General features: G+C 48.3%; 1 protein-coding gene and 2 pseudogenes across 2 annotated transcripts; all 3 read left to right on the top strand.

Annotated features, from left to right (window-relative positions):
* The first annotated feature begins 12,003 nt into the window (after positions 1-12,003).
* LOC101545704 (aldo-keto reductase family 1 member C15-like) lies at positions 12,004-22,623 on the top strand. Of its 2 annotated transcripts, XM_055139400.1 has the most exons (9): positions 12,004-12,125; positions 13,694-13,861; positions 14,256-14,372; positions 15,206-15,283; positions 15,977-16,099; positions 19,006-19,115; positions 19,931-20,096; positions 21,685-21,767; positions 22,541-22,623. In XM_055139400.1, the coding sequence occupies exons 1-9, from the start codon at positions 12,039-12,041 to the stop codon at positions 22,581-22,583; spliced, it is 975 nt and encodes a 324-aa protein (XP_054995375.1). In that variant the 5' UTR covers positions 12,004-12,038; the 3' UTR covers positions 22,584-22,623. The 2 variants fall into 2 exon arrangements, with proteins under 2 accessions (XP_054995375.1, XP_054995376.1); XM_055139401.1 differs by lacking the exon at positions 15,206-15,283.
* Positions 22,624-32,496: 9,873 nt separating this feature from the next.
* On the top strand, positions 32,497-37,621 carry LOC129405012 (aldo-keto reductase family 1 member C15-like; annotated as a pseudogene).
* A 6,090-nt stretch (positions 37,622-43,711) lies between these two features.
* LOC101545442 (aldo-keto reductase family 1 member C15-like) lies at positions 43,712-54,643 on the top strand (annotated as a pseudogene).
* The last annotated feature ends 16,526 nt before the right edge of the window (positions 54,644-71,169 follow it).

Genomic DNA, 71,169 nt, shown 5'->3' with positions numbered 1-71,169 from the left:
CTAAACCAGTTGGCATTCCCACCAGCAGTGAAGGAAAGTCCCTTTCTCCCCACAACCACGCCAACACCGGTTGCTTTTGTTTTTTTGGGTGTGGGCCAGTCTCTGTGGTGTGAGATGATATCTCATTGTTGTTTTGATATGTATCTCCCCGATGATTAGTGATGTAGAGCATTTTCTCATTCCTCTAAGCCATTCGGATTTCTTCTTGGGGAAAGTTTCTGTTCATTTGATCACCCCATTTTTTATTGGGTTGGCAGTTTTTTTCTTGTGGAGTTCAACCAGTGCTTTGTATATCCTTAATATCAACCCCTTATCTGATGGGATCGGGTAAATATCCTTTACCATTCTGTAGATGTCTTTGTACTTTGGTCACTGTTTCTTTTTAGGTGCAGAAGCTTCTTAGTTTAAGATAGTCCTATTTGTTTATCTCTGTTTTCACTTGCTTGGCCAGTGGCGTGTCATCTTCAAAGGTACCATTGGCTTCAATGTTGCGGAGGGTTTTGCCGACCTTGTCATCAGTGTACCTTAGGGATTCTGGTCTGATGTTGAGGTCTTTAATCCATTTTGAACTGACTTTTGTGCATGATGTCAGGTTGAGGTCTAGGCCCATTCTTTTGCGTGTGGTTGTCCAGTTATGCCAGCACCATTTGTTAAAGAGGCTTTCCTTGCTCCATTTCACATTTCTTGCTTCCTTATCAAAGATTAGATGTTCATATAATTGGAGTGGTGTGTCAGAATATTCAACCCTGTTCCATTGGTCTGCAGCTCTGCCTTTGTTCCAGTACCATGCTGTTTTAAATACTACCGCTTTGTAGTAGAGTTTGAAGTTGGGGAGGTTGATTCCTCCCATTTCCTTTTTCCAAAGAATTTGCATGTAAGTGGATCAACATGGAAAGTATCATGTTGAGTGAAATGAGTCAGCAAGAAACAGACAGACATAGAAAGATTCCACTCATATGTGGATTATAAAGTAGCAGAATGGGACACTAACACCCAAGAGTAGTAGAGATAAGAACCAGGAGGTCTGCCCCACAGCTTGGAAACTGGCCTCACATGCTGGGGGAAAAGGCAGCAGAGACAGAGAAGGGAACCCCTAGTAGAGAATGTTGGGAGGATCCACTAGGGTTGAAAGCTGCGTACCAAAAGTAGACTATAGATCGAACATAATGGCCACTCTATACCTCTGTTGCAAACTACAACATCCAACAGGAAAGAGAAGAAAAGAGAATGCCCAGGCGCAGAGGCAGGATGGGGTGGTGGGAGTTGGGATGGGGGTGGTGGAAGGGATACTGGGATCATTGGTGGAGGAGAATGGACACTGGTGGAGGGATGTAAACTAAATACAAACATGAAAGTTCGTAAGTTTGTAACTGTACCCCATGGTGATTCACTAATACAAATTGAAAAAAAAAAAAAAAGGATTTACCTCTTGTCAACATATATGCCCCCATGAGGGGGCAGCAAAGTTGTTTTAATTAAATATCAGGAGATCTTTGACAACAGCACACAGTGTATTGGCAGGCTCGGGCATTGGACAAATAAACCGAATGGACAGACGTCAATAAAGAAAAAAGAGCTCTAAATAAGGAATTGTAAGAACTGGGATTAATAGACATGCACAGGACTGATTATTCCTCCCCTCCCCAAGACTGATTCCATATTATTTTCCAGCACACATGGAGTATTCTCTAGGAGACACCATATACTCAGGAACAGCTTGAATGTCCATTAAATCATAAAAACAGAAATCATATCAAGTATGTTTTCAGATCACAGTGTCAGGCAGGTAGAGGTTATCTTTTAAAAAAATTGATGGAAACCATCAATTCTGGGAAACCAAATGTCATTCTTAAGTAAACATCAGGTTCAGCAAGAAATCTAAAAAGATACATTTATTTCTCAGAATAAATTAGAACGCAGACACATATTTTAAGAACCTATGGGACACAGAAAAAGCAGTGATAAGGGGGAAATTCATACCAGTATGGGCTTACATAAAGAAATGAGAACGAGCTCAAATAAATTACCTAATCTCTCAACTTGCAAAACTAAAGAAAGATCAACAAGAACCACAAAATATGTAGAAGGAAGGAAATCATAAAATAGCACAGAAAACAATGACATAGAAATAAAGAAAACAAAACAGAAGGTCAAAGAAACTAAGCACATTTGAAGAATAAACACCTTTGGCAAACTCTTAGCTAGATTCTTGAAGAAAAAAAATAAATAAATCAGGTCATGGACAAAATAACAACAGATACTGCACACATGAAAAGGTAAAAGTTCATTATAAACAAGTCTTTCATGTAGTTTCATAATTTTTCTGTTGGGGGGGCACACCTGCTCACTCCCAGCAGGGTTTGGGGGCCATCATGATCTTGCACCATGCAGCTGAGGATGTGTAAAGTGAGCACCTGTTGTCCTCAGCTCGATTATCTCGGAGTAAGGAGTGAGTCCCCGAGAGCTGACATCTGTTCATGACTGAATCAGGGGAAGGAGAAAACCTGAATCGGGTCTGGATGGGCTACTATTAGCAGAGTCATGGGACACTATCTTACACCATGTTTTTTAAGTTAAATCAAAGCTGCTGACTAACACAGAAAGTTAGCTGTTAGTGAAATTCTTTCACAATATTTTTTAACAGAAGACTTTATTTTCCAATAATCTAATGAGGACAGAAAACACACGAAGTTATTTTGAAAACACACAGTTTTTCTAGGTAGATTACCAAATGATAAAAATATTTCAGAGTCAGATAGGAATCCTAGAAGATTCTATTTACAATTTCTAAGAGAATTGATGTTTTTGGCCTATGAAATGCAATGAAGATTTAGCTTTATATAAATACAGTATTGATATTAAAATGCCTACAAAGATTTTATTAAATCTCACTCAGCTTGAGATATAATATTTCTATCTCAAGTTTCATTTACAAAATTCTTTTAAAACTTCTTTGTTTCATTTAGATTTTCTCTTATATTTTCCCCCCATGATTGATAACCAGTTTTTTTATAGAGACTCTTTCCCTCAGCAAATCCATCTCTATACCTCACATCTTCTCTTACAGAAGGCTAATCTCCTCATCTTGCATAGGAGTATGGTTCTAGTCTGTCCCGTCCCGATGGACCAAGTTATTCCAGGGTCTGAAGAGGCGCTACCTGAAATAGCAAGGGCGAGAAAGAAGAGGGAGACCAAGAAAGGAACTGTTGTCAAGGTCTCGTTTATTGAAGGCAGAAGCACAAAATATATAGGCTGTAGGGCAGGCCGGAACAGTGGTCCGGAGGGGGTCACGAGGGGTATTTGCATAAGGGGACATGACGGGCCGGAGCATGATTTGTCTGTGCTTTTTTGTCCTCAGCACAGGATGTCTGTCTCTGTAACAGTTCAGCTATTATCTTGTGACACATATATTTTCATAATATCCTGGTGGTTAATCTTTGTTTAGGGAACGGCCAAGTTCTCTTTTCCAAGGTTTCGGCCCCCAACATCTCCCCCTGTGTTTTTATATATGAAAAATTGAGGGCTACTGAGAGCCGCATGGGTTGGTGAGGCGCCGTGTCTTAGGCTATGTAACGTGCCTCCAGACCCAAGGGGGCAAGGGCTCTGTCTTAGGCTATGTGAGGGGATTCTTACTCTTGCCATCACTGTGCTTCCATATGTGGCGCTTGGTTACTTTCCTGCCAGCCGCCCCCTAGGTGAAGCTAAGGGGAGGTTGCACAGAGTAAGCGCTTACTGAGAATGTGATGGGGACCCAAGAGGTAAGGCCTCACACTACTCCCATCATGGAGACCTCTTGCTGCTCCAACTCAGGTCTGGTGTTACACAATATCCCGTCATAGGCTAACCTCACAGCTGACCCAGAGTGGGAGAGGGGATGTCAGGGTGCCGTGTTCCTGGGAAATGAGCCCAGAGTCTATGGTACCAAGGGGACCTTAATCTCTCAGCTAATGGGGAGAAGTTGAGCCGGTCGGTCTCTGGGACTTGGTTGGGAACTCCCTCTTCAGGAGGCGGAATTGGTCCAAGGCGATGATAATGAACAGCAACCGTGCTTCTGGTAACCGAGTCAATCTGAGACTTAATAAAAGAGGTTAAGCGAGTAAAGGCCCAGGGGCTGGAGGACAGTAGTAGCAGGAGACCCACGAGAGGTCCCAAAAGGCTGGGCAGTAACGTGGACAGCCAGGGTGAAGTGGAAAACCAATATTGATACCATGACTCCTGTTTTTCTCTAGCCCTTTTCCTTTCTTCCAGGCTCCTTTTGACCTTATTAATGCTATCCTGTACTAGACCTGTTTTGTCTGCATAAAAACAGCATTCCTCTTTAAGGGCTACACAGAGTTTGCCCTCTTTTGTAGCAATAATTAGTCCAGTCCTCTCCTGTTCTGCAACACCACTTCAGACAGGAACTGGGGGATGTCTCGAGATGACTGATGGAGGTTTCGATCCTCTCCAGGTCCTCATCAGTAGCTGTTCGAAGGGATGAGAATCCACTCCACTGAGTTTCGAGCGAATTGATTCCAGTTCCAAACAGCTGCCAGTCCAATTCCAAACAGCATGGCTATGGTTAGAGTGGATATCACCTTCCTCTTTTGAATGGGATGATGGGTTACCTGTGGGGATAGAGTCTCCTTCATAGTATAGGATCCAGGGAAGCACAGTGACCATCACATAAAATTTATATAGTTCCATGTTGAAAACATTGATTTTTCCATGATCTAAGAGCATTGTAACAGGAGTTTGGATACTAGAGCAATTCTGCAGATATATTTAAAGAGTTTTACAACAATATAGATTGATTAGTTTCTTTTCCTCAAAACACAACCTCAAACTTCCTTTACATCCATTACATCCTGTAACTTTTCCATTTCCAAACCAGCTACACTTTGCTTTTCTACTTTTCACTGATGATATCTCCATACATTATCTTTCTGACTTAAGACATACATCTATAGTCATCCCACAAGTTTAAACTCACTGAAATTGATACAACATGATCTCACAAGTTTGGACACAAGTTGACAATCATCTTATTTAACATGGCAAAACTACTCTGCAGTCACAAACATTATATCAGTTCTTATAGATTTTCAAAAAGTTTTAAAGATACTCACAACTAAAGTTCTTACAACATATATTAACCTGGAGACATCTTTAGAATTCTGATTTCTAGGAACACTTTTTAAGGATTAAAACACTCATAGATTACAATGAAACAGTAAGGATTCTATACTAGTGTACAAAATTCTCTGAGGTTCAGGATTAGGTTGGTACCATAAATCCCAGACTAAGTCCTCAGGCCAATTCAGCCTGTGCTTCCCCATGCGGGTTCTGTTTTGCTGAGTCTTCTTCAGATTTTCTTGTGACTTCCAGCTGAGATCTGCTCTGGGCTGAAGTTTGGAGGGTTGGAGTCTCAGGTGGTCTGGAGATTGAGCCAGGAGGATGAATTTTACTCCAGATGAGGCCGTAGCAGGATCCAGAATGTATTAGTAGGTCTGTCATCTGTTAAAATATAAGCAGAGACTTTTCCTCCTACAAGGAGGTTTCCCACCATTTCTTTTTTGTGTGTTCGTCAGATTTTAATGCAAATATAAGGATCAGTTGTGTCCCAAGCCCTTTCTCATATACAAAGTTGCAAGAACCAGATACCTGGAAGAGTTAAGAAACTAAATTAGGAAGTATTATCTGCTGGGCAAAAGTGTGATTAGAATTCACTGTTGAGGTTAGGGAGGGTCTGCATATCCAGTCTGACTGAGGCAGAGCTTGCTGAGCTGGAAATGCTGGGGGGTGGGTGGATCCAGGGAAAATCTTTAAAAACTCCCAAGCTGACATCTGAGATTAACCCCTTATGACCCTAAGCTAAGTAGTTTTAAAAATCTTAGTTACCAGAAGTCTTGGAGATCAAATAAAACACAGGTACAATAAGTTTTTCAACCAATTTTGCAACTCTAGAAAATAATATTTTAAACTGAAGCATTACTCTTTGAACCTGCTTTCATAGATCACAATTATTTCAACTCACAAGATTCTCTAGGTCAAATAATTCTAATCCAGTGCAGATACAAATATATACATTGGTATAATACTAAATTCCTCATTAAAATTGGCTGAGGCTTGTAAGATAAAGCCTTGCACTTTCTGAATTCTTATTTCACTTTTTAGTTTTCTGGTTCTAGTTCTGTAGCTTTTTCTAGATAGTACAGATACTGGAATTCAAAAGAATTTCAACTGTTAATAACTATTAATGTTCTTCCAATAAGAAATTTAGATTAAAACTTTCAATTTTGTTGTAGGCACCACATTCTAATTAGAAATCTTTGTTTAAACCTATCTAATAAGTTCCAAAGATACCTAGATCTTTTAAATTGCTAGGCTTCATATCACTCTGATCTCCTTTGATTTTGTTTGCCCAGGTCTAAGAATTACTGACTTCAAACTAGCTCTAACACTCGAGTGTTCCACAGACAGACAGACAGACAGACAATAAGTTCACTAAAAATTAGTTCACTAAAAACACCACACATACATGTGCACACGTCTGTAGTTGATCTCTCGATCTGACCCTTCAGAAACGGCAGGGAGAAAGCTGACAGACTGAGATAGGAAGGAGCAGTCCCCAGGGCAAAGTTAAGCCCTGTTGGCCGATTGGGAACATTGCTCCCCGTTTCCCTGCCTGATCAGCCAGTCTCCTGCTTATCAAAAATGGGTCAAGAAAGCGCTTTTGTTGATATAAGCCGGCAAAACCTCTTCAAAATTGTTGAAACCTAAGGTGGTCAGATGCTAGCATTTTTCTTTCTTGGTCAAGACTAGTTCTGAGGCGGGGAACTAGTATCTTCTTATCAGATTTGGGGACACAGAAATGAAAACACAGGTCAAAGGGATTCAACCTTCCACCAGTGACTGTCTTCACTGGGAGGCTGTTTCTGCCAACTCGACAGAAATGAGAACACAGAAAGGCAAGGGTCACTGGTAGGCTGTTTCTCTAACTCAACGGAAATGAACAAGAAGGGGCGGGGTGGGGGGACAGGGACACTCATAACAAACCACTCAGATGCATGTCTGGCCGGTGAGGAACTTAGCCATAGTGGATCAGCCTGAGAGGTGACTTGAGGCCAGTGTCTAAACCAGCACCACCCTAGACCATATGTTCCTCGTGGAATCGCAGACAGCCCAATCGGACTCCGTAACCTTAAAGGAATCTTAAGGATGCCAAGTCGTGGAGCCACAGACTCAGTACAAGGACGAGGACGTCCAAGACTGCACAATCACTCATACACACACACACACACACACACACACACACACACACACAAGACAAGGGAATTCAAGCCTTTCCGCCAGTGACCGTCTCGTCCTTATATTAACAAGCATCAATATAACTAAAAAAATTTACCAGATCCTTCTTTTTAACCCGTACTCCTCTTTCCCTGAATGAATTTTTTTTTTTTTTTTGCTTTTTGGGTCACACCTGGCGATGCACAGGGGTTACTCCTGGCTCTGCACTCAGGAATTACCACTGGCCATGCTCAGGGGACCATATGGGATGCTGGGATTTGAACCCGGGTCGGCCGCGTGCAAGGCAAACGCCCTACCCGCTGTGCTATCGCTCCAGCCCCTGAATGAATTTTTGAACTCCTTAATAAAGCTCTGTTCCTTAAATAATGAATGGCCCATGCTGAATGGGACGGCATATGAAAATAGGTATACCTTTTATGTCCCCGCCTCTGAAGATCACTCGGGCAGCACTGATCCTTCGGGGGCCTCCAATCCGTTGCTGGCACCGTCCGGTAGTTGGCCGTGCTTCAGGTCCCTGTTCTGGGCGCCACTTGTCCCGTCCCGCGGGACCAAGTTATTCCAGGGTCTGAAGAGGCGCTACCTGAAATAGCAAGGGCGAGAAAGAAGAGGGAGACCAAGCAAGGAACTGTTGTCAAGGTCTCATTTATTGAAGGCAGAAGCACAAAATATATAGGCTGTAGGGCAGGCCGGAACAGTGGTCCGGAGGGGGTCACGAGGGGTATTTGCATAAGGGGACATGACGGGCCGGAGCATGATTTGTCTGTGCTTTTTTGTCCTCAGCACAGGATGTCTGTCTCTGTAACAGTTCAGCTATTATCTTGTGACACATATATTTTCATAATATCCTGGTGGCTAATCTTTGTTTAGGGAATGGCCAAGTTCTCTTTTCCAAGGTTTCGGCCCCCAACACTAGTCTTATTCTGATTATATGCATTCATTAGAATATCCCCCCATCCCAAAATCTTATTTCTAGTGAAAACTAAGAATTAATCAATCATGGGCCTCAAGTTATGCTATCATTCTAAGGTCTGGTAGACTTAGAAATAAATCTTCAAATTTCTGAAATTATGTCATTGCTTGTCATTCAATATGGCACAAAACATATTCATATATAGCCTTAAGTATCTTTTGTTTTCTATATAATGAGGAGTTAGAAGAAGTTAAATGCATGTTAGGTATGCATAGATAGTTAATGCCTCAACATCAATCTTGTTGGAAAATTAGATAGTTAATGAATTTGACTAACTTGTCCTTGAACTTAACAAAACTTAAATTTTGAAGTCACATGAAATATTTACCTACACATAGCAGAAAGCAAAGTTATGGAAAAAATAATTTGCAAATGTTTATGTCATCTACATCTATTTATTTTCAGGTTCTTAGTGCTTACATTTAGATCGTCCATGAAAGCATCATTAGACATAAGAAAGTGAGCTATCCCAAGCCACTTTTCTTGCTGACCAATCTTTTAAGAGATACCATGAGCTATTTTTTGACTAGTAAGCACAGGTGAAAAATGTAATATGTTTGCTCTGGGCTTAGTGCTTGTAACTCTGAATCAGTCTATTTTAGTAAATTATAAATTTAACAAATAACAAAATTTTATTTTATTAAATTAGTTTGCTTTCCCACGGAAGAGCCTTGCAAGCTACCCATGGCATATTTGATATGCCAAATACAGTAACAATAACATGTCTCATTCCCCTGACCCTGAAAGAGCCTCCAACAGTTGGGAAAGATGAATAAGGAGAAGCTGCTAAAATCTCAGGGCTCGGATGAATGGAAAAGGTTACTGGTGCCTACTCGAGCAAATCGGTGAACAAAGGGATGAGAGTGATACAGTGACACAGTGAAATTAGATTTTACTTACTAGAGATTAATCATTGATCATGATATTTATGCTAAATGGTCAATTAAAATAAACCCTAAATTTAAGACATTTATTTGAGTGAGATTCTGTGCTTTACAACACTATTCGTTTTATACATGCGCAGTTTGACCCCAACTCCATCCCGGAGAGCCATCAGCCTCCCAGCAGGGTCCCCCACAGTCCCTTCCAGCCCCCGGACCCTTCCAGGCCCACCCAAGACTCAGTTCTGTGCGACAAACTCTCCAGTCCTGTTGCTTTTGGCTATTGTTTCACCTTAACTATGTATCCTTGTACCTCCCTGATGAGAGAGATCGTCTGTCCATACCTTTCCTTGTGACTAACTTCCCTTTAGCGTGATACTCTCTAATTCTACCCAGAGAGGTGAATTGTGTGATTTTATTCTTTCTTAGTGTTGCATAGTCTTTTGTTGTATAAATGCACCACCCATTTTTGATCCATTCATCTGTAGTTGGGCCTTTGGATTGTTTCCTTAGCTTGGCTATTGTACTCAGTGCTGCGATGAACACGGGTGTGCATACACCTTTTTGATTCAATTTGCATGATAAAAACTAAAATAAAAAGGAAGAAAATATTTGCACAATATATGTCAGATAAATGATTAATATCCAATGCTTATAAAACACATACAAAACTCAACAATATAAAAATCTAATAACCTTATCCAAAAATGGGGAGAAAAGATAAAGACATTTCACCCAAGAAGACATGAGAATGGCTAGAATGGCTAGTAGGCATATGAAAAAATACTCACCAACACTTATTACTAGGGAAATGCTAGTGTGGAGGGTCCTGGTTTAGGAGGGTCCTGGTGTAGGAGGGTCCCGTATGGAAAGTCCCGGTGTAGGAGGGTCCCGGTGAAGGAGGGTCCCAGTGTAGGAGGGTCCTGGTGTAGGAGGGTCCCGGTGAAGGAGGGTCCCAGTGTAGGAGGGTCCCTTGTGGAGGGTCCCAGTGTAGGAGGGTCCTGGTGCAGGAGGGTCTCAGTGTAAAAGGGTTCTGGTGTAAGAGGGTCCCCTATGTAGGAGTGTCATGGTGTAGGAGGGTTCCAGTGTATGAGAGTCCTGGTGTAGGAGAGTCCCGTGTGTAGGAGGGTCCTGGTGTAGGAGGGTCCCGTGTGGAGCGTCCTGGTGTAAGAGGGTCCTGGTGTAGGAGGATCCCGTGTAGGAAGGTTCTGGTGTAGGAGGGTTTCAGTGTAGGAGGGTCCTGGTGTAGGAGGGTTCCATGTGGAAGGTCTTGGTGTAAGAGGGTCCTGGTGTAGGAGATCCCGTGTAGGAGGGTTCTGGTGTAGGAGGGTCCCTGTAGGAGGGTCCTGGTGTAGAAGAGTCCTGTGTGGAGGGTCCCGGTGTGGGAGGTTCTTGGTGTAGGAGGGTCCCAGTGTAGGATGGTTCTGGTGTAAGAGGGTCCTGTCTGTAGGAGGGTCCTGGTATAGGAGAGACCCGTGTTGAGGGTCCCTGTGTAGGAAGGTCCTGGTGTAGTAGAGTCCCTTATGGAGGGTCCTACAGTGTAGGAGGGTTCTGGTGTAGGAGGGTCCCGTGTGTAGGAGGGTCCCAGTGAAGAGGGCCCTGGTTTAGGAGGGTCCCTTGTGGAGGGTTCTGCTGTAGGAGGGTCCGGGTTTAGGAGGGTCCCTGTGTAGGAGGGTTCTGCTGTAGGAGGGTCTGGGTTTAGGAGGGTCCCAGTGTAGGAGGGTTCTGCTGTAGGAGGGTCCCGTGTGTAGAAGGGTTCTGGTGAAGAAGAGTTCCATGTGTAGGAGGGTCCTTGTGTAGGAGGGTCCCAGTGTAGGATGGTTCTGGTGTTAGAGGATCCCGTCTGTAGGAGGGTCCTGGTGTGGAGGGTCCCTTGTTGAGGGTCCCGGTGTAGGAGGGTCCCGGCGTAAGAGGGTCTCGTGTGTAGGAGGGTCCTAGTGTATGAGGGTCCTGGTGTAGGAGGGTCCCTTGTGGAGGGTCCAGGTGTAGTAGAGTCTTGGTTAAGGAGGCTCCCACTGTAGGAGGGTCCTGGTGTAAGAGGGTGTCATGTGTAAGAGGGCTCTGGTGAAGGAGGGTCCTGTGTGTAGGAGAGTCCTTGTGTAGGAGGGTCCCATGTGGAGGATCCCGGTGTAGGAGGTTCCAGGTGTAGGAGTGTCCTAGTGTAGGATGGTTCTGGTGTAGTAGGGTCCGTGTGTAGGATGGTCCCGGTGTAGCAGGGTCCCTTGTGGAGGAGGATCCTGGTGTAGGAGGGTCCCGTGTGGAGGATGATTCTGGTCTGGGAGGGTCCCATGTGTAGGAGGGTCCTGGTGTAGGAGGGTCCCAGTGTAGGAGGGTCCTGGTGTAGGAGGGTCCCAGTGTAGGAGGGTCCCGTGTAGAGGGTCCCAGTGTGTGAGGGCCCCAGTGTAGGAGGGTCCTATGTGGCGGGTCGTTTGGATTGGACTGATCCCTCTCTGCTGTGGGGGACGTGTGCGGACACTGTGCTGGCTACAGGAGGGGACCCACCTGATCTGCAGAGGCCGTGAGGTGCACCTGGTGGGGGCAGAGCTTGTCCTTGAGGCCAAGAGTACCCAGAGGGTCCCGGGCCCAGTTGCTCCCCACGAGGAGGCGGGAGCACCTAGAAATGCTCATGCAGTTGGCTGCCACCAGGGGCCACACAGGGCCTGGCCCCTTCACAGGGTGTTGGGCCATGGGGGTGAGAGGCCCCTGCAGCTTTCTGTGGACACAGGGGACGCCCAGAAACAGCAGCGCCTGGCCCAGTTTCACTTTGGAATGCTTGGCAGCGTGCCCTGGCCCGCCTATCTGTGCCGAAGTGAAAGAACTCCAAGACGCGCTGTCACAGCACTCCTGGCTCTGGCTGGACCAGTGGAAGGACCCTTCCAACTGCTCTGTGCGTGGAGATGGACCTCAAGGGCAGTTGGAGCGTGAAGCTGAGTGATGGGCACCACATGCCGATGCTGGGCTTTGGCACTTACGCCACTCCGGATGTAAGTATCTGGGGTTAGGTCGGCCCCAGCTCTGAGGTGTGGCGTGCGGCTGGCCGGGGTAGCTCTCTTGCATATGGGGTGCCCTGAGGTGCTGTTGGTGGAAAATGACTCACCAGAGTCACTTCTCAGTTGTGTGGAGACCTGGGTCCCTGTCAATGCATATAACCGACCCGGGGAGAGACCAGGGCATTGGGTCAAGGGATTCTCTTCTGGAATCTTATGTCTTGCCATGACGACACTATTTTGCTCCCTTCACGTGCATGGGCAGCTCTCACCACAGGGATCACACAGCCCGTCTGCAGCTCGGTGCCAAGTCCTTCCTCTAGGGTCACATCTGAGCTTCAGACGGGGCAAAAAGAATCTTGGTGCTGCCTGGCAGCTGCAGTTGGGGTTTGGAAGGAGCTGCAGGAGAGTCCCAGCTGGGAGCTGCTGTCCCCTGAGAGGCTGCACAGGCCCAGGCTGCGCACTCCAAAGGGCACCTTGGAGCTTGGGCACTAGGGGCTAGGCTGGAATTCCCCCTGAGGGCCTTGAACCCCCTCTGGGAGCTCTGGGGGGCCTGGGCAGATCATGTCCCGGAGGCAGAGTCCGGAAACCACTGTGGTCAGCAGCACACCCGCACAGCACCTCCGAGCTGGGGTGTCTGAAAGGAGCTCGGGACTCACGACCTGAGTGTTTTTCCAGGCTTCACCACTCAGGTGCGGTCACACAGTTCAGAGTCCGAATGTCCGTCCCTCACCCTCTATACAGCAGGAATTTTAACCACAGAATTTGCAGGCAAAGTTCACTGGCTGTGCAGGCCCCCGGGAAGGAGCCTGTTGTCGCCCGCTCTGCTTTCTCTGCTGGGGCTGCCTCTGTCTTGAGTGCTGATGGTCCTGCAGGGCTGAGAGGCTGGACCCTGGGCAGGGAAGGTTACCCCTGGGGCCTGGTGCAGACTGTCCTTGGAGTCAGGAATTGAGCTCAGAGGAGGCTTGTGCCTGTGGGAGAGACGACGGTCTCGGTGAAACGTGAGGCTTCTGCTACAGGTCCTGCATAAGCCCAAGGTCTCCAAGTCCTGCACCTCTGTTCTATTCCTCTTCCTCAGGGACCCCGGCACCCAGGGACCGCACAGCCCCTGGTGGGGAAACCAGCGTGTGGGACGGGTCTCCTCAGGGCTGAGGCCGGTCTCACAACAGAAGCGCCTGGTGTTTCCGGGGCAGAAGCAGCGGGACCCCTTGGCTCTCTGGGGTCCAAGCAACCAGGAGGCCGTCACCATCCCTCAGAGGGAATCCGGGGGGCGGCAGCTGCAGTTCTCCTGTGAGAGGGGGGAGTTTGAGGGGACCCCATGGGCCTGTGCTGGTCTTTGAGGAGGTGGAGACTCTGGCTGCCCCTGGCACCAGCTCCCTCCCCGGGCTCAGGGTCACCCCTAATGAGGAGAAGGGGAGTGTGAGGGCAGGGAGGAGGAGCTGCAGAGGCTGGAGGGCCTCAGGGAGGAGATGACATGGGGCCCTCAGGCGTTCCCTGAGAGGAGCTGGGGGAAATGCTCCCTCTGAGCAGGGAGGCCGACTGTCCTCCTCACTTGCTTTTTGAAGGTTCCAAAGAGCAAAGTCTGTGAGGCCACCCAAGTGGCCATTGATGTTGGCTTCCGGCACATCGATGCTGCCTATTTGTATGAAAACGAGGCGGAGGTGGGGGAGGCGATGCGCGCGAAGATGGCTGACGGCACCGTGAGGCGGGAGGACTTGTTCTACACCACCAAGGTACGCGGGCTCAGGTCTGTGGTCACGGCCTTGCTACCCCGGAGGGTGCCCCCATAAGTCTGGGCGAGAGTGTCTGTTTCCTCTTGGGTGGTTGAGGCCTTTGGAGAGGGAAGGACCCGTCTGGGCGCTGCCCCTGATGGTGTCATTGGCGAGGGGCAGGCTCTGAGACGTCCGTCTGTCTGTCCCCATGGACGGAGCCATATTAGGGTCTCACTGGGAGTGCCCCCACTCTGAAAACTCCTGCTTCATGCTCAGGGACCCAGGGGTCCCGCACGGACAGCTTCAGCCCCTTGGTCTCTCAGGCCCCTCTTATTCATGCTTGCAAGGTCTGGGTCGGATCTGTGCCCCAGACGCGTAAAACTAGAAGCTACTGATAGTTCTCTGGACCCTGCAGGTCTGGGCAACCTTCTTTCGACCAGAATTGGTTCGTCAGTGCCTGGACCGATCCCTGAAGAAGCTAAGACTGGACTACGTGGACCTTTGCCTCATTCACATGCCCATCGCCCTGCAGGTAGCCCGCTTCGTGAGGAGACACTTCGCCCTGCTCTGGCGGCACGGGCTGCTGCTGGCGGGGGAGGAGCCTCAGGAGATGATATGGGTGATGGCCACTTCTGCTCCCCTTGAAACACCTTTCTACCTGTAATTTGGTTTGTTTCTCGTGGGCACACCGGTGATGCTCAGGGGTCACTTCTGGCCCTGCACTCAGGAACTACTCCTGGTGGTGCTCAGGGGACTATATGGGATGCCAGGGACTGAACATGGATTAGACGCATGTAAGGCAAATGCCTTCCACCCGTACTATTGCTCCATCCCTAACCTTGATTTCATTCCAGATGCAAGACTCAGAGAATTGAAATCAGGGATCTCTCTCTCTCTCTCTCTCTCTCTCTCTCTCTCTCTCTCTCTCTCTCACACACACACACACACACACACAGACACACACTCATACACTCACACACTGACATACACTGACACACTCAAACACACATACACATCACACACATACACATTCACACACATACACACTCACACACACTCAAACACATACACGCTAACACACACTCACACACATATACACTCACAAACTCACACACTAACACAATACACACTCACACACAAACACGCACACACAAAAACACACACTCACTCAGACACATACACACTCACACACACTCACACAAACACACATACACATTCACACACACTCAAACACACACTCACACATACTTAAATACACACATACTCACTCAAAAACATACACACACTCACACACTCTCTGTACATATTTGAATGGCGAAGGTGCTATGAGTGAGATGTCTCCCTTGTCCTCTCTCTGTCCTGTAGCCAGGGGAGGACCTCCTGCCCCAGGATGCCAGTGGGAAGATGATCCTGGACACTGTGGATCTGTGTCAGACATGGGAGGTGAGTGCAGCCTCACAGCCGAGGGACACCCAAAACCAGAGCAGTCACCAATGGAGTGAGGGTTCAGGGCCCAAGTCCCAGAGCCCAGGGCAGGGGTGTCTCTTCGTGACACAGTGCTGGGGTGACCTCTACAGTTTTATCCTATCCAGATGTTGGGTGCCTCTGTTGGGTCTTTGGCCTCCAGTTTAGTGGGGACTTGTGCCAAACAAGGGGTCAGACGCTCAGGGGGATGGGGGCTTTCACCCAGGGGACCCCAGATTACTGAAGAGGGTCAGGGAATGGAGCCCCAGGAAGGGGGCTGGTTTGGGGTGAATCCTCCCGAGTGCCCGTCTCAAACTTTCTCTGCTCCCGCGGACAGACACGTGCCCCCTGCCAGAGGCCAGTCTCTAGGGCTGATGCTGGTGCCCATTGGTACGTAACCTCCACAGGGCAGGGAGAAGGCCCGAGGGCCAAGGACAGCCTGGCACAGAGGAGCCTGGGCTATGTCCTGGCCCTGTGTGAGCCCAGAGCACCCCTGAGAGCCCTCTAAACCAGGGACAGGCCCCATGCACGGACATGGCTGGGCTGCGGGCAGGGACGCAGTCCCGACGGCAGGGATCCGCCTGTGGAAAGAGGAATCTTGGGGACACAGTCTTGGGGGACCCTGTCATGGGGCACACGTAGACAACAGGGCTTCCTGTGCACCGTCTCCAGGCCCTGGAGAGCTGCAAAGACGCCGGGCTTACCAGGTCCATCGGCGTGTCCAACTTCAACCGCAAACAGCTGGAGATGATCCTCAGCAAGCCGGGGCTCAAGTACAAGCCCGTGTGCAACCAGGTGAGGCGCAGGCGGGCCCCGTGTATCCCTGCCCCTCCCCATCCCCACTATGCCCAGGGGTCTGCCGGGCACTGGCCATTGCCGAGTGCAGAGATGCCCAGGTGGGGAGGGTGGATGGGGACAGAGCCCTCTCCCAGCGGGCATACGGGGCCTGTGATGTGCCCTGGGAGAGGTCTTACCCAGGGCCTGTGTCCGGAGCCCGCTGAGGAGATGGAGGGGGTCTCATTCCCATCTGCGCTCATCGAGCTGGATTTTCAGAGCTCACACGGCCAGGGAGGGGCAGGGCCCAGCCAGAGGTCTGTGAGCTTTTTGCGCCAGGCCCAGAGCCGGGAGCCGGGGGTGTCTGAGAGTCTGACGGGCTGAATGAGCCGAGGGGGTCTGGGTGAGCAGCCGACAGGCTGAGGGGGACAGTCCCCGGGTCAGTACCTGGGGCTCAGCGCAGCCCTGCAGGAGCTGTGACATGGCAGGTGCAGATGAGGGCTGGAACCACCCCCTGCAAGTACCTTCCACACGTGCCAGTTCTGCCCAGGGTCACTCGTAGCCCACACGTGTGGGCAACCCTTAGTAAGTTTGAAAATGATCTAATAGTGCATTCAGAAATGTATACTCGTTCTCTTACTCTGCGTCTAGGGATCTGTTTGTGGAGAATTCCTGGAAAGATCTGGAAAAAAATAGCAAACTATCCTAAGATTTTAATTGGAGCTTTGTAAAGAATCTAAAACCATTAGAACTTCTGTGAGAATGGGAAGGTCCAGCAGTTTCCAGCTGCGTTTCGGAGATCTGTGCTGGGATGTGTCGGGAGGCTGTGGTGGAGAGGCGGGCGCTCCCCTGCACACCCGGAGCCTCCCTGCAGGGCTGGCCAGTCAGGGTGCATCTGCTGTGGGGGTCCGGACAGGCCTGGGAACGGAGGGCCAGCTCCCTCGGGCAGGGGTGAGGCTGCCTGGTGGACACGCTGGCTCCTGTTTGCAGGAGGCTGGCGTTGCTCATGGCGGGACCTTCCAGGGCCTCTAGGAGCTCTGCACAAGGGCCCCCCGGGGTGTCCTGGTCACTCAGCGCTGCTGATGGAGCCCAACTCCTGGGTCAGCACCGCCATCAGCAGCAGCTGGGGCCAGAGGGTCACTGCTCCTGGGGACTGGACAGGGAGCCCGGGGAGGGGAGAGTCACAACACACAGTCGGGCTGGCTAAGCAGACAGCATGTGCCGTGCTGCAAAGACCGTAACCCTTTGTGAAGGAAAATGATGAAACTTTAGCATGGGGCAGTGGAAAAATTACTGTTTTTCTTTTTAAGTCGGATTCTTGTTGCCGTTGTGTTTGTTTTATGGATTTTTTATTTTGTGAGGAAATATAAAGCATGGAGATATTCTTTTTTGTAGATTTTAGGAGAGTTTTGTCTTTGTAATATCTCTGTAAAATGGTTCAATACTCTAACAATGGCCACCTTCCTCGACACATCTTCACATTCATGCAATAATCAGTTTATACCCCAGCCACATTTCCTCTGCCGCATCTGGGAAGCTGGCGGACAGACCCGGCCTCTCCACTGAACATCTAGCAAATGCCACATCTCCCTCTTAAGCCAAGAGATCACCTTTCCTTCTCTCGGTTCCTCTCTAACTTCCTCTACTGCTCTTTCCCACCCCTCCCCCCGTCTACTCCTCTCCAAAAATTTGAAGGAAATGAAGTCCTTTCCCTTAATTTCTCCACACAGATGATTGCACTTACTGGTTTCTGTAGCTGAATTTCTTTTTTTTTTAATTTTTATTTTATCACCATGTGGAAAGTTACAAAGTTCTCAGGTTTATGTCTCAGTTATACAATATTCAAACACCATCCCTTCACCAGTGCCCATATTCCACCACCAAAATCCCCAGTATATCCCCCGCCCCCATCTCCAACTGTATAACTGATGAATTTCACTTCATTTTCTCTTTACCTTGATTACGTTCCATATTTCAACACAAAACTCACTATTGTTGTGGGAGTTTTACCCCCAAACAAGACAGCCCTACTAAGGAAGCATTTGATAATTAGTTTTCCATTAAAAGATGGTATGTTTTCAGGTTTTAGAAAAGGTCGCGCGGCCGTGTTAGTGTCCCAGTCCCGAATCCCGGAGCCGTGTTAGTTGCTGCTCAGTGTCGCCAGGGCTCCATCTGGAGAAGGTGTGGTGGCTGCACCTCCTCTGTCCGGATCCCCGGTGTTGCTGGCCCCGATTCAGGTCTGGAGCATTCTCCGGGCTGCGTTGCTCACCAGAATGCCTGGCTGCTTCTCTCTGTAGCTGAATTTCTGCCTCAGCTCTTGTGTCTCTCCGCTGCTGTCGTTGCTGAGCTGTGACTGGGATCATGTCCCAACTGCAGTTACTGCCCTTCTGAGGAGCCCATTGTTGACCTCTCAGTCAGCGGGGAGCACGGTTCTGTGATGTGAGTCCGTCTCCCGACTCCATTAGCACTGGGTCAGAACCAGCCATGGGTCTCAGCACCCTGGTCTCTCCCAGGAGGAAATGGCATCTAGGGTTCCCACTGGTCTGAGTCTAGTTTTTCCAAACACTAATAGAGAACCAGAAGAAACCAGTTTCCTTGGGCCAGAGAGATAGATAGCACAGTGGGAGGGCTTTGTCCTGCACGTATCTGACTGGGTTTGACCTCCGGAATCCCATAGGACCTCCTGAGCACCGCCAGGATAATTCCTTAGTGCAGAGCCAGGAGTAATCCCTGACTCTATCAATGTGTTGGACCAAAAAGCAAAGCGAAGCAAAGAAAACAAACAGTTCCCTCAGGTCTGATGTCGGCACCCTGGGCCAGCCTGTGAGAGGGTCTCTAGGAAGGACGCGCCCGAACAAGCTCCCCGTCTGCTCCTGACTCGGGAGAGCTTCCTCGGGGGCCTGACGTCTGTGTTCTTGGTCCTGCAGGTGGAGTGTCACCCTTACCTGAACCAGCAGAAGCTGCTGGACTTCTGCAGGGCCAGGGACATCGTCCTCGTGGCCTACAGCGCCCTGGGATCCCAGAGAATCTCACATATGTAATGAGAGAGCCTAAACTTCCTGCTTCAGCAACCCTACTGGCAACCTCTTCTCCCAAATCATGTCTCTCTGCTGCAAGATAGTTCAGACACAGACGTGCCAACATCATAGCTGCAGGCGCCCTGCAGCCTCGCGGGCTGAGATCCTCACTGGCATTTTTCAGAACTGTTCCACCTGTGTGTCTTTCTACTCCAACCCACTCTTAATATTCTCTTCTCACTATTGATGGCGGAAGCGCCAGCAGTGCTGGGAGGTGCATAACATTGGGCTGGGCCCAGGTTCTAAAAATGCCAGGCTCATATGGAACCGCCTCTCACAGCCTACGTGCATTGTAGGTGATGGGTGTCTTTCCCTCAGTCTGACAAACAGGTGGACAGTGGGGGTGAGACAGAACTCCACCTCCCAAAGAGTCTGGTTGTGCTCCCCCCATGCACGGTTCCTGCCCCAGGACACTTTCTCAGCTTTATTTTTTGGTCTGGGCCAGTTCCTGTGCACAGGCTGACAGGGGAGGCAGGCACCGAGGCCCTCTCTGAGCCCTGCTTACTGCTTAGCATGCTATCTCCTCATCTCATCTCCCAACAAGTCACTTTCATTGTTGGGCATCTACCTCTGATTATTTTCCATTTGTCTATTGATGGTGATTTTGGTTGTAATCAGTGTCTTACAATTATGAATGAATCTATGCATACCCTTGATATCAATCCTGAAACAACACCACGATCTATATCCTTTCTTCCAGTTTACAGGCATATGGGTCCTCGGCTGCTGTGATCTACACCCTTCTCACCATCATGCCTGTGTTTCATTTTTCTAGAACTCCAGAAAACAGTCCGTTTCTTTTGGAGGAACCAGTCCTGACGGCCATCGCCAAGAAACACGGCCGCAGCCCGGGGCAGGTGGCCCTGCGATACCAGCTGCAGCGGGGGGTGGTGGTGCTGGCCAAGAGCTTTACGGAGAAGAGGATCAAGGAGAACTTCCAGGTACGGCACGGTGGCCCAGAGTGATGAGGCCCACGAGTCGCCGACTCTCTCACTTGTGAGCAAACACCCACATGTCCTTTTCCTTTTTAGCCCTCCCTGGTGTCCAGGGGGAAGACCACAGGCAGATGACAGGGCACAGGCACCGGCGCCAGTTTTGCTGGCCTCTGGGGAAGCTCAGACACCTCCTGGGTGTGACGTGAGCAGACTTAGCTCTGTGAGCACCAGGCTTGGGGCCCTTCCCTACACAGCCCCTGGGAAACCTTGGTTCCCCTCGTCCCTTCCCTACACCACGACGCTCTGTTTGCACCTGGAGCCATGGGGGTCTGGCTCTGGGGAGGGGACACCCAGCCCCACTGCGGGCCTCAGTGCTGTGCGGCACCCCAGCTTCCCTTCTTGAAATTGAGTTTGCCTGGGGCTCTCCGGCCTGACCTATGCAGTGCCGGCCCTGGGCCGTGGTGCTCACTGTCCCCACACAGACTGGGGTGGGAAGGAGGTTCACAGGGGAGGGGTTCTCCAGAGCCCCTGCTCTCTCCCGGGGCCTCCTACGGACAGTGCTCGCTGTGAACCTGGACACACCTTGAGGAACTGTGTGAGTTCCATATTGATTTTAGATGAGGGCTAAGTATTTCATAATGTGTTTATTTTGGGAGAGGAAGACATTGGAGCAAGTGACTTATAAAGCAAATACTCCTATTCTTGAGCTCTGGACTTATTTTATTTAGTTTTGGGGACATCTGAAGGTCAAGTCTGCCTAGTTGGGACAGTGAGAAAAAAGTGCCATCCTCTGCTCTCATGCAACTCAACCTGCTACCCCAAGCCCACGGCGCCATGGCCTGCCTGCAGCGTGTTAAGGAGACCGCAGAGGGACAGGTCGATGGCAGAGAGAGGACCACTGTGCTCTCCATGAAACTGCCCAATGCATCAATCCCTCTGCTTCCCACTGGGACTCTTACTGCTGCTCTGTCAGCTTCATGGACTCTCCAGTCAGACCGTGGACACCCAATAAAGGCCGCTCTAGGCTGAGGGGGAGAGACTCCATTCACAGGGGCCTTCTCTGTGAGATCTGAGTGACCCCCAGACACACTGGGCTTCTCCTGGTGGAGGGAGGACTCTGTACGCAGAAAGCAGAGCGTGGGGCCCATCCTGGGCAGGTGGGTGGTCATGCCCTTGGTCAGGGAGTCTCTTCCTGAGACCAGTTAACCCTGGAGAGAGCCTGCAGGCAGGTGGGTGCACTCTCTCCCTTGTTTGCTCTAATTCTAGAGCTTATCGACTCACAGGGGTCATGGGGGAGGAAAAGATTCACCAAAGTGTGACTCCAGGAACAGTTTCTTTGTCCATTTGGTCCTGTTTTCCTTCCATTTCAAAACAGAAAGGAAAGGAATGACTTTTTTGAGAAGTCAAACTCAGAGTTATGACGGCCCAGTGATGTGACTTTTATACTTTATTTATTTTTTGTTCAATGGGGATGAAAGAAGATGGGGAGTCTGAGGCAAAGGCATCTCAACCAATGCATCAAAACTGATGACAGGAGCCCTAAATAGATTGCCGATTGGGCATAAGTCCTCACAACATTCTTTTCTTCTTGCAGATATTTGATTTTGAATTATCTCCAGAGGATATGAAAGCCTTAGAGAGCCTTAATAGAAACTTCCGCTATTTCAGCATGAACTTGTAAGTGTGGCATAGGCGATTGCAATGGGGCATCTGTGCATTTTGTGGATAGTAGGGAACAAGCTTCCTGGGGCCGGCCAATGGGCTTGTGTGAGCAGAGATGTGGAACTGAGCTCCTGAACTCTGCAGGCTTGAGGCCCAGCAGGTACTGAGTGGGCAGCACCAGGAACTGGTCCAGGACTGCCGCAAAATGCCTCGTGGCCTCATGTGAAAGCACTATTGTGGCCCGAGCCCCAGATTCAGTGCCCCTGATTCTGTCTCACAGAGGCCACCTCCAGGGCCTGCAGGACAGCTGGGGGACAGGGCAGGGGACTCCCAAAAAGAGAGGTGTGGAAGGAAGCAAAAGTGAGGGCCGTCCACTGAGTGACAGGGAAAGAGCTGTGGAAACAAGTGTGGGGTGTCTCTGGGCCCCCCAAGTCCCTTAGAGCAGCCCGTGGTGGCAGGGCTGGGTGTTCTGGGGGTGGGGAGAGAGTGCAGGATGACTCCATGGGCTCCTCCTCTCCAGGGACCACGTGAACTCTGAGGAGGGACTAGCCTGGGGCCGTGGCCCATCCGGTTCAGACACTGGGGTCCCCGTCGTGCCCATGGTCTTGGCGCCATGTCCCCTGGACTGTGGGACTCAGAGCGAGTGGGGACTTGTCCAGGGCCCTTCCGTGTGTTGGAGAATTTGTCATAGTGTGCAAAGGGGGGTCCTGGCCCAGCCCCTGCCCTCGAGCACCCTGGTCGATGCCTCGAGAAGGTGGGCACCACACTGACCCATCCTCCACCTGCAGTGCGATGGGCCACCCCAACTACCCGTTTGCTGACGAGTACTGAGGCTTCGTGTGCTGCGTGGAGAGAGCTGCGTGCATGGCTGACGGGGCAGCACCTGAGGGCTCAGCTGTCCTCCCCCGTCTGGTCTTTTTCTCCCCGTGGAACAATAAAGACTCAGATTAAGGGGTTTGTGTCATGATTATTCAGCCACAACTTTTCAACATGTAAATGGCTTAGAACTTGGGAATTGGGGGGAAAGTTCCTCGGTCAGAGTTGAGTATGGTTTTGTTGGCTTGTCAGCTATTTCCTGTGTCATTCTGTCCTCATGTGTTTGAAAACATGCAGTAATTTCTTCTCCCTTCTTGACCAACTCCTTCCCCAGTCCCACCATGTTTGCACAACGGACATCATTCCCTTCTGTTGGCAGCTGCCACACTTCCTCTCTGGGGAGGCTCAGCTACACTCTCTCATGGGGCATTTAGTTTGGTTTTGTTTCTTGTCTGCTGTGAAGAAGAGTGCATCAGAATATCAGGCAAATATGTTCCAGAGAACCACATTACTCAGAAAAAATGTTCACTCTCTGGGTCACATTTGTGCCCATTTTTAATTTTTTGGAGAGCTTTTTAAAATGCATGAATTCTAAGCAATTATTTTTTACAATATTGACATCAAACAGTTGCAGTAACATAGATTATATACGCTTCCACATAAGGTAATAATTTCCCAAGATATTCAATATATATTTTAAAATTCAGAATTAAATTTGCTCTAGCAAGACTTGCTCTTATCCATTCCTTGAATTTCTTCTTTTGTTTTGAGTACCACCTGATGATGTTCAGAGGCTGCTCATGGCTTTCTCCTGGTTTGCTGTGGAGTGCTCAGGGGACCCTGTGATGCTGGTGATAAAACCCAGGTCTCCTGCTGCAGGTTGTGTGCCCAGTCTTTTTTTTTATTTTTTTTATTTTTTTATAATTTATTTATTTTTAATTAGAGAATCACCGTGAGGGTACAGTTACAGATTTATACACTTTTGTGCTTATACTTCCCTCATACAAAGTTCAGGAACCCATCCCTTCACCAGTGCCCATTCTCCACCACCCGTAAACCCGGCGTCCCTCCCACCCTCCCCAATCCCATCTCCCCCCCACCCCACCCTGCCACTGTGGCAGGGCATTCCCTTCTGTTCTCTCTCTCTAATTAGCTGTTGTGGTTTGCAATAAAGGTGTTGAGTGGCCGCTGTGCTCAGTCTCTAGCCCTCATTCAGCCTGCAACTCCCTTCCCCCACATGGCCTTCGACTACAATGTAGTTGGTGATCGCTTCTCTGAGTTTGTGTGCCCAGTCTTTGAGCTGGATGCCAGCCTTCACCTACCACTTAATCCTCCGTCCATGCTGTTTTCTCTTTGATGCAGGAAGTCTTCTGTATTGCCTGATTGTTCCATCAAGCAGCCAATAAATCAAGCAAGCCACACACGATTCACCTCTGAGATTGGGGATATAGAATGAGGGTTGGGAGAGCGCTTTATTCCGCTCAACACTGCTAGAGTTCTGACCCCATGGGGAGTCCTGAGCACCACTGGGTGGGGAGTGTCCAGTAGCCCTGGGGTCTCGGCGGGGCCTGAGCTGCAAGAGACGCTCAAGTTCTAGCAGTTGGCTGTCAGGCCCCCTTGGCTGAGAACCATGGGGGTGGGTTCCCAATACCATGTCAGAGCCCAGCTCTGAAGAAAGAACTAAGCTAAACTCAGGGAGCCCTTGGGCTTCAGTCTGATGAGGAAGGCTGTGAAAGCGAAGGCTGGTTAGCTGTTAGCAGCGGGTCAGGGTTCACGGGATCGCTGTTCCGCTCAGACGCGTGTGTCGGCTAATAGTTCCTGACTGTCACCCATGACTACTGACCCGCTGAGTGCGGTTGCAGGCTGCAGACTGAGCACTGCGGGAGGGAGCTTCTCCGTCGTGGTCGGGCACCCTGGTGCCATCCCCAGCAGCCCAGAGGGTCCCCTGAGCCATGCCAGAGGTGATTCCTGAGGGCAGAGCCAGGAGGAATCCCGAGGGCCATCGGGTGTGGCCCCCAGACAAAGGTCATCAGGAGTCAGGCTGGTAAGAGTTGTGGGCCTGGACATTGGGCTCTGAAGGGACATGGGTTTGGAGCTACTTGCTCAGGGCCACCATCCTTCTTGCTCCTCATGCTTTGCCATCAACCCGACAGCAATGAAGCCAACTCTGAATCACAGTTGGTGTTCTCTGTACACAACAGCACGCAACATCGCACTATCTCTGTGGAAATAGCCTGGATGTGGTTTTGTTGTTTTGGTTGTGTGTTTTGGTTTTGTGTGTGTGTGTGTGTTTGGCTTAGTAATGCTGAACCCTCAGAGGGTTTCCAGAGCTGATCCCTGGCTTGTCCTCCAGGGTGGCAATTTACCACAATCAAGCCAATCGGATTGGTACCTTTGACCCCTGTCCAGCAGTCATCAAGAAAAGTGAGACCGACAGACACTGATTTTTCCAGGTTGCTGCTAATCTTGACAGCTGGCCATTTATTTAGCATGACCTCTGCTCCCCAGCCTGGCTCTGGCCCAAGAGGTCTGAGCCATTGTTCATGTTACCAGATGTATTAAAGAAAGCTGCAGATACATTAGCACTTCATAGTATTCAAGAACTAACAAGCAAATAAAGAGCCCAGGCTGGGAGGTTTACTTAGTTTTGGCCACAGGTTATAATCCATCAGTGAGCTTCTTTGATGTTTGTCATTAACGCCATGGTTCACTCCTTTCTATCCCGGCCTGGGTACACTTTTGCAGCCCTGATTGTCTAAGCTAATCGAAATTTATTCCCATAAGAGACTATCCTTACCTTAGACTTATTATCAAGGGGAGGATCTCCCACAGCCAAGGAAGCCAGAGGTCTAGGACAGAATGTAAATTCAAATGTCCCCGATTATCTCAGGGCTGAGTTTCTCCTCAAGTCTGTTTGCAAATGTGCAGTGCAGGACCTTTGCTTTAATTGCCTGGTGCTGCTGTGTGTGTGGAGGGCTGCATGGAAGTTACTCTCTGTCATTGAGATGAGATGGATCCCCTGTTCAGCGCCACACAGCCTGCAGCAGCAGCTTCCTCTCTCCCCCAAGCTCCTGCCCTCAGCAGGGAATGACACTCTCATGCTGGGAGCACTGTTAATGCCTGTGGCTCTACTGGGAGCAAGTCCATGCTACCAATTCTGAGAATCTAGGAGAAATGAAAGAGGTCCTAATAGCATCGCCACCTAGGATAGTATCAGGGAACACGAAACACCGAAGGGTCACAGGTTGACTGGGTCACTGAGATGCATCACCAACTCAGGTGTTTAAGCGAGCCACAGCTGCAGGTGCCAACACTAAAAACGACCTGGTTAAAACAATCCCCTGCTCTTTCTTGTTAACAGAAGTACCCCACTTTCCTATAGCCAGAGAATCGCATGAGGGCTCACAAAAGCACTGGAAGGTATCTTAAAAAGAGAACCATTGGTGTTTCTAGGCAGATTACTACAGGTTAAGTAAGAAAATTTCAGAAGCAGACAATAGTTCAAAAACCTCTTCGAGTATTCGGGACTGGGACACCTCCAAACCGTGGGGGGGCACTGGAATGGGACGGTGTCAGACCAGTTTCCAATTCGCCCCCGCCTCCGGAAGTCACGCCCTCGACCCGCCCTTGGCGCCATCTTGCCACAACCAGCAATGAAGAATTTGGGCCATTCTGGCAGGCACTGCCAGCTGGAGATTGCTCCGGACCCCAGACCGGGCCCACAACACCGGGCTGCCAGACGGAGAAGGTACAGTCAGCACGCCTTCTCCAGATGGAGCCCCGGCGACACTGAGCTTCTACTAACACAGCTCCGGTATGCGGGACTGGGACACCTCCAAACCGCCTTTTGGCCTTTTGGCCGTTTGTATTTATTTTTTGAGGAAACTTCTGTTCATTTTTTCTCCCCATTTTTTGATTGAGTTGGAGGTTTTTTTCTTATACAATTCTACTAGTGTCTTGTATATCCTTGATATTAATCCCTTATCAGATGGGTATTGGGTAAATATTCTTTCCCATTCTGTGGGCTCTTTCTGTATTTTGGTCACTCTTTCTTTTGAAGTGCAGAAGCTTCTTAGTTTGATGTAGTCCTATTTGTTTATGTTTGCTTCCACTTGCATGGTCAGTGCTGTTTAATCCTTAAAGATGCTTTTAGCATTAATATCATGGAGAGTTCTGCCTACATTTTCTTCTATGAACCTTATAGATTCATGTCTGATATTGAGGTCTTTAATCCACTTTGATCTGACTTCTGTGCCTGGCATTAGACAGAGGTCAGAGTTCATTTTTTTTGCAGGTAACTATCCAGTTTTCCCAGCACCACTTGTTGAAGAGGCTTTCCTTGTTCCAGTTTGCATTTCTTGCTCCTTTGTCAAAGATTAAGTGGCCATATATTTGGGGGTCTATGACAGGATATTCAACTCTGTTCCATTGGTCTGCAGGTCTGTTTTTATCCCAATACCATACTGTTTTAATTAATACTGCTTTGTAGTTGAGTTTGAAGTTGGGGAAGGTTATGTCACCCATCTTTTTTTCCCCAAGGATTACTTTAGCTATTTGTGGGGGTTTATTGTTCCATATAAATTTCAGGAGTGTTTTGTCTATATCTTTGAAGAACGTCATGGGTTTCCTGACAGGGACTGCATTAAATTTATATAGTGCTTTGGGAAGTATTGCCATTTTGATAATGTTAATTCTTTCTATCCATGATCAGGGGATGTGTCTCCATTTCCTAGTGTCCTCCTTTATTTCTTGAAGTAGTGTTTTGTAATTTTCCTTGTCTAAGTCCTTCACCTCTTTGGTTAAGCTGATTCTGAGGTACTATTGTGAACGGGATTGTTTTTTTAAATGTCTCTTCCTTCTCTTTCATTATTTGTATATAAGAAAGCCATGAACTTTTGGGTGTTGATTTTGTAGCCTGCCACTTTACTATATCGACTTGTTGTTTCTAGGAGCCTTTCTGTAGAGTCTTTAGGGTTTTCCAAGTATAGTATCATATCGTCTGCAAATAATGATAACTTGACCTCTTCCTTTCCTATCTGTATGTCCTTGATATCTTTTTCTTGTCTAACTCCTATAGCCAGAACTTCCAGTACTATATTGAATAGAAGTGGCAAAAGCGGGCAACCTTGCCTTGTGCCCGATCTTAGAGGGAAGACTTTCAGTTTTTCCCCATTGAGAATGATACTTGCCATGAATTAATAAAAGAATTAAAAAAAATAGTCTGAAACGAAAAAAAAAAAGAGAATGATACTTGCCATGGGATTTTGGTAGATGGCTTTGACTATATTGAGGAAAGTTCCTTCAATGCCCATTCTGCTGAGAGTTTTCATCATAAACGGGTGCTGAATCTTGTCAAATGCTTTCTCTGCATCTATTGATATGATCATATGGTTTTTATTATTTCTTTTGTTGATATGATGAATTATGTTGATTGACTTGCGAATGTTAAACCATCCTTGCATCCCTGGGATGAATCCTACTTGTTCATGGTGTATGATCTTTTTGATGAGTTTTTGGAATCTATTTGCTAATATTTTGTGGAGGATCTTTGTGTCTGTGTTCATCAGTCTGTAATTTTCTTTCTTTGTGGTATCTTTGTCTGCTTTTGGTATCAGGGTGATATTTGCTTCATAGAAACTGTTTGGAAGTGTTTTTGATACTTCAATTTCCTGGAAGAGCTTAAAAAGGATTGGGAGTAAGTCCTCTTTAAAGATTTGAAAGAATTCACTAGTAAATCCATCTGGGCCAGGGCTTTTGTGCTTGGGGAGACTTTTTATTACCGTTTCCATTTCCTTGATGGTGATAGGTCTGTTCAGGTATTCAGGTCTTCTTGGTTTAGTCTTGGAAAGCTATAGGAGTCTAGGAATTTATCCATTTCCTGGAGGTTTTCATGCTTAATGCCATAAAGATTCTCAAAGTAATCTCTGAGGATCCTTTGAATTTCTGTAATTTCTGTTGTGATATCCCCCTTTTTATTTTTAATTTGGTTTATTAGGGTTTTCTCTTTCCCTTTTTTTGTAGTCTTGGTGGAGGTTTATCGATCTTGTTTATTTTCTCAAAGAACCAGCTCTTGGTTTCATTGATCTTTCGGATTGTTTTTTTGGTTTCCATCTCATTAATTTCTGTTCTGAGTTTTATTATTTCCTTCCTCCTGTTCGGATTGGGCTCCTTTTGTTCGTCATTCTCCAAGCTCTTAAGCTGTGAGTTTAGGTTACTCGTTCCTCCTTCCTGAGAAATGCTTGTAGAGATATGAACTTTCCTCTTAGCACAGCTTTTGCTGTGTCCCATAGGTTTTGGTTACTCGTGTCCTTATTGTCGTTCATTTTCAGGAATCTTTTGATTTCCTTTCTAAGCCACTCATTGAGCTATTTAATTTCCAGGTGTTTGATTTCGTTTTCTGTTTGTGTGTGTGATTTATTTCTAATTTCAGCTACTCGTGGTCCGAGAAGATCGTTGATACAATCTCTATCTTCTTCATTTTATGGAGGTATGTTTTGTGGCTCAGGATGTGGTCTATCTTGGAGAATGTTCCATGCACACTTGAGAAGAATGTATATTCAGCTTTTTGAGGATGCAGTGTCCTGTACATATCTACTAAATCCCTTTCTTCCATTTCTTCCCTCAGATGCTGTATGTCCTCGATAAGCTTGAGTCTGGTTGATCTACCAAGAGGTGATAAAGCAGTGTTGACGTCTCCCACTAGTATTGTGTTGCTATCGATGTCTTTCTTCAAGTCTATGAGTATTTGTTTTAAGTACTTTGCTGATCCTTCATTAGGTGCGTATATATTTAGAATGGTTAGTTCTTCCTGTTGTATAGATCCCCTTATCAATAAGAAATGACCTTCACTGTCTCTTGTGACTTTCTTCAGTCTGAAATCAATGTGGTCTGATACTAGGATGGCTACCCCACCTTTTTTATGGGTGTTGGTTGCCTATAGGATTGTTTTCCAGTCTTTGATTTGAGCCTGTGTTTGCTCTGACTGTTGAGATGTGTTTCTTGCAGGCAGCAGAATGTTGGGTTTAATTTTCTAATCCATCCTGCCACTCTGTGTCTTTTAATTGATGCGTTTAACCCATTGACATTCAGAGAGATTATTGTTATGGGGTTTTGTCCCATTTTTCTGCTGAAGTTTGGTGTATTTGAGGGTCCTGTCTTGTCTTACAGCAGCCCATTCAGTTGTTCTTGTAACCATGGTTTTGAGTTATGAAGTTCCTGAGCTGTTGTTTATCTGTGAAACTGCGTGCTGTTCCTTCTGTTATGAATGAGAGTCTAGCCAGGTAAAGTAATTTTGGTGAGGCATTTATTTCATTGAGTTTTTTCATTATATCCCACCACTGTTTTTGGGCCGCGATGGTTTCATCAGACAAGTCAGCTGTGAATCTTAAGGATGCTCCTTTATAGGCAATTTATTTCTTTGATCTTGCTGCTTTCAGGATTTTGTCTTTAACTAAGTTTTTGGTCATTTTGATCAGGATATTTGGGGTATTTTTATTTGTTCTAGCTGGTACCCTTTGGGCCTTCTATATGTGGTCACATGTTTTCTTCAGCTCTGGGAACATTGTAGCAATGATGTCTTTGACAGTTTCTTTTTTTTTAAACATTATTACTTATTTTTATTTATTTATTTTTGGGTCACACCTGGCGATGCTCAGGGGTTACTCCTGGCTTTGCACTCAGGAATTACTCCTGGAAGTGCTTGGGGGACCATATGGGATGCTGGGAATCGAACCCAGGTCGGCCGCGTGCAAGACAAACGCCCTACCCACTGTGCTATCGCTCCAGCCCCTGGCAGTTTCTTCTTTATCAGGGTTTTATTCCTGTCCCTCTGGGACTCCAATCATCATCATCATCATCATCATCATCATCATCATCATCATCATCATCATCCCGTTGATCATCGAATTTCTTGAGTGGTCTCAGTAACGTCTCCATTTGTCCTATCCCTGAGATTTTAGAAGCTTCTCTCTACTCGGCCTTCCCAATGATACCGCATTGGAGGCTCTTTCAGGGTCAGGGGAATGAGACCCAGCTTGTTACTGGCTTTGGCATATTAATACACCATAGGAAGCTTGCGAGGCTCTCCCATGTGGCAGGAAACTCTCAGAAGCTTGCCAGTTTCTCCCAGAGGGAGAAGTAGGTTATAAGATATTTGGGAGCTTGCTTTTAAGTCTCTGGGTGTTGGTTGTGGATGGGATTACACATACCTGGGTTCCTCTGCGGGTATCTTCATGCATGAGGCTTGTCCGAACCTGTGGAGAGGGGCCTTGAGCATGGCCGTGCCTAGGTTCCGGAGGTCTTCGGCCACCGGGAGCTCTGCTCGGGGTGGGGAGGGAAGCTGGAGCCCATCCCAGTGAGTCTCTTGCCCGCACACCTGGCTGTCTTCCCCAGGACTCCAATAATTCTTATATTACTCCTCTTGGCTTCATCACGATCTTCTCTTGCCTTCTGTTCCCGGATTGTCAGTCTCTTTTCCATTTTCTGTTGTTTTCTAGAGAGTCTCTGGACTTCATCTTCGAGCTCACTGTTACTCTGCTGCTGAGGCCATCCAGTGAGCTTTTTAATTCGCCCACCAGGTTTTTAAGGTCTGACATTTCTGCTTGTATTTTCCGCATCTCTACCTTCAAATCTTCTTGTATTTTATTTTATTTTATTTTTTTAAAGAAATATTTTATTGAACCACCGTGAAAACAAGAAAAAAAATACAAAGCTTTCAGGTTTAAGTCACAGTCAAATACTGATTAAACCACTATCCCTTCACCAGTGCACCCGTTCCACCACCAAGAACCCCAATACACCCCCCTCCCACCCCACCCCCCATCTAAGTAGCTGATGATATTCCCATTATTCTCTCTATATATTGAGTACATTTCATATTTCCATACAGAACTCACTATTGTTGATTGGAAATTTTCCCCAACAATCAGGCCTGCTGAATAAGCATCATCTAATAATTTCTCTTCCTTGGTAAAAGTGAAGACTTTGAGCGGCCGCGCGGTTTTGGGTTTCTAATATTTTAGCTCAGTTCACAGTCAAAATGGATGGCTGCAAGAATCTGCTCTGGTGCCAAAATGGGTTAGGAGACCTCAGGATCACAGTCGGTAGGCGGGAGGCTCTGCTTCTCGTGCCGCGGCTCTTGGTTCATCTCTGGGCGGAAGGCGCGCCGGGAACACCTCCCCTCCCAGGATCACCTACAGGCTACGTCACTAAAGAAAGTCCTACCTCCTGGTGGAGGGGTCTTAGAGGGTGGCTCTCACCGCGTGGCTGCTGCCGCTGCCGCCATTTTCGCTCAGAAAAATGGGGTGGAGAGGGAAAAAAATCCCTCCCCGGGCTGCACGAGGTTGTAGTTCAGTTCACAGTCAAAATGCATGGCTGCAAGAATCTGCTCTGGTGCCAAAATGGGTTAGGAGACCTCAGGATCACAGTCGGTAGGCGGGAGGCTCTGCTTCTCGTGCCGCGGCTCTTGGTTCATCTCTGGGCGGAAGGCGTTCTTATATTTTATTGGTATTGCTTTCCATTGTTTCTTTTAGCTCCCTAGAAGTCCTCAGTAGCTCCTTCCTAAATTCCTTATGAGAGAGGTTGTATATACTTCATTGTTGTTGGGGTCGTCTGGGCTAACCTCTTCGACAAGTAAGCTTGGTGGGGATCTGCGTTGCTTTACCAGTGTGACCTATGTGGCTCAGTCTTCACACTCACTGATACTACTCTATTTATGATGCAATATTAATTTAGGTGGGCTTAATGAGATATTAGCTAATGTGTTTCTGTTGGTTAAGCTAATCTGGTAAAAGTTCCAGCTAAGAGGGTAACTTCTGGTTCTTGTGGGATATGAAGGGGAGAGAATAACTCTGGGCAGGAGCCCTGACCCGGTCTGGAACCTGGATAGGGTGGCAGAGAGTGCACGGAACGTTTCAGCTTTGGATGCAGCATGGTGTCCCTCGATTCCTGTCCCCCAAAGACCAAGGATGAAAACTGGCTTTCCTGGGAACTGGGTCAAAACGTGGCTCCGGGCAGGAGACCTGACCTGGGCTGGTACCTGGATAGCGTGGCCCTTACTCGCGTTTTGAAGGTTCCAAAGAGCAAAGCCTGTGGGGCCACCCAAGTGGCCATTGACGTTGGCTTTCAGCACATTGATTCTGCCTACTTATACCAGAACAAGGAGGAAGTGGGAGAGGCGATGTGAGTGAAGATAGCTGATGGCACCGTGAGGCGAGAGGACTTGTTCTACACCACCAAGGTACGCGGGGGCCATTGTCTGAGGGAAGCCTTGCTGCCGACACAACTCGCAGGTGACGAGGTGTGTCCAGATTCCTCCTCCAAGCCCCCCTCCCCACCTTGATGGTCACTGGATTGGGGAACCAGATCCTGAGTGGACTTCCCAGCCATTGTGAGAGGACATGGTTCTACCTTCCCTGACACTGGGGTGACTGGATTTCTGCACACTTTCAGAGCTGCTTTTCTGATAGGCTCTTAGCCCTCTAAACTCTTAGGCGGGGGTCACCAAATGAGGTCCATTGGCCCTTGAGGCTTGGTTGGCCTTGTGGAAGGCCACCTCTCCTCAGTTTTTGAACCCCTAGGCCATTGGTCATTCCCACAGCAACAGGCTCTCTGTGGAGGAGAGAGTCAATGGGGGCGTGAGTTCCTGACATGTGCCCTTTTAATATCTCCAATTCAAGACTAACAATCCATTTCCTACCGAGGAGACCCCTCAGATCCAGTCTCTGTGAGAAGCAAGTTCTGGGGTGAGGCAGCCCCTGGGCTCATATCTGGTTTATTGCTCACGGGTAAGCAACGCCAATATTCAGTGGGGTAAGAATTCAGAAGACAGAGATTCCCAGATTCTAACCCTTTCAAACAGTGTGCATTTAGATATTTTCATTTTAAGTTTTCTTTTTTTCCATACACCTAGATTTGTGCTTCAAGATTTTGGGATTCTGTGGGTTGAACTGCATGCAAATCATAGTCCTTAGGCCTCTTACCCCAGTCCCCAGCTCAGACACTTAACAAGTTTCACTTTGGTCCTCAAATATATATGACTCTAAACTCTATATAATTCATTTGGACCCTGAAGTTTGGGCCGACTTTCCTTCAGCCACATTTGGTCCGCCAGTGCCTGGAAAGGTCCCTGAAGAAACTGGGGCTGGACTACGTGGACCTCTTCATCATTCACATGCCGGTAGCTATGAAGGTAACTGGGCTTTGCTCTTGGAGTGTGGACAGTTTGATCAGCGCTTAGCTGCTTCCACTCGGTGCTTGGGGTTCCTCAGAGAGGGGCTCAGGGAGGCTGAAGTGGCTGCGAGATGGACCTCCATGACCATGGGCACCTTCAACCCACGAGGTTCATTCCAGGTCTGAGGCTGTGCGAATGGAAGTCTGGGGCCACACAATACACACGCACACACACATACACATACATGCATGCGTGCACACCCAATACACCCACATGCGCATACATGCAGACACACACGTACACATATACATACATACACACATGCATACACACGTGCACACACATACACCTGCAATCTTATGTGCACACATACATGCAGGCTCACGCACGCACACATACCACACACATATGCATGTAAACATATGCACATACACACACACACACACACACACACGAAGTCCAGTGGCCCCAGCTGCGAAACTCATGTCCTTGAGAAGCCCCTCTGTTCTCTGGTGTGACCCCTGAGTGCAAAGCCCAGAGGAAACCCTGAGCACAGTTGGAGAGGGTCCAATCCTAAGCTTGAAAAACAACCCCCAAACCAAGACAATCCTGCAGGCCCACAGGGACGCAGATACTTGCACAGACATGGCTGGGGTCTGAGCAGGGACGTGCCCTGATGGCAGGGGCCCGCCTGTGGAAATGGGGCTCCTAGGGACACGATCTCAAGGGGCCCAGTCACGGGGCATGGGCAGATGACAGGGCTTCCCGTGCGCCACCAGAAGGCCCTGGAGAGCTGCAAAGACGCCGGGCTGACCAGGTCCATTGGCGTGTCCAACTTCAACCGCAGACAGTTGGAGATGATCCTCAGCAAGCCGGGGCTCAAGTACAAGCCCATGTGCAACCAGGTGAGGCACGGGTGGGCCCCGTGTGCCCCTGCCCCCTCCCCACCCGTATTGTGCCCCGGGTCTGTCGGGCACTGGCCCCCGCTGAATGCAGAGATGCCTCAGCAAGGAGGGCGGATGGGGGCAGAGCCCTCTCCCGGGTAGGCATGCGGGGGCCTGTGACGTGCCCTGGGAGGACCCATGTAGTTGTTACCCTGGGCCGGCCTGTGAGAGGATCTGTGGGAAGGACGCGCCCGAACAAGCTCCCCGTCTGCTCCTGACTCGGGAGAGCTTCCTCGGGGCCTGAGTCTGTGTCTTGGTCCTGCAGGTGGAGTGTCACCCTTACCTGAACCAGCAGAAGCTGCTGAACTTCTGCAGGGCCAGGGACATCGTCCTCGTGGCCTACAGTGCCCTGGGGTCCGACAGGGACCCAAAGTGGTAATAAGAAGTTCCAAATACACCATCTCAGCATCTCTGTACAATCACATGATCTCTTTGCGTTCCAGTGTTTGGGTTTGGAAGGATTCAGCGTGGGTCTAAGGCTCTCTAGACTGTGACTCCACGTAGCCTCACGGGCTGCCCTGCTCACCACTGCTCCCCTGGCCTTGTTCATCCGAGCGTCCATGAGCTCCACCCACCCCATATTATGTACATTTCTGGTCACTATTGATGTGGGACCCACCAGCAGTGCAGGGAGGCATGTCATGCTGGGCTCGGCCCAGGTCCTAGACAAGCCAGGCTCACGTGGAACCGCCTCTCACAGCCTACGTGCATTTAGAAAGTGAGGTGATGAGTGTGTTTTCCCATGTGCCTCACATGCACTCTGAGTCCCTCAGTCTGACAAACAGGTGGACTGTGGGTCCCAGCCTGCAGTGAGACAGAAACTTCCACCTCCCAAGGAGTCTGGCTGTGCTCCCCCCACGCAGGGCTCCTGCCCCAGGACCCTTGTTAGATTTTATTTTTCGGTCTAGGCGGGTTCCTGTGTGCTGGGCTGACAGGGGAGGCAGGCACCGAGGCCCTCTCTGCTCCCAGCTCCCACACAGCGTGCCATCTCTTCATTTCTTCTCAGCTAGATAGGTTGGCTATGTGAGCACATACTAACAATCAATTTTCAATCGGAGAGTTTATTGTCATGTTGACTCCTACCAGTTCTGTGCAATTACGAATGTTTCTGAGGATCATGCGAATCTTCCCTGGGTCACACCATATTGTCCCCCTCAGCTCTCTGGGGCTCTCCGGAACAGGGCAGCCAGCTGTACCCTCAGGCCTACAGTCTGCACATCCTCATGTTGGGAGGGTTTTGTTTTTGTTTTTTTCTTGTAGGATCAAAGGTGATTGTCCACAGTTATTAGAGGAGCCGGTCCTGACGGCCATTGCCAAGAAACACAGTCGCAGCCCTGCCCAGGTGGCTACCAGCTGCAGCAGGTGTGTGTGTGGGGGGAGTGCTGGCCAAGAGCTTCAGTGAGAAGACGATCAAGGAGAACTTCCAGGTAGGGGCACAGTGGTGAGTGAGTGGGGTCAGGCCCCCTCTCACCTCTGGGTCTGCTCCCACACACTCTTTCCCACTCATGTCCAAGTCCATTCTTGGTGTCCCTGGGCTCCGGGCAGCTGGTCTTGTGGGGAGGCCATGGGGCGCATCCTCTCTGGGCTCATCTCTTGCTGTGCCTCTACCAGCTTCTCCCCTTGATGGAAGCCTGTGGAGGTGACAGGGGTGAGAGGGCCTAGGGGTAGTGAGGGCCTCGGGGGAGCCTTATGCATGCTCTCCACATCCTTTCCAATCTCACGGACACACTGTGAACAGAGTAAGGAGATGACAGAGGACCTAGTGACACAAAGTGTTGAATCTATAGATACATCTACTCAATCCACAGAAACACCTGAAGGCAACTCCAAAATCACTGAGACAGTTTAAAGCTCCATCTTGTCTTCAGTTGAGTTAAGCCTGTTTCTCCAGCCCACATGGTAGCATTTCATGTCTGGAGTGTGTGTGTGTGCGTGTGTGTATATGTGTGCATGTGTGCGTGTGTGTGTGTGTGTGTGTGTGTGTGTGTTTGGCCCACACCCAGACGATGCTCAGGATTTACTCATTACTCTGTGCTGAGATCCCTTCTGGAGGTTCTCGGGGGAACTCATGTGATGCCAGGGATAGGATCCTGTAAGGCGAGTGCCCTGCCCGCTGGTCTATCCCCCTGCACAATGGAAACACAATGGACAGGTCCTTGGCAGAGAGGGCAACTCTCTTTTCCTTCGCGATGCCTAGCAGTGGAGGTCCTGCCCTTCCCACTCTCTGCTGTCCTGCCGTGGAGTCTCCACCCGGACCATGGGTGCAGACTGAGGCAGGCGGCCTTATTCCCAGGCAGGCTCTCTGCTGTGAGACCTGTGAGCCCCTCGGCCACTCTGGGCTTTCTCGAGAGGAGACAAGCAGAGAAGCAGCAGCACCTGGGGGTCGGGACAGCTGAGTGGTCACACCTTCGGGCAGGAAGGAGGTTCCAGGACCTGTGACGCTAGAGAGGCCACCAGGCAGGTGCTCTCTCTCTCTCTCTCTCTCTCTCTCTCTCTCTCTCTCTCTCTCAATCTCTCTTACCTGAGCTGAGGCCCCAGGCTCCCCCAGCTCCACGCATGGCCCAGACAGCGGGTGCTTTGCCTTTGCCAACAGACAGTTGTCTCTTCTGTCCTTCACCTGAGAGAATACAAGGGCCCTTCACTCACATCCACAGAAACTCACTCAGACAGATTCCTGATGGGCGAGTCGTGTCCTGTGTGTGTGTGTTGAATGAGACAACAGAGAGGGCACAGCTGAGTGGAAAACTAAGGCGAGCAAAACTGGAAGCTGAAGACAGAACCCTTCCTAAATGGTTTGGGGGTGTGCAGTAGTTCCTGTTTCAGGGGAGACTTCAGGGCATCCTTTCCTGCAGGTGTTTGACTTTAAATTGACCCCGGAGGACATGAAAGCCATCGATGGCCTCAACAGGAATTTCCGCTATTTCAGAATAGACTTGTGAGTGGGGTGCAAGCTCTCGGTGATGCTGGGGTGCGGACTTGGGCAACAGGTTTCCTGAGTCAGGGAATGGCCGGGTGTGTGGCAGAGACGTGGAACAGAGCTCTGAACTTCAGAACAGGGGACAGAGTGTCATTAGGAGGGGACTGGGTCCAGGAGCTGCTGCAAAATGCCCCGGTCACCTCATGGGAAATCACTGTCTGGCCCCGAGGCCTGGACTTTGTGCACAAGGACCCGCTCTGCTGACTGCTCTACTTTTACACACAAAGCCACGCCTTCAGGGCTGTGGGACAGCTGGGTTCAGGGCAGGTCACCCCCAAAAAGGGACAGGTGGGAAGAGGCAGGGCCAGGGCCAAGCACTGCATGAGGGGCCCGTAGGGGCAGGGCTCGGGTTCTCTGGTGGGGGAGGGTGCAGGGCAGCCCTGTGGGTGCCTCCTGTTCAGGGACTCAGCTTTGGGCCGGGGCCCTTTTGGCTCAGACACTGGGTCTTTGTCATGCCGAAGACTTTGGTGTCATGTCCCCTGCTCTGTGGGACTCAGAGGGGATGGGGGACTTGCCCAGGGCCCCTCTATGTGTTGGGGAGAATTTGTCAGGGTGGTTAAAGGGGATCCTGGCCCAGCTTTCCCCCTCTTGAGCACCCTGGTCAATCCTGCGAGAAGGCGGCCACCACACTTACCCATCCTTGTCCTTGTCCCAATGCAATGGGCCACCCTAACTACCCATTTGCTGAGTACCCGAGTACTGAGGCTTCACGTGCTGGTGTGGAAGGACCCGCTACGGCTGTTGGGGCAGTGCCTGCGGGCCCAGCCCGGCCTCCCCCTTCTTCACTTTTTCTCCCCGTGAATTAATAAAGATTTGAAATAGCTGAGGCAGGGGTTATGTCCTGATTATACAGTCATGGGGTTTTCAACATGCAGATTCCATAGAAATCATCTATTAATTATGAAGATAAAATTTTTGGAATTTTCTGATTAAATCTGTTTCCTCTGAGTTCTTTCCATTCTGATTTGATTCTTTCTACTTATTGTATCAATATTGCCTCAGCTTACAATAGAGTATGTTCTGGGCACATTTTCCACCTGGGTTAAGTTGGCGTCCACTGCGCCGCTGGGGAGAAAAGCCAAAAGGGACAAACATCTTTCTCCACCCCGGGTGGCACTGTGCCATAGTTCAATGCTCAGTCCAGATGCATATCTGCCAAAAACAACAAGATTGGTTTGTGTGCCCTTCGGATCATGGCCATTAAGGAGCCAGGAGCCATTCGTGGGCGGCAACTCAGGGCCGAGTTAGGGGAGGGAAATGGGCTGGTTCCAACCCCCATCCTGAAAGGCCCTGTGTGTCACGTCACTGCAGTCTCATACCTGGCTGTCCAATAGAATCTGAAAAGGTGGCGGCCACAGCTACACTGGGGAGAAAAGGCAGAAGGGACAAACACCTTTCCCTAACAGGGAAGCACGGCACCGTAGTTTAGTGCTCAGTGGCAACTCGGGGCCTCGTTGGGGTGGGGAGAGGGGCCGGTTCCACCCTCCAACCTGTGAGGCCCTGCGTGTCACCATCTCTCTCTCTCCAGTTGGGCAGGGGCAGACGCTAGACCATTTATTTTCCATTGCTCAGGACAACTCCTGGCCTTGCTTGGCCAACTGGGCTGGTGGCACCAGGGACATGCAGGGTCACCCTTGCAGAGTTCAGGGACTGTCACTTCTTCAGAGAAAAGTCTCTGTTTTCCTTCAAAATCAGAGAATCTGATTAGGACATAGGAAGCAAAAAATATTTTTTTAAAAAAACTGAGTGTTTTTACACAAATTCCTGAAAAGATAAATAAAAATGCATCAAAATCAGACAAAACTTAAGGAGAATATTAACCACTTCTAAGAATACTTGTCTTTATATCAGATTAAACATAATTGAACTTCAGCTTTATATAAATATATATTAATATTAAAACATATATTACATTCATAAAATCTGGTCCAGCTTGATTACACATAACATTCCATTCCCAAGATTCCTTTTCCACAATTCCTTGGCAACTTCCTCCCTGCATTGAGACTTTCTTCTGTACCTTTCTTCTTTCCCATTCTGGAATGAGCAGCTTTATGCAGACAGAGACCGTTCCCCTCTCCAGATCCACCTTAGACTCACCCCCATCCTCCTCACGAGGACTCCGCCCTTCTTCCTCTGGTTGGATGATGAGCCTGGTGTTTCTATCACTGGTGTTCCTTAGAATCATACCCCTTATGTCTTTACTTTCTGGGGCACACTAAGTTTTAATCAAGGGCCCTACCTTACACCAACCTTCTATGCACTACAGGTTGAGCAATACATTCTGTAATTTCGTAGTGTTTTATTCCTCACAGTGAGTCCTGCAACACTGCACAAAATGTACTTCCAGGTAGGACCCAGAAATCCTTTGCTTGCTCTGTGAGGAGAAGTCACAAGTAGACAAATGTGTGTTCAGGGACCGAGGAATCAACGTGGATCTTGTTGGGAAGCCAATCTAGATCCTCGGTGAATCTGACCTAGCATTTCAACGAACAACAAGTTGAGGCCTGGAGTCAGAAGAAATACTTAGCATTCGGTAGCAGCAGTTCCTGGAAAGCATGTTGCAATGCTTGTGCCATCGCATAGATTGATTATAGGCCATCAGTCCTGAACGTTGCGATTTCCCTTGAAATGGACATTTGGTAGAAGAACCATTGCCCCAAACCCCTTTTTCTTCCTGACCAATCACTGAACCATTCAAAAGGTGAGTTTTTTAACTAGTTAACTTAATTAGAATGAAAGTGGCATGTTCCTTTTTGAGACAATGCTGGTAACTTTGAAAACAGCCTATTTTATTAAAAAAAATTTTTATTAGTGAATCACCGTGGGGTACAGTTACAAACTTACAAACTTTCGTGTTTGCATTTCAATCATACAATGATAGTTTACCCATCCCGCCACCAGTGCCTTTTCTCCTCCACCAATGTTCCCAGTATCCCTCCCACCATCTCCATCCATCCCCCACCTCCCCAACCCGCTTCTGCAGCAGGGCATTCTCTTTTGCTCTCTCTCCTTTTGGGTGTCGTAGTTTGCAATAGAGGTATTGAGTGGCCAGCGTGTTTGGTCTATAGTAACTTTCGGCACCCATTTGACAACCTGAATGAGACCTCCCAACATCCTGTACTTGGTTTTCCCTTCTCTATCTGATCTGCCTTTTCCCCCAGTATGTGAGGCCAGTTTCCAAGCAGTGGAGCAGACTTCCTGGTCCTTATCTCTAATACTCTTGGGTGTTAGTCTCCCATTTTGTTACTTTATATTCCACAGATGAGTTTGAACTTTCTATGTGTGTCTCTCTCTTTCTGACTCATGGACACTATTCCGTGGGCTCGCTCCAAAATCCAACCAGATAGAAAAGGCTGCTCCTACAGGACCCCGTCAGACGAACTCCCCATGCCCGCTCTCTGCCCTGCTCAGCCCTGCTCTGTGAGCTGCATCTCACGTCCCTACTCTGGTGGGGGACCGGCACCATCTTCCACCTTTTCTTCTTCACTCCCTCCTGGCACGCGCAAATACTTCCAGAGGGACTGTGAGCCCCAGAACTGTATCTCCCACCCTGCCCCCTGGCTCTGCGTTCTTCTCTCCAGCTAAAACAAGTCCCGGGCTCACCCCTCCTCCTGCCGCTCTGCGTACACCTTGCCCGCCTTCTCGCCTCGGCCCATTCCTCACGCTGCGCTCCCCTCCTGGACTCTCCCATCCCGTGCTGGGCACTGAGCTCATTGGAGAGACCCTCGCATGGCGCCGTGGCCTGTGTCTTGCCCGTGGGAGCTGCTGGCTGAGTGCGTGTGGGGTCCTGAGTGTGAGTCACTTGGGAGCCCCCGCAGGTCACTGCAGAAGCGCCTGCCCCACTCAGAGCTGGGTGGGCTGCGTCCACGGTCTGTTCTCCCAGCATCCTGCGTGCGTGTCCCCCGTGGTGCTGGGTCCTACTTCCCATCAACTTCCTGCGTGGGAGGAGATGCGAGTTTGCAGATTTTGTAGCCCTTGACTGCTTAGTAGGCATGACTCAGCTGGATCTCTGTGCGGATTATCAATGGGTGCAGCCAGGATTCTGCTGACACATGTTGAGTCAAGATCACGTGTGTGCTTTACAATTATGTTCATTGTTTAGATTGGTTCAGTAAATCTCATAATCTCATTTCTCACACTACCCTTTTTTAAATTTTACATTGTTAGAATACTCTATTAAAGTGAACTGTGAAGAACTTCACTGGTTTGGTCCACTAATATTTATTGTGCTCAATAAAGAAATACATTTGAATTTATTTCTATCTTGTTCTACTTACTTCTTTTAGTTTATTCCCTTTTATTGCCTTTGGATTGCATTTGTTTTCTTATTCCAATAGTATTTTGCCCAATTACTTTGGAAATTTATTTTAGTGGTTCTCTTAAAAAAATTTATACCCTACTTAAATTAATTTTTTTTCTTTTTGGGTCACACCCAGCGATGCTCAGGGGTTACTCCTGGCTTTGCACTCAGGAATTACTCCTGGCAGTGCTTGGGGGACCATATGGGATGCCGGGGATTGAACCCAGGTCGGCCACGTGCAAGGCAAACACCCTGCCCGCTGTGCTATCGCTCCGGCCCCTTAAATTAATTTCTTAGTTAATTGATAAATTTTTCCATCCCCTTAGAACATTACAAAGAACTTAAAACAGATTCTGTTCAACACTCCCCTACCCCCTGCCATGGCATCCGACTTAAAAACTACTATACATATTATGTTTCTTTTGTTTTATTCATTCTTTTTTACAAATTAGACATTATCATACCATTTAATACAGAAAATTATTTGCCAATTTATTTGATTACTTTTTCCTTTTATATTTAAGAACTTCATCTGAGAAAAAATATTCTTCTTGAAGCACATCTTTCATAAATTTGGAAAGAGAGTTTCCCCTATAGTGTCTAAAAGGAAAATGATGGGGGCAGGGGAGAAAAAAAAGTGTCTGCCTTAAAGGTAGGCTGAGGGGGTGGGGGGAGAGGCGGGCCGGAGGGAAAACAGGGACATTGGTGGCAGGAAATGTGCCCTGGTGAAGGGATGGACATTGGAACACTGTGTGACTGAAAATCAGTCACGAACAACTTTGTAACTGTATACCTCATGGTGATTCAATAAAAAAAATTTATAAAATAAAAGATCACGTGTGTGGATACTGGAATCTGAGTTGGCTTTGGCGGATGCTGTGTTGCTTCAGCCTGTGTGGGGCTGGGACTGCCCTGAGGTGCTGATATGGTCCATGAGTAAACAGATATGCACACTCTGGATTAGCCCTGGTGTATTAGCTATCAGCCTGGAGATTACACAGCATACTGGGACCACCTCAGTGGTCTAGTATGTGTGTGTATGTGTATGTGTGAGTGTGTGAGTGTGAGTCTGTGTGAATGTGTGAGTGTGAGTGTGTTTGTATGTGAATGTGTGTGAGTGTGTGAGTATGTGCGTGAGTATGTGTGTCTGTGTCTGTTCTTACGTGAAAGAGAAAAACCAGTGAAAAAACCAGAGAGAAAGAATCAAAGAAAGATGAAATTAAGAGTAGATGGAGGATGGAAGAGAGAAAGTGAAGGATGTGGAGAGGGGTCCTGCGTTTAGGGTCTAGCATGGAGGCCTCTGGGATTTAGCAGTTTCTTGAACGATGCATTCAACTATGAGGAACTGAATGTTCAAAGGTGCATGGAAGAAAGACAGAAGGGAAGAAAGAGAGGAAAGGAAGGAACAATGGAGAGAGGAAGGGAGGGAGGAGGGAGGAGGGAAGGAGAAGAAACCACTTGTGTATCTCAGCCTGGGCTTTGGGCAGGGCGAGGCCATCCTGAGCATGAGCTCTGTGGGGCTTCTGGAGAAGGGCCCTGCCTGCAGCCCTGGTGCCATCATGGGAGTGACCTGGGAGCATTTGGCGGCTGGACAGGCCAAGAGGCCCTGCCGGCACGGGGAGTGCCCCGAGATGCCGCCCACACACACACTGGAAGGCGCTGGTCAGGCAAGGCCTGGCTCTACCTCCATGGCAAAGTAGCTGGTGGCATGCCCAGGGCCACCTCACTGCCCGGAAGCATAAAAACCCCATGGCCCACCTTTCGCTGGGCTCAGCCAGAAATGGCCGAGACCGGGCAGCAACACTGCGCGAGGTGGACCTAAAGGGCAACCGGAGCGTGAGGCTGAATGACGGGCACCGCAAGCCAGTGCTGCATCTTGGCATTTATGCTCCCGCTAAAGTAGATGGGCCGGGAGGGTGTCTGTGCACAGAGGGGGCTGGGTGGGCTTCCTGGCTCGGGAGTTTCAGGAAAGGATGCCTGGGGCACAGGGTTGATCTGTAGGGACTCCCTGAGGACCACCAGGATGTTGGGCGCTGGGCTGGGTTCCCCCGAGGCCTTGACCCCCCTCCGGGAGCTCTGGGGGGCCTGGGCAGATAGTGCCCCGGAGGCAGAGTCCGGAGGCCACTGTGGTCAGCAGCACACCTGCACAGCATCCCCGGGCTAGGGTGTCTGGAAGGAGCTCGGGACTCACGACCCGCAGTGTCCTTCTTGACTTCACCTCTCAGGTGCAGTCACATAGTCCAGAGTCCGAGTGTCTGTCCCTTCCCGTCTAGACAACAGAAATTTTAGCCCCAATATCTGCAGGCAAAGTGCACTTGGCTTGCTGGGCCCAGGGAAGGAGCCTGTTGGCACCCGCTCTGCTTTCTCTGCAGGGGCTGCCTCTGTCCCGGGTGCTGAGGTGACGCCAGAAGGGGGAGGTGACCCCAGAAGCTCCTGGTGTTTCAGGGGCAGAAGCAGAGGGACCCCTTGGCTGCTCTCTGGGGTCCAAGCAACCAGGAGGCCGTCACCATCCCTCAGAGGGAATCCAGGGGCGGCAGCTGCAGTTCTCCTGTGGGAGGGGGGAGGTTGAGGGGACCCCATGGGCCTGTGCTGGGCTTTGAGGAGGTGGAGACTCTGGCTGCCCCTGGCACCAGCTCCCTCCCCGGGCTCAGGGCCACCCCTAATGAGGAGAAGGGGAGTGTGAGGGCAGGGAGGGGGAGCTGCAGAGGCTGGAGGGCCTCAGGGAGGAGGTGACACGAGACCCTCAAGTGTTCCCTGAGAGGAGCTGGGGAAACGCTCCCCCTGAGGTGGGAGGCCGACTGTCCTCCTCACTCGTGGTTTGAAGGTTCCAAAGAGCAAAGTCCGTGAGGCCACCCAAGTGGCCATTGATGTTGGCTTCCGGCACATTGATGCTGCCTATTTCTTTTTTGTTTGTTTGCTTTTTAATTTTATTTAAATTTATTTATTTTTATTTATTAGTGAGTCACATTGAGGGTACAGTTACAGATTTATACATTTTGGTGCTCATGTTTCCCTCATACAAAGTTCGAGAACCCATCCCTTCACCAGTGCCCATTCTCCACCACAAATAAACCCAGCATCCCTCCCACCCTCCCAATCCCATCTCCCCCCACCCCACCCTGCCACTGTGGCAGGGTATTCCCTTTTGTTCTCTTTCTATAATTAGGTGTTGTGGTTTGCAATAAAGGTGTTGAGCGGCCATTGTGTTCAGTCTCTAGTCTACATCCAGCCCGCATCACCCTTCCCCCGCATGACCTCCGACCACATTTTACTTGGTGTTCCCATCTCTATCTGAGCTGCCCTCTCCCCAGAATGTGACGCCAGCTTCCAAGCCATGGAGTCAACCTCCTGGTACTTATTTCTACTATTCTTGGGTGTTAGTCTCCTACTCTATTATTCTATATTCCACAGATGAGTGCAATCTTTCTATGTCTGTCTGTCTCTTTCTGACTCATTTCACTTAGCATGATACTTTCCATGTTGATCCACTTATATGCAAAGTTCATGACCTCATTTTTTCTAACAGCTCGATGCTGCCTATTTCTATGGAAACGAGGAGGAGGTGGGGAGGCGATGCGCGCGAAGATGGCTGACGGCACCGTGAGGCGGGAGGATTTGTTCTACACCACCAAGGTACTCAGGGGCTGTTGTCTGAGGGAAGCCCTGCTGCCCACGGGAGGTCCCAGGTCCTGAGGTGTGTCCAGATTCCTCCTCTGTCCCCCTTTGATGGTTCTGATGGAGGCACCAGATCCTGAGTGGACTTCCCTGCCATTGTGAGAGGACAAGGCACTCCCTTCCCTGACACTGAGGTGACCAGCATTCTGTGCACTCTCAGAGCTACTTTACTTTTTTTAAAATTTAATTTAAGTTTTTTTTTATTGAATCACAGTGAGATACAGTTATAAAACTTTCGTGTTTGAGTTTCATTCATACAATGATAGAGCACCCATCCACAGCTGAAAAGCACATGTGACCAGATTCAGGAGGCCCAAAGGATACCAACTAGAAGAATCCAATTAAAAATACTCCAAGACAAGGCTGGTCTCTCATTCTGGGTAACTCAGGGAAGGGACCACCAAGTAAAATGTGGTTGGAGGTCATGTGGGGGAAGGGTGATGCGGGCCGAATACAGACTAGAGACTGAACACAATGGCCACTCAACACCTTTATTGCAAACCACAACACCTAATCAGAGAGAGAGAACAAAAGGGAATTCCCTGCCATAGTGGCAGGGTGGGGTGGGGGGAGACGGGACTGGGGAGGGGGGGAGGGATGTTGGGTTTACTGGTGGTGGAGAATGGGCACTGGTGAAGGGATGGGTTATCGAACTTTGTATGGGGGAAACATGAGCACAATGATGTATGGATCTGTAACTGTACCCTCACGATGACTCTCTAATTAAAAATAAACTAATAATACTAAACAAAACAAAACAAAACAAAATACTCCAAGACACATCTTGATCAGAGTGACGAAAACCATAGATAGAGACAAAATTCTGAAAGAAGCAAGATCAAAGAAAGAAATTGTCTGTAAAGGAGCATCCTTAAGATTTACAGCCGAGTCTCGGGCCAGGGCCGATACCGGTGCACGCTCCGCCGAGACTCGACCAGGCGGCCACACTTTGGTGCGGCCACCTTGCTGCTGATTGACCATGATCCGGAGGCCAGCTAGACTACTTTTGGTCCCAGAAACTGCTTGCAGCCATGTCTCTAGACTGTGAACTAAGCCACTGCCCCACGCAGGCCGAGGAGGGGAAATATTCTTCTCTCGGTTTTCTTTCCCTTGTCGGGGAGAAGCAGCGTGGCGTCCTCCATATTAAGAGGACTATAAGCAGGTATGAACTTGGTGGCGTGGAAGGAGAAACAAAAAAAGAGAGAGTTATGTACTTGGAACAGCGGGATGCTTGGGCAGTCTCGGGCTGGGGCCGATACCGGCGTGCACTCCACCGAGACTCGACCTGGGCAGCCACACTTCGGTGCGGCCGCTCTGCTGCTGATTGACCACGACCCGGAGGCCAGCTAGACTACTTTTGGTCCCAGAAACTGCTTGCAGCCATATCTCTAGACTGTGAACTAAGCCATTGCCCCATACTGCCCCAGGAAGGGAAATGATGCAATTTCTAACATAAATCTCCCTGGACTTAATTACTAAAATACTAAAATACAGAAATCCTAAACCGTGCGGCCGCGGTTTGAACTTCATATCTCTTCATTCTCAGCAATAGAAAACTAATTATCAAATGCTTCCTTGTTAGTAGGGTTGTTTTTCTGGTGTGGAAACTCCAACAACAATAGTGAGTTTTGTGTTGAAATATGGAATGTAATCAAGGGAAAGAGAAAATGGGGTGAAGTTTATCAGTTACGCAGGTGGGGGTGGGGGGGGGCGGGGGTGAGAGGTATACTGGGGTTTTTGGTGGTGGAATATGGGCACTGGTTAAGGGATGGTGTTTGAATATTGTATAACTGAGACATAAGCCTGAGAACTTTGCAACTTTCCACATGGTGATTCAATAAAATAAATAATTTTAAAAATAATAAAATTTAAAAAAAAAGATTTACAGCCGACTTATCTGATGAAACCCATAGAGCTGCTTTTCTGACAGGCTCTCAGCTCTCAGGCAGGTGGGCACCAAGTGAGGTCCAGGTGGCCCCCGAGCTTGGTTGACCCCGTGGAAGGCCCCCACCTCCTCTCAGTTTCCTGGACCCCACAGGCCATCGGTCATTCCCACAGCCACAGCTCTGTGTGGAGATGCGGAGGAGAGGGGGGACTTGAAGATTCGATGAAACCTGCTGCTCATTGCCAAGTCCCCCGTTGCTAATGCCCCTCTCTAGTGCCTGGGAGTCTTCACGTGAGGACACCATCCCCTGTCGGCCGTGAGGGCTGAGCAGTCGGGTCCTGTGGCTGCTGGCCATTAGCTCTTCCTCCCCCCTCATCCGAATAGTGCACACACATTCCCACTTTACTTATTCACTAATTTTCCAACATTCCTGATGGTATTTGTGTTGTTACTCTGGGCTTGGTGCTCAGGGGACCCTGTGGTGCTGGAATGGTTTCTGGGGTCCATATAAGGTGTACAATCCAGTCCTTTCATTAATCTCCCAGGTCCCAATTTTTCACACTTTTAACACCTAAGATGAATTTGGTCCCTGAAGAAGTGAGACTCTAACCAACGGGCCATTTCTTTGGTCCCTGCAGCTTGGGCAGACTTTCCTTTAGCCACATTTGGTCCGCCAGTGCCTGGAAAGGTCCCTGAAGAAACTGGGCCTGGACTACATGGCCCTCTTCATCATTTGCGTGCTGATAGCTATGAAGGCAGCTGGGCTTTGCTCATAGGAGGTGACGTTTTATCACTCCCAGGCCAGTCTCTGACCATGTGGCCTGCTAGGCCAGGTAAGAAGGATAATGTGGCGACCACAGTTGCTAAACTTCTCTTTCTCCTTGACCATGGGGCCCTTTCATCACTCACATATGTTTTCCTATTATGAATTTATATTGATGCAATATTGTTTAACTGTAGCATTGTAGCACTGTCATCCCATTGTTCATTGATTTGTTCGAGCGGGCACCAGTAATGTCTCCATTGTGAGACTTGTTACTGTTTTTGGCATATAGAATACGCCACGGGGAGCTTGCAGACTCTGCCGTGAGGGCAGGATACTCTCGGTAGCTTGCTGGGCTCTCGGAGAGGGATGGAGAAATCGTAACCCTGTCGGCCTTGTGCAAGACAAACGCCCTCCCCACCGTTCTATCGCTCCAGCCCAAGAAAGCAAATGATTATGTATGATTGTGTTTTAGAATTACAATAAACACAGAAGTCCAACCTTTCTTTATCACTGTCCTTAAGACACATTTTGAGAAAGTTTATTTCAGCACTATGATATTTTGTCAATAATGGAGTTTGTTAATAATAGAGTTTCAGATAAACAATTCTCCATTCACCATCAGTATTAATGTTTCTCTCCATCAAAGCACCCTACCACTCTGTCTACTTTAAACACTCTTATTTAAGTTTAGTTTTTTAATTAAAATAATTTTTTTTCTGTTTAGGTCACACCTGGCGATGCTCAGGGGTTACTCCTGACTCTGTGCTCAGGAATTTCTCCTAGTAGTGCTTGGGGGACCACATGGGATACCAGGGATCGAACCCAGGCTGGCCATGTGCAAGGCCAATGCCCTACATGCTGAGCTATAACGACAGGCCAACTTTAAACATTCTTAATTATTTAGGTTTTAGCCTGGCTTGCTCATCCACAGCAGGGTTAACCCTTTGGGATTTGTTGTACCCAGTTACCTCATGCCAGCAAAGGGTCGTGACTCCCCATCAGTGACCTTCTGTGATTAACCAGTGTCCTCACATGATAAATAGGAAATGCCCAAGACTTGAAATTCAAAATAAAAATATAATGAGAGAAAAAAGTTTTAAAGGGGGAAACGGACAGGGAGCGGAATGAATGTGGGCCATAGTAAACTGGGCTCTATGCGTTTGCTAGAGAAGTTCAAACAAAAACCATGAATTTGGAGGCCAGAGCAACAGCACAGCAGGGGGGGCACTTGTCTTGGTGGCTGACATGGGTTCCATCCCTGGTACCACATAAGGTCCCCGAGCCCACCATGAGTGATCCCAGAGGGCAGAGTCGAAACCAAGTCCTGAGCGCTGCTGGGAGAAGCCGGAAAACAAAAATGGAAACTCAAGAGGATAAAGAGGAGACGCAAATACTGTTTTCACAGCCTAAGGGAAAACTGAAGGTTGCTGAGCATGAGGACCTGTAATGAGGATCTCTCTCAGCACCTCCAGATGTTTGCTCCTCCGTCCCAGGGAATAAAATCAGGGACCTCTCAGCTCCCCGCCCAGAACAGCCAAGCCCTGCTGCCATTTGTGACAGACACACAGGTGCCACCAGGCCCTTGCCACCAGGCTCCTCAAAGACCCGGGGCAGACTGAGGGCGCCCAGCAAAGCTGTCAGCACAGATGCTGCCCCCACAGCTGCCCCCTGCGTCCCCACCCTCGCACTAAAGGGCCTGTTCCCAAAGACAGGGCAGATGGGGCCCTGGGGACGGGCCATGGTCGCATGTACACGTATGTGCACACAAGGACAAGCATATGACACGTGTACACACTCTCTGTGCATGTTTGAGCTGTGAAGCTGCTGTGAGTGAGACGTCTCCCCTGTCCTCTCTCTGCCCTGCAGCCGCGGGAGGACCTCCTGCCCAAGGACACCAGGGGGAAGTTGATCCTTGACACTGGACCTGTGTCAGACGTGGGAGGTGAGTGCGGCCCCACAGCCGGGGATGCCCGCCACCCGGACAGTCAGTGTCAGGAGGAAGAGGCTTGTCCTCTGTCGCCGGCACTCAGGACTGGCTGTTCCCTCTCTGTGCAGATAGAGCTCTCCCCTGAGCTCTGGGGGTGCTGGGGCTCTTCGTCTCAGGAGCAAGACCCCTAACTGGGCTTGGCTGAGACTGCCCGTGGGGGGGGGCTAAGTGGCAGTCTTCACTCCCCAGGAGGCAGGGGCTGTGGCTTCAGCAGTGGTTGTGCTAGGTTGGGGGTCAAGAACCCTGGGAACCTGTCCAGGCCCCCCATCCTGGGGCAGGCACACACCCGCCGCGGACATGCCCCAGTCTCTCGGCCATGCTGGTGCCTGTTAGGGAGCTTCCACGGGGCAAGGAGAAGCCCGAGGTGTTGAGGATGCACCTGGCCTGAAGAAGTCCTATCCTGGCCCTGCATGAGCCCAGAGCACCCCCTGAGGGCCCCCTAAACCAGGTCCCATGCATGGACACGGCTGGGGTGAGGGCAGGGACATGGCCGCAGCAGCAGGGACCCGCCTGTGGAAAGGGAGGTCTTGGGGACCCGGTCACCGGGCGCACACAGACGACAGGGCTTCCCGTGCGCCGTCTCCAGGCCCTGGAGAGCTGCAAAGACGCCGGGCTGACCAGGTCCATCGGCGTGTCCAACTTCAACCGCAAACTGCTGGAGATGATCCTCAGCAAGCCGGGGCTCAAGTACAAGCCCGTGTGCAACCAGGTGAGGCGTGGGCGGGCCCCTGCCCCCTCCCTGCCCTCTCTGTGCCCAGGGGTCCGCCGGCACTCTCCGCAGCCGAGTGCAAAGATGCCCGGGCCGCGAGAGGGTCTGTGGGAAGGATGCACCCGAACAAGCTCCCCATCTGCTCCTGACTCAGAGAGCTTCCTGGGGGCCTGAGTCTGTGTCTCGGTCCTGCAGGTGGAGTGTCACCCCTACCTGAACCAGCAGGAGCTGCTGGACTTCTGCAGGGCCAGGGACATCATTCTTGTGGCCTACAGCGCCCTGGGGTCCCACAGGGACCCTCGATGTTAATGAGAGCGTCTGTTTCCTGCGTCAGCTCCTAGTGCTGGTGTTCAGCGACCGACTGCGGAGCGAGGGCCCAGCACAGCCGTGAGCTCCCGCGGCCAGACCCCTACTGTGAGGGCGACGCTCCCGCCTTTTGCTCAGCCTTGCTTCACCCCAACCCGCTGACTATGCAGCTGAGTTTTGGTATTGACGCGCGGGCACTACCGACAGTTCTAGGGCTCTTAGGTGCCGGGGACGGATGTCGGGTTCTTGGTCGTGCCTGCTCTGCTCGGGCTGGAGAGACGCTCGCCTAGTTATGAGTCCGCTGGATGCTCCAAGTCTGGCAAACGGGTGGTCTACACCCTGTGGCGAAACTAACACTGCCACCTCCGAAGTGTCGGGCATGCTCCCCACCGCTGTCTCCTTCACGCCGCGGCCCCTGTCTGTGAGTTCTTTCTCAGCCACCTCATCGACCTGCTGTGGTAACACAGGGCAGAGGAGTCCCAGACGCTGTCTCCTCATCCTCTACTCCACATGCACCGTGTACTCCCGTGGAACAGACACAGAACCTATACTTGTTTCCAGCTGTGCACTGGTGCAAACGTTGGTTATTTCAGGCTGGTGAGGCTGTGTAGGAAGGTCTGTGGCATGTGCCGAGACTGCACACATTATTGTCTCTCTGGGGACCTGAGGGATAGGGGTGGTGGGGAACCAATATGCACCTTACACACTTCACATCCACATTTAGTATTTTGTTAAGGATCGCCAAGGACAGTCTGTATCTCCTGGAGGAGCCGGTCCTAACGGCCATCTCCAAGAAACACAGTCACAGCCCCGCCCAGGTGGCCCTGCGCTGCCATCTGCAGCAGGTAGGGGGCAGGAGGTGCTGGCCATGAGCTTCAGTGAGAAGAGGATCAAGAAGAACTTCCAGGTGCGGTCACTGTGGTGAGTGAGCAGGGTGCTGGGCCCTCTGGCTCGCGCCTCTGAGCAAAGACCCTCGTCCTTCTGTTCATTCTTCTCCTTGTGCCTGTGGGTGGGCAAGAGTGGGCCGTGAGACTCTGAGCAGTGTCTGGTGAATTGTGGCCTGTCTGTCCCCACCTGGGTGTGACATGAGCTCACTTCAGCTCTGGCTGGCACCAATTTTGGGTCCCTCCAGTCACAAAGGTATTCAGTTTCCTCTCTTCCTTCTCCACCTCCTGAAGCCTTTTGGCATCTCGGCCCACACACGTTGTACTTATTTTGAGGACTCAAGGGTTGCCCAGTCCCACCCGAGGCACCATGGTGCTGCCACGGCTCTGCCAGCTTCTCCTCCTGAGATGGAAGTTGGGTATTAGGAGAACACCAGCCAGGACCTGGGGACAGTGTCAGCCTCTGGGTCATCGTGATCACTGGCCCTGCCCAGCTCCTGCCGGTCAGAGACTGAGCAGGTTCACGGGGGAGGGGTCCTCCCAAGTCCACTCCTCTCTCCTGATGCCTCGGATGGACAGTGCTCTCTGCTCTCCGAGACCCTTGGGCACTCTGCGGAACCGTGCTCACTGACCACAGTTTGAGAAGAGGCTCAGTGTGCCAGCGTCCACTGCGTGTTTGCAGAAGAGGACATTTAGCCTTGATTTATAAGGTGTGCACTGCAACCTTGGAGCTATCTGCAGGGTGGCTCGATGGCGTCGAGGCAGTGAGAGACAAGCACCGCCTTCCTGTCGGCATTCAGCTGGGCAGCTCCTCCGGAGCCCATGGCCCCTTTGATGTCTGGAGCGACTTTTCAGGAGCAACAGGGCTGCTCTAAGTGGTGGTGAGGGGCCTCTGCCTTTTCCCCTTGAAATTGCCCTCCCCCTTTGAGACTCTTGGTGCTAACGTCTGCTCTGCGGAGTCTCCATGCAGACAGGACTGCCTACCGGAGACGGGAGGGCTGTAGCCTGGGGAAGACAGACCTTCCTCACAGCCTCTTAGATCTGTGAGACTCAAACACACTGCGAGGGCTCAGCACCTAAGGAGCCAGACTTGGGGGCCCTGGCAGGTGGGGTGCTCACACAGTTGGTCAGGGAGCGATTTTTCTGAAACCAACAATTCTGGAGAGACCCTTCAAATGGGTTCTTGCTCCCTGCATATTTGCTGCAATTCCAGTGGAGGTGGAGCAAGGAAAGTCTCCAAAAAAGTGGCTCAGTGACTGGACACTTCCCAGTTGGCCCAAGTTTCTGTTTAAAAGAGAAAAAAACTTCCCTTGAATTCACAGAAATTCACTTCGACTTGGGGTGGCTGAGTCTAGTGACTTTGTTTCGTGAGTGAAAACAGCAGGATGCGGGAGAGTCAAGGCAGGAAAGCGAGGGACAGGCTCTGCGGTCAGCAGCCCTGGAGGCTGGCCACCCCCCCCCAATCCCGAGTGTCCTGTGCCAGGAGAAGCACTGCCTGGTGAGGGTGGGGAGGATCCCTGAAATTCTCTCCTTCCTGCAGGTGTTTGACTTTGAACTGACCTGGAGGACATAAAAGTCATTGATGGCCTCAACAGAAACTTCCACTGTTTCAGAATGGGCTTGTAAGTGAATCTAAAAAGGAAAAGTACCTGATTCTAATGGAGGGGTTGGGGGTGAGGAGTTTGGGGGGAACAGGTTTTTCGGAGTTAGAGGCTTGGAACTGAGCTTCTGGACTTCACAGACCTGATGTCCAGCCCAAGGAGCAGAGTGGACAACAGCGGGTGGACTGGGCCTAGAAACCACCGTAAAATACCCTGATTACCTCTGTAAAATCACTGTTGTGACCTGAACCTGGACATTTTGTTCAGGGACATGCTCCCTGATTCTGTCTCACACACAAAGGCCACCCCCAGGGGCTGCGGGACAGCTGGGGGACAGGGCAGGGCACCCAAAGGAGAGACATGTAGAAGGAGGCAGAGGAGAGAGCTGACCACAGAGTGACAGAGAAGGAACATTCCAAGGTCAGGAGCTGAACGCCCTCTGGGGTCCCATGTGGGGGTGTTTCTGGGACCCCCAAGTCCCTTAGAGTGGCCCAAGGGGGCAGGGCTGAGTGTTCTTCGGGGGAGGGAAGTTCAGTGCGGTCCCGTGGGCCCCTCCTGTCCAGGGACCACGTGAGCCCCGAGGAGGGACTAACCTGGGGCCGTGGCCCTTTCAGCTCAGACACTGGGGTCTCTGTCACGCCCATGGCCTTGGCACCGTGTCCCCTGGACTGTGGAACTCAGAGGGGATGGGGGACTTGCTCAGGCCTCTCCGTGTGTTGGGAGAATTTTTCATGGTAGGTAAAGGGAGTTTCTGACCCCCCCTCGAGCACCCTGGTCGATGCCACAAGAAGGTGGCCGCCACACTGACCCATCCTCCACCCGCAGTGCGATGGGCCGCCCCAACCACCTGTTTGCTGATGAGTACTGAGCTAGACCACTGTCACGGACCCCATGGCAGGAGCTCCGGGCCTGTGTGGAGGGACCCGCCTGCACGGAAGGTCAGTGCCTTAGAGGTCAGCCCGGCCGCTCTTGTCCGTTTCTCACAGTGAAATAATAAAGACGCAGACTGAAGTTACTGTGTCCTGATTATTCAGTCATAGATTACTCGGCATGCAAACTACATTTATTTTGAAGATTAAGGAGAAAGAATAAGAATGAAACAACCTCAATTTTCCACATGACAATTACACAATTTAGGGGTTAGAGAGATTGTACAGCAGGTCAGGAACTTTCCTTACATGCAACCAACCCAGATTCAATCCCTCGCATGCCACATGGTTCCCAGAGCCAGCCAGGAATGATCGACTGGCCTCTGACTACAAATCCAGGAGAAGCCCTGAGCATCACAAGGTGTAGCCAAAAGCAGAAGCAGAAGCAGAAGAAGCAGAAGCAGAAACAGAAGAAGAAGAAGAAGAAGAAGAAGAAGAAGAAGAAGAAGAAGAAGAAGAAGAAGAAGAAGAAGAAGAAGAAGAAGAAGAAGAAGAAGAAGGAGGAGGAGGAGGAGGAGGAGGAGGAGGAGGAGGAGGAGGAGGAGGAGGAGGAGGAGGAGGAGGAGGAGGAGGAGGAGGAGGAGGAAGAAGAGGAAGAAGAGGAGGAGGAGGAGGAGAAGGAGGAGGAGGAGGAGGAGGAGGAGGAGGAGGAGAAAGAGAACAACAACAAGAAATCCTTTGCTACACTTGGGACCGTTTTCCTTCATGGGCTCCTCCCTGTTTCTTGTTCTGTCCATATTGCCTTAGTTTATACCTTCAGGAGCTCTGGTTCCGTCCAGGATGAGTGACAGGTGTGTTCCACCCAGCCCCAAGGTCCCCCGCCCCCACTGACGTACACCTGTTCTCCCTCCTGTCACCCTACTGTGTTGTCAGAGTTTGGCAGGTTTTCTTGGTTTCTTTTGCTGGTTCTTTCCGTGCCGTGTGTGTGAAACCACGAGTAACGGCTCTTCCTTCCCCAAGCATCATCCATGCAGTGCCTTCGACGTCTGCGCACAGTGCTCTCTGGAGCTCTCGCCTGCTCTGTCACTGGGCGTTTAGCTTCCTTCTGTCTTTGGGCGGCTGAGAAGCACAATGTCGTGAGATGGGCAGTAACTTCCGTTCAGTGTCCCAAGGGCATCAGATGAAAGGCCAATTGCTGGGTCAAATGCTGGGTCATATACTGGGGTTGGTTTAATTTGTTTTTTTTTAAAAAAACTTTCTCTTTCCTTTTGGTTAGTTTTGAGTCATCTGGGTGCAGTGTCTGCTGGTGCTCCGGGAGTCTTTCCGACTGTCTGTAGCTGGCATGGGGCCGGTTCCACCTGGGCCTCCTGCACACAAAGCCTTCTCCCAAGGGAGCTCTCTGGCCGGCTGCTCTTTCCTTAGGGTCACGTTAGTGATGAGGGCCTGTGATGCTGCACCGCCCAGCGCCCACTTGCCTCCACACTGTCCACATCCTTCCACACTGTCCACACCCTTCCCCACCCACCACCTGCAGGTCAGCTCAAGTCTCTTGGCAAACTCCACAGTTCTGGTGTCAATTTTATCTCTCCTCTCCCTCCCTCCTTCCCTCCCTCTCTTCCTTCCTTCTTTCCTTCCTTCCTTCCTTCCTTCCTTCCTTCCTTCCTTCCTTCCTTCCTTCCTTCCTTCCTTCCTTCCTTCCTTCCTTCCTTCCTTCCTTCCTCCCTTTGTCCCTCCCTCCCTTCCTCGTACTCTCCCTCCCTCCCTTCCTTCTTTCCTTCTTTCTCTTTTCCTTTCCCATAATGTTTGCTACGTATTCACAAAATCCTTTTAAATTTACTTTTGTTTAATTTCTAAGTGTTTGAGTTTCCCTCTGTTTTTGATTAATTTTCACTTTCCTCTATAAGGGATTAATCTGAGTTTCTCGATTTCCTTCCCTGCATCCCTCTCCCAATGAATATTTACTGTTTCTGCTTCATGATTTTGAGACCTGGTGTGGATTATGGGGCTATTCCAATGCCATCTTGGCCTCACCTCTCATCTGCCTGTGATTTAAGGCTCTATGATTTCTTACCACCACCACGGTCAAATATATGTATAACATTTGTGTGTGTAATTTTATTGTTAATTTTAAAATTAGTCCATCTTGATTAACATCTCTGGCTCTTCATGTTCATTTTGAAGCATTCTCTTAGACTTTATGTCTCTTTTTATCTTCCTTATAAGTATTTCCCAAATTTAACATTTGCTTATTAACTCTGTTAATAGTACATTTTGTCAGGCAAAAGTTTTTGTTTTTTTTATACAGTCCAATATTTTTACTTTCTCTTTCATAGTATTTGTTTTTCTGGTCTCTTGGCATGATCTTCTTTTACACTGTCCCTTAGAGAATCTTGTGTTTGCATTCTCTCTTTTAATGCCTTTTATCATTTATTATTGGACACAGTTATACAGGAGACTAATCCCATTTTCCTTGTGGTGGAGAGCAAGTAGTGTTAAAGAATTTATTCTTCTGAATAACTCTATTCTTCTTTCCATATTCTAACTGCTCAGATTAATCAAAATGAATTCTTTTTTCGAGCGCCTTCTGAAACTCCATTGCAGACTTATTCCAATATTCTTGCTCAGATGACATTAGGTTTTAAAAAAGATTTAAGGTCAAGTGAAAGTTTACCATCACTACCTTTTGTTTCCAAATTTTTGCTCTCTGGCATTAATTTCTTTGTATACATTTGAAGCAATTGCTTCTAGTTCAAACAATACTGATAGAAGTTGAGTTACATTAAGAGAATTTAAATGTTAAAAGAATATAAAGTGGGGCTGGAGCGATAGCACGGCGGATAGGGCATTTGCCTTGCACGTGGCCAACCCGGGTTCGATTCCCAGCATCCCATATGGTCCCCTGAGCACTGCCAGGGGTAATTCCTGAGTGCAGAACCAGGAGTAGCCCCTGAGCATCACTGGGTATGACCCAAAAAGCAAAAAATATATATATATATAAAGTGTCTTTTTAAAAAATTTTATTTTATTGAATCACCATGTGGAAAGTTACAAAGTTCTCAGACTTATGTCTCGGTTATACAATACTCAAACACCCGTCCCTTCACCTGTGCCCATATTCCACCACCAAAGACCCCAGTCTACCTGCCAACACCCGTCCCCCCACCCCCATCCCCGCCTGCATAATTGATAAATTTCACTTCATTTTCTCTTTACCTTGATTACTTTCCATAATTCAACACAAAACTCACTATTGTTGGAGTTTTCCCCCAAGAAAGACAGCCCTACTGCCAATGAAGCATTTGATCATTAGTTTTCCATTGCTGAGACTGGAGAGATATGAAGTTCCACTGTCAAGTACATAGAATTTTTTCCCCCTCCTTCCCGCGCCACCAAGTTCATGCCTGCTTAATAAATAGTCCTCATATTATGGTTGACACCACACCGCCGGACGAGAGAAAGAGATATTTCCTGCCCTTGGCCAGAGTGGGGCTATGGCTTAGTTCACAGTCCAGAGACATGGCTGCAAGCAGTTTCTGGAACCAAAAGTAGTTCATCCGGATTCTGGTTGATCTGCAGCAATACAGCCGCACAAGAGTGTGGCCACCCAGGTCTAATCTCGGCGGAGCATGCGCTAGTATTGGCCCGAGACTCCCCAAGTGTCCTGCTGTTCCAAGTACATAATTTTTTAAAATTTTAATTCCCCCCCCATTCCCTCGCCTCTAAGTTCGTGCCTGCTTCATAGACCTCATAATATGGTGGACGCCACACCACGTTTCTCCCAGAAAAGGGGAAAAAAATGAGAAAGGAGGATATTTCCTCTCGTCGGCCGGCGTGGGGCTATGGCTTAGTTTACAGTCTAGAGAAATGGTTGCTACTTTGATTACCTTCTATATTTCAACAAAAAACTCAGTATTATTGTTTGGAGTTAACCCCCACAGTCAGACCTGCTAAAAAGGAACACTTTCACATTGCTGACAATAAAGATATAATAGGTTTTGATTTTTTTTGTATGAAGTCCAGGGAAAATTCTGCCAGTATTTGCATCCCTGCAAGCTTTTACTTCCCTTTTGTGGTGCTCATATGGAGAAGCCTGGAGAGAAAAACCCTGCCCCGCTGGCGGCGAATGGGCCAGGGGCTCCCATCCCAGTCTGGGGGCCTCTCCGGGAGCTGCTCGTGTCCAAAGTAGCTCAGTTGCCACCTGGGTTGAGCTCATAGGGCAGCAGAAAAGGCCGGGCCCGCGTGGCGCTGTGCTTAAATATTGGTAAGGGGCGGGACCGGCAAACCCGCCCTCTGGGATCACCTGGACGTTCCGCTGGTACCTGCATTCAGCGTTCTAAAACCGGCTGTTGCCTTGCTGCGCCCAATAAGGAAGAGTTGAGAGAGAAAGCCCTGCCCCACTGGTGGCGAATGGGCCAGGGACTCCCATCCCAGTCTGGGGGCCACTCCGGGAGCTGCTCATGTCCAAAGTAGCTCAGTTGCCGCCGGGATCGAGCTCGTAGGGCAGCAGAAAAGCATAAAGTGTCTTTCATATTAAACATTGGCAGGAATTTTTGATGTTTAAATATTATTTTGTATGTTAAATGACATATTACTCTATTTCCTGTAGAAGCATTATTATCATTGTTAAATTTATTCCTACACAGTGTAGACATAATTTTTTAAGTCACAGATAGTTTATAAGAAAAGGTTTAGTTAGGTCTGGAAAATAAAACATTATAGAGCCAGGAATTCTTTAAATAAAAATCACAAAATCATAATTCTTCCTACTGCGAGTTCTCTCACAACCTTGTAATAAATTCTTGCCACTGGTCTATAGTTAGAGATTTCTCAATTAGGGTTCATTAACTTCTCAACAAGTGCAGTTTTATCTTTGTCATATTGTCAGTTCCTATTTATGAGTCAAAATTCCAAAGTCTCACAGTAGAACAGTAACTTGTATAAATGATAAGACTGAAAAAGTGCATGGCTGAAAGTCTGCATTGCCCAATAAGGTCCCAGTCACTGTGACTCATCAATGAACCTGTTTCACTAGAGCCGAGATGATAAGCTTCAGGCAAAGGAGAAAGTTGCCTGATTGTACAAACCTTCACTGATCTTTTCTGGCTGCGGGATATTGATCGGTGGGACCTGCCAAGTGGTGCTTAGGGAGCCTGGGGTCCAACCAGCACCCTCCTCCACTGAGGGGTGCTCAAGAATCTTCACTTGTCTTAGATGAATCAAAGAGTCTCCATTTTCCAGGGGAATCAGAGTCTGCAATGAAACATGAGACTCGGTTCTGGAAAAGCAGTGCTGCTGTGCAGGGTAGTTAAAAGATCGATACTTTCCAAAGTCAGAAAAATGATCTGGCACACTGCAGTTCCTAAGACGACATGTCTTTCTAGCAGATAAAATACAACTAAGATTGAATTATACATATAGACTTATATTAAAGCGCTACTCCATACTAACCAAATCTGGCCTAGCTGGGTCACACATGATGTTCCCTTCCCCAGTGCTCTTCATGACTCTCTGCTGCGTTTGGACTTTCTTTGCCCCCTTCGAGATCAGGCAGCTTACGTAGAGAATGTTTCCCCCCAGACTCGATCTCTATTGCTCCCACCTCTGCTAAGACAGAAGAAACAGTCCCTGAATAGGACAATAAGTCTAGTGTTTTTTTTTTTTTATTGAATCACCAAGTGGAAAGTTACAAAGTTCTCAGACTTATGTCTCAGTTATACAATATTCAAACACCCATCCCTTCACCAGTGCCCATATTCCACCACCAAAAACCCCAGTATACCCCCCACTCCCGCCCCTCCACCTCCAACTGCGTAACTGATGAATTTCACTTCATTTTCTCTTTACCTTGATTACATTCCATATTTCAACACAAAACTCACTATTGTTGGAGTTTCCCCCCAAGAAAGATAGCCCTACTACCAAGGAAGCATTTGATAATTAGTTTTCCATTGCTGAGAATGAAGAGATATGTAGCCCAACTGCTCCAAGTACATAACTATTTTATTTTCATTTTCTCTTTTCCTTTTTTTTCTCCTCCCCCTTCCCATGCCTCATAGTATGGTGGACGCCACACCACGTTTCTCCCCGAAAATGGGAAACAACCGGGAAAGAGGGATATTTCCTCTTTCTCAGCCAGTGTGGGGCTATTGCTTAGTTCACAGTCTAGAGAAATGGCTGCTACTTTGATTACCTTCAATATTTCAACAAAAAACTCACTGTTATTGTTTGGAGTTTCCCCCCAAAGTCAGACCTGCTAAAAAGGAACCATTTTATATTGCTGACAATTAAGAGATGTTAAGTCGTGTGGCTGCTATTGCGGCCGCGCGGTTTTGGATTTCTGTATAAAGTCCAGGGAAAATTCTGCCAGAAATTGCATAGCCCAGCTCACAGTCCCAGTGCATTGCTGTAAGAAGCTGCTCTGGATGCCAAAATGGGTTAGGCCTCTGGAATCAAAGTCTTTAGGTGCAGAGGGTCCGATTCACTCTCAGCAGCTCCAGATTTATCTGGGCTGAGGGCGTGCCGGTAACACCCACTTCCCATGATTCCCTAGGAGCCCCAAACTGTAAAAACTGTATGCCTCTGGGTTAGGAGTCTTAGAAGGTGGCTCCCACCACGTGGATGTTGCTGCCACCGCCATTTTCCATGCAGAAAAACAGGTTGGAGTGGAAAGATCCATCCCCGGGCAGCGTGGAGTTGTAGCCCAGCTCGCAGTCCCAGTGCATTGCTGTAAGAAGCTGCTCTGGATGCCAAAATGGGTTAGAATGCCTCTGGAATCAAAGTCTTTAGGTGCAGAGGGTCGAAGTCTAGTGTTCTGATCACAGGCATCCCCTAAAGTCCTTACCTCCTAAATGACTTAATTTCCAGTGTAAACTGAGTGGTAAACAATTCTCACTTATGCTAGCATTCTCTGGTCTGCAGGGCTAGAAATACATTTTAGAATTTCCAAAAGTAATATTCATCATAGCGTGACTTCTGATACCACGCAAAATATATATTCTACTAAGCTCACACTTCTGCAGAGAAATCACAAGTAGACAAATGAAGATTCACTAATTATTTCTTTTATTTGTAAATCATGTAGCGATTTGGCTAATTTACTTCACTTAACAAAATGTTAAGATTTTAACTTACAGAAAATGATTTTCAAACGGTTTAGCTGCATGGAGCCTATACCACAGTTAGTGAGTTGCGTATGTGTGATGTTTGCGTCATTCAGCCTATTCATTTCCAGGGCCCAGAATCTATGCTTACAGGACCCAAAGTGCTTCACCAGACATTAGAAAGTAAGCCATTATTCAAAGTTGTTTTTTTTAATTTATTTTTTAATTGACTCAACATATCATTGTGAGATATACTTACAAAGCTTTCATGATTTTCAGTCATACAGTGTTCTAATACCCTCCACTAGTGTACATTTCCCACCACCAATATCCCCGTATCCATAGCCCCCCCAAGCCTGACTTTATGACAGGCACCTTTCTTCTCTCTCTTTCTCCCTTTCTCTCTCTCTCTCTCTCTGTCTTGCACACACACACTTCCTCTTGAAAAGAAAAATGAGTATAATTTTGAAGGTGAAAAATGAGTATTAATTGTATTCTTCCCATTATAGCATTATTGTTTGCAATATAGATACTACTATGCCATCCTCTTTGGTTGTTTTCCCACTTTCAGCACACATCTCCAATCCAGAGCAATCCCTTCCACCATTATTGTCATAATGATCCCTTCTCTGTCCCAACTATCCTTTCCTCCAGCCCTTGAGACAGGCTACCAACTGTAGACCATCCGTCCTGACTCTTGTTTCTACTGTCCTGAGGGGTTAGTCTCTTACTATGTTTTGTTTATTTCTTACTTTTTAAAAAATAACTCACAAGTGAGTGCAGTCATTCTATGTCTGTCCTTCTCCTGACTCATTTTACTTAGCATGATACTCTCCATTTTCATCCTTTTATAAGTGAATTCCATGATTTCATATTTTCTAAGCTGTATAGCAGTCCATTGCATAAATGTACCATAGTTTATTTTTTATTTATTTTTATTTTTTTATTTTTTATTATTTTTATAATTTATTTATTTTTTAATTGGTGAGTCACAGTGAGGGTACAGTCACAGATTCACACATTTTCGTGCTTGTTTTTCCCTCATGCAATGTTCGAGAGCCCATCCCTCCACCAGTGTCCATTCTCCACCACTTATGAACCCAGTATCCCTCCCACCCCCCACCCCACCCCCCCACCCCGCTCCGCCTCTGTGGCAGAGCATTCCAATTTGTTCTCTCTCTTCTTCTGGGAATTGTGGTTTGCAATAGGGGTATTGAGTGGCCATCATGTTCAGTCTCTAGTCTACTTTCAGTGTGCATCTCCCTCCCCGCTCGGGATATCCAATCACATTTTACTTGGTGCTCCCTTCTCTATCTGGGATGACTTTCCCTCAGCATGTGAGGCTAGCTTCCATGTCATGGAGCCAACCTCCTGGTATTATATACTACTATTCTTGGGTATTGGTCTCCTACTCTGCCATTTTATATTCCACAGATGAGTGCAATCTTTCTATATCTGAACCTCTCTTTCTGGCTCATTTCACTTAGCATGATATTTTCCATGTTGATCCACTTATATGCAAAGTTCGTGACTTCATCTTTTCTAACAGCTGCATAGTATTCCATTGTATAGATTTACCAAAGTTTCTTTAACCAGTCATCTGTTCTCGGGCGCTCGGGTTTTTTCCAGATTCTGGCTATTGTAAACAGTGCCGCAATGAACATATAAGTGCAGATGTCATGTCGACTATATTTTTTTGTTTCTCCAGGATATATTCCCAGAAGTGGTATTGCTGGATCAAATGGAAGCTCAATTTCTAATTTTTTGAGTAGTGTCCATATTGTTTTCCAAAGGGGCTGGACCAGTCAGCATTCCCACCAGCAGTGTAAAAGGGTCCCTTTCTCCCCATATCCTCGCCAACACCGGTTGCTATTGTTCTTTTGGATGTGTGCTATTCTCTGTGGTGTGAGGTGGTATATCATGGTTGTTTAGATCTGCATCTCCCTGATGATTAGTGATTCAGAGCATTTTTTCATGTACCTTTTAGCCATTCATATCTCTTTCTTGGAAAAGTTTCTATTCATTTCTTCGGCCCATTTTCTGATGGGGTTGGATGTTTTCTTATGGTAGAGTTCCACCAGTGCTTTATATACCCTTGATATCAATCCTTTATAGGAAGGGTATTGGGTGAATATTTTTTCTCACTCTGTAGATTGCCTTTGTATTCTGATCCCTGTGTCTTTTGCGGTGCAGGAACTTCTTAGTTTAATGTAGTCCCATTTGTTTATCTCCGTTTTTACTTGATTGCTTACTTCCGTGTCATCTTTGAAGATACCTTTAGCTTCAATATTGTGAAGGGTTTTGCCGATCTTGTCTTCGATGTACCTTATGGATTGTGGTCTGATGTTGAGGTCCTTAATCCATTTTGATCTGATTTTTGTGCATGGTGTCAGGTCGAGGTCTAAACCCATTCTTTTGCATGTGGTTTTCCAGTTATGCCAGCACCATTTGTTGAAGAGGCTTTCCTTGCTCCACCAACAAAACTTCAAATTATTTAATACAACATAATGTTATGCCTATTGTCACACAAGTAAGTTTTAACCCTGGCATCTAAAATCCATTGCATTAAATTTTATTTTGTGCCTGAACATTATTGTGGTAATTATCATATCTTCCCTATCAGAAATAAAACTTTAAAAAAATTCTCCACTAATACATTTTAGAATTTAGATGAGATAGGTGAAACCTAAGAATGTCAAATTTAGTAAGAATGAACAGAAGAATGTTTAAACATGAAATATCTGAATAGGCCTCTATAAATACAATTTTTTTCTTTTTGGGTCACACCCAGCATTGCACAGGGGTTACTCCTGGCTCTGCAATCACGAATTATCCCTGGCAGTGCTCAGGGGACCATATGGGATGCTGGGAATCGAACCCGGGTCAGCTGCGTGCAAGACAAACACCCTACCTGCTGTGCCCCTATAGATACAAAATGTTTGTCCTCAAAACGGGAACACTGGCTTTATATTAGGGAACATTATATTATTGATACTGCTTAATATAGTATCTGAGTGTGGTAATTCACTGTATCACTGTCATCCCATTGATCAACGATTTGCTCGTGCGGGCCCAGTAATGTCTCCATTAATCCTAGCCCTGAGATTTTACCAGCCTTTTTTAACTTGTCCTTCCCAACGGTGCCACATTGGAGGCTCTTTCAGGGTCAGGGGAATGAGACTCATCATTGTTACTGTATTTGGCATATAAATATGCTATGGGAAGTTTGCCAGGTTCTTCCATGCAGGCAGTAAACTCTTGGTAGCTTACCAGGCTCTCCAAGAGGGAGGACTAGGCTATCAGATGTCACGTGGCCACAAATATAGTAATCGTATAGTATAATAGTAAATAATATAGTATAATGGTATAACATAGTAAGGTATATAGTAATATAGTAAAATACATACCATATATTATAATACAATATATAGTATAATAATAAAAATTGCAGTAAAAATCTCTATGCATGCAGAGAGTCTTTTGCCCACACATCTGGCTATCTTCCCTGGGACCCCTCGGAGGGGATGGACTCCAGCTTCTCTCCCCGCCCCGAGCAGAGCTCCCAGCAGCCGAAGACCTCTGGAACCTAGCCACAGCCATGCTCAAGGCCCCTCTCCACAGGTTTGGACAGGCCTCACGCATGAAGGTACCCACAGAGGAACTCAGGTGTGTGTAATCCCATCAACAGACAACATCCAGAGACGTAAAAGCAAGCTCCCAGATATCTTATAACCTACTTCTCCCTCTGGGAGAAACTGGAAAGCTACTGAGAGTTTGCTGCCCACATGGGACAGCCTCGCAAGCTTCCCATGGTGTATTCATATGCCAAAGCCAGTAACAAGCTGGGTCTCATTCCCCTGACCCTGAAAGAGCCTCCAATGCAGCATCGTTGGAAAGGCCGAGTAGAGAGAGGCTTCTAAAATCTCAGGGATAGGACGAATGGAGAGGTTGCTGAGACCACTCGAGAAATTCAACAATCAACGGGATGATGATGATGATGATGATGCATGCAAGAAATCAGACATAGAACAATCAATATAAGTGGGATTTAATTCATATTGAAAATTTATAAAAAGCCCTTAGCAAGTTGTGGAAACACACATTTCCAAACAGCTCAGGGAGCCCCTGAGCTCCGTGAGTGCCAGGCCCAGAGCCACGTCTGGGAAGTCTGTCCTGCTTTCGAGAAGCTCCTTTACTGCTTCTTGTAAAACTGGTTCCGAGGCTCTGAATCCCTGAGCCGTTGCCTGTCTGTGCTGTCCCTCACATCTGAGTGAGGCTCCAGGGAGAGGCTGTCCGTGGTGAGGTTCCCAGCCCTTGTGTTCCCTCCTGTGTCCCTCAGACCCCCCAGGCACAGAGTCCTGTCTGATAGATGCCTGAGGCTCATGGCTTTTCCTTCGTATGGCAATTCCCACCTTTGGATTTTGCTGCGTTCTCTACTCTGTCTCTAGTTTTGGCTTCTATCATTCTGAGCATTATGTGTCTTGGAGTTTTCCTGGTTGAATCTATTTTCCCTGGAACTCTACTGACCTCTTGTATTTGGTTGCCTGAATTCTACAAGTCTGGGTAATTTTTATCTATGATTTTTTTCCCTTTATTTTGATTTTTATTACTTTTTTTTTCTTTTTTGGGTCACGCCAGTGATGAGCAGGGCTGACTCCTGAATCTGCACTCAGGAATTACTCTCAGCCCCCTTGCTTGGGGGCCCATATGGGATGCCAAGGATTGAACACTGGTCAGCCACGTGTAAGGTAAACGGCCTCCCTGCTGTACTAGCATCCCAATTATCTATGATGCCTTTAACTATTGATTCTTCATCAAATCACCTTTCTGGCCCTCAGGGAGCCTACTGATTCTTCTGGTGTCCTTACTGAGCCATCCCATACATATCTGGTGCACTGCTCATGTATTTGCAGACTTTCTCTCATCTTCTCAGTTTCTTTCCTCAGCTGCCATGATTCTTCCACAGAGCTAGTGAGTCTGGTAGCCCCTGCCACCTGCTGGGTTTCTGCTGGGTTTTCTCATTTCAAGAGCACAATAGCCATGCAGTTTCTTAGACTTCCCAGATGATGTGTGCCAGCATTTCTTGGAGCTCATTGAACACCCTCTCTCTGCTGTCTGGGCAGAGATTCTTGGTGTCTGATGCCTTCTGGTTACTGTTTTGCTTATGGAACTAGGCAGGCGTCTGTTTTCCCCACTTGTGTCCTAGTGTTGCAGAGCCCCCGCGGGTCGTTGTGGTCGCACCCAGTGGAAGGTGCTGAAGTATTAAGATGGGGCCTGCTGCCCGTTTTCAGCAGCTGTGGTGTGGGCCTGTTAGCACAGCAGACCTTGGCCATGGAGACTGCTGGATTTAGCCTGGAGGTAGGGATTCTGCTCTCCGTCAGCCGGAGATGAATCTCACCTGGAAGGGCGAATGAGCAAACGGGTTTTTTTCTGCAGTGCTTCCTCACCAACACCTACGCGGACTGAAGCATTGCTGTCTAAGTTTTTAGCTATTATTCACAGGGGGTATAAAAAAGGTCCATACATCACAGCTGTTTGATCACTTGAAATAGCTCTAATTTATACATTCCACTTCTCGTTTCTTCTCTTCTTCTGACTCCCCATCTTTATCTCTGCCTTCCCTCTCCTCCCTCCCCCTTCTCTTGCTTCTTATCTCTCCTCTTATTTACTTGCAAAGGAAACCCAGCCGTTCCCCCTTAATTCTTCAACAAGATTGAGATTATTCTCACTGATTCCAGAGACATTCCTGTAGTTGGAGGTTAGATCTGAAGATGTGACCACGTTGGTCCCTTGTCATGGCTCTGAGTCATGACGAGAAGGACATTTCTTAGCTGTGCCGTCGCTGTGCTCGCTAAGGGCCAACTGTCATCACTGTCAGCAGGAGGTCTTCCCAGGAAGCTTGGCACCCGCTGTCCCTAGGGACAGACATAAAAGGACTGCACTCATTTGTGGAGTATAGAATAACATGTTAGATTTTTTTGTTGGGTTTTTTTAACTTCTTTTAAAAAAATAAAATTATTGAATCACCGTGAGATAGTTACAAGCTTTCATGTTTGGGTTACAATCTCACAATATCAAACACCCATCCCTCCACCAGTGCACATTCCCCACCACCAATATCCCAGGTATATCCCCCCCTTTCCCACCCTCCCCCTGCCTCCATGGAAGACAATATTCCCCATACTCTCTCTCTACTTTTGGGCATTATGGCTTGCAACACAGACACTGAGAGGTCATCATGTTTGGTCCATTATCTACTTTCGGCACACATCTCCCATCCCGACTGGTTTCTCCAGCCATCATTTTCTTAGTGATCCCTTCTCTATTCCATCTGCCTTCTCCCCTCCGCTCATGAAGCAGGCTTCCAGCTATGGGGCAATCCTCCTGGCCCTTGTATCTACTGTCCTTGGGTGTCAACCTCATGTGATGTTATTCTATACTTCACAGATGAGTGCAGTCCCTTTATGTCTGTCCCTCTATTTCTAACTCATTTCACTTAGCATGAGACTCTCCATGTCTATCCATTTGTAAGGAAATTTCTTTACTTCATCTCTCCTAACAGCTGCATAGTATTCCATTGTATAGATGTACCAAAGTTTCTTTAACTAGTCATCTGTTCTAGGGCATTTGGATTGTTTCCATATTTTGGCTATTGTGAATAGTGCTGCAATGAATATATAGGTACAGATGTCATTTCTACTATGCTTTTTTACATCCTCGGGATATAGTCACAGAAGTGGTATTGAGGGGTCACATGGAAGCTCAATTTCTTGTTTTTGAAGGACTGTTCATATTGTTTTCCAGAAAGGCTGGACCAGTCAGCATTCCCATCAACAGTGAAAGAGTGTCCCTTTTTCCTCCACATCCATGCCAGCACTGTTGCCCTTGTTCTTTGAATGTGTGCCAGTCTCTGTGGTGTAGGATGATATCTCATTGTTGTTTTGATTTATATCTCCCTGATGACTAGCGATCTGGAGCATTTTTTCATGTGCCTTTTGACCATTTCTTTTTTGAGGAAACTTCTGCTCATTTCTTCTCCCCATTTTTTTGATGGGGTTAGAGGTTTTTTCTTTTTTAATTTACTTTTATTTTTAATCAGTGAATCACCGTGAGGGTACAGTTATATATTTACACATTTTCATGCTTGTGTTTCCGTCATACAATGTTTGAGAACCCATCCCTCCACCAGTGCTCATTCTCTCCCACCAATGAAACCAGTATCCCCCACCCCCACCCCATCCCGCTCCTGTGGTAGGGAATTCCCTTTTTTCTCTCTCCTTTTGGGTGTTGTGGTTTGCAATATGGGTATTGGGTGGCCATCGTGTTCGATCTATAGTCTACTTTCAGCACGCATCTCCCTTCCCAAGTGGGTTCTCCAACCACATTTTACTTGGTGTTCCCTTCTCTCTCTGATCTGCCTTTTCCCGCAACATGTGAGGCCGGCTTCCAAGCCATGGAGTAAACCACCTGGCACTTAATTCTCCTATTCTTGAGTGTCAGTCTCCTATTCTGTCATTCTATATTCCAGATGAGTGCAATCTTTCTATGTCTGTCTCTCTCTTTCTGACTCATTTCACTTAGCATGATACTTTCCATGTTGATCCACTTATATGCAAAGTTCATTACTTCATGTTTTCTAACAGCTGCATAGTATTCCATTGTGTAGATGTACCAAAGTTTCTTTAACCAGTCATTTGTTCTCGGGCACTCAGAGTTTTTTTTCCCAGATTCTGGCTATTATAAACAGTGCTGTGATGAACATATTAGTGCAGATGTCATGTTGACTATACTTTTTTGCTTCTCTGGGTATATTCCCAGAAGTGGTATTGCTGGGTCAAATGGGAGCTCAATTTCTAATTTTTTGAGAAGCATTCATATTGTTTTCCAAAAGGGCTGAATCAGTCGGCATTCCCACTAGCAATTAGAAGAAGTACCTTTCTCCCCACATCCTCGCCAACACCGGTTGCTTTTGTTCTTTTGCATGTATGCCAGTCTCTGTGGTGTGAGGTGGTATCACATGGTTGTTTTGGTCTGCATCTACCTGATGATTATTGATGAGAGCATTTTTTCATGTGCCTTGTGGTCATTCGTATCTCTCCCTTGGGATAGTTTCTGTTCATTTCTTCGGCCCATTTTCTGATGGGGTTGGATGTTTTCTTCTTGTAGAGTTCAGCTAGTGCCTTATATACCCTTGACGTCAACCCCTTATCAGATGGGTATTGGGTGAATATTCTTTCCCATTCTGTAGATTGTTTTTGTATTCTGATTGCTGTATCTTTTGTGGTGCAGAAGCTTCTTAGTTTAATATAGTCCCATTTGTTTATCTCTGTTTTCATTTGGTTGCTCAGTTGCATGCCATCTTTGAAGATACCTTTAGCTTCAATATCGTGGAGGGTTTTGCCAAACTTGTCTTCAGTGTACCTTAAGGATTCTGGTCTGATGTTGGAGTCTTTAATCCATTTTGATCTGACTTTTTTGTATGGTGTCAGGTCGAGGTCTAAGCCATTCTTTTGCATGTGGTTTTCCAGTTATGCCAGCACCACTTGTTAAAGAGAATTTCCTTGCTCCACTTCACATTTCTTGCTCCCTTATAAAAGATTAGATTATCATACAATTGGGGTTGTGTATAGGGGTATTCGACCCTGTTCCATTGGTCTACGGCTCTGCCTTTGTTCCAGTACCATGCTGTTTTAATTATTACCGCTTTATAGTAAAGTTTAAGGTTGGGGATGGTGATGCCTCCCATCGTTTTTTCCCCAAGAATTGTTTTAGCTATCCGGGGCATTGTTGTTCCATATGAATTTCAGGATTGTATGATCAATTTCTTAAGAATTTCATGGATATTCTTATAGGGATCGCGTTGATTTTGTATAAAGCTTTAGGGAGTATTGCCATTTTGACAATGTTGATTCTTCCTATCCATGAGCAGGGGATATGTTTCCATTTCTTCATATCCTCTTTTATTTCATGGAGTAGAGTTTATAGTTTTCTTTGTAGAGGTCCGTTGCTTCCTTAGTTCAGCTGATTCCGACGTCCTTGATTTTCTGGGGAATGATTGTGAACGGGATTTTTTTTCATGTCCTTTTCCTCTGTCTCATTGTTTGTGCATAGGAAGGCCATGGACTTTTGGGTATTGATTTTATAACCTGTGACTTTACTGTACAAGTCTATAGTTTCTAAGAGTTTCTTGGTAGAAGCTTTAGGCTTCTCTAGATATAGTATCATATTGCCTGTGAATAGTGAGAGTTTAATTTCTTCCTTTCCTATCTGGATGCCCTTAATATCTTTTTCTTGCCTAATCGCTATTGCAAGTACTTTCAGTACTATATTGAACAGAAGTGGTGAGAGTGGGCATCCTTGTCTTGTCCCTGATCTTAGAGGAAAGGCCCTTAGTTTTTCCCTTATTGAGGATAATGCCTGCCATA

Source organism: Sorex araneus, chromosome 5, assembly GCF_027595985.1.
Source record: "Sorex araneus isolate mSorAra2 chromosome 5, mSorAra2.pri, whole genome shotgun sequence".
NCBI lineage: Eukaryota > Metazoa > Chordata > Mammalia > Eulipotyphla > Soricidae > Sorex > Sorex araneus.
The sequence above is the reverse complement of the archived record's forward strand: the minus strand, read 5'-3'. Positions and strand labels throughout refer to the sequence as shown.

Excerpts from the sequence above, each read along its gene's own strand:
- LOC101545704 (XM_055139400.1), top strand. The coding sequence starts at position 12,039 with ATGGACCTCAAGGGCAGTTGGAGCGTGAAGCTGAGTGATGGGCACCAC. Across the intron at positions 20,097-21,684 it reads GGATCAAGGAGAACTTCCAG|ATATTTGATTTTGAATTATC; the intron begins GTACGGCACGGT and ends TTCTTCTTGCAG. Across the intron at positions 21,768-22,540 it reads CGCTATTTCAGCATGAACTT|TGCGATGGGCCACCCCAACT; the intron begins GTAAGTGTGGCA and ends CTCCACCTGCAG.